The sequence below is a fragment of the Protopterus annectens genome, chromosome 13.part0, assembly GCF_019279795.1.
Source record: "Protopterus annectens isolate FY-2018-M chromosome 13.part0, PAN1.0, whole genome shotgun sequence".
Taxonomy (NCBI): domain Eukaryota; kingdom Metazoa; phylum Chordata; order Ceratodontiformes; family Protopteridae; genus Protopterus; species Protopterus annectens.
Window position 1 is genome coordinate 1044050238 of NC_056747.1, and position 72089 is coordinate 1044122326.

Sequence of the window (72089 nt, forward strand, 5' to 3'; positions counted from 1 at the left end):
TAATACTATGGTTATTGCAGGCTTATTCATTAAGCTATTGTTAATTGGTTCCTGTATAGCATGCAGTGTGATGTTGGTCCTTCAATCCCTTTGGAAATACATCGGTATGTAATGAAATGTTGCTACATGAAAGCTGTCTCGTGTATTTCTGTCACAGATATTTGCACTCATTGGAGTTGTGTTGGTGACTGAACCTCTTTGGCTTGGGTTGCCACCTTTTCAAATGGCTAGCCATAGTGGGACATTTGCAGGACACACATCGGATTTTAGAGGCCGACACATACCCACGGTCAGTACAAAGTATAGAACTTTACATATATGCCTATATAAAAGCTTATATTCTTGTAGCGGTTTACTTGTTTATCCTGTTTCTTGTTACATGTAGGTATTTTAGAAACAGATGACTATTTTATGCAACAATTACATTAAATATGGAACATGCCAAATGTCTCGAGATTGTAGGACATTAGTATTTGTACTAATTTTGGTCAGGACACTACCGCACATAGAGGGACTGCCCCTCGCAAGGTGGGACAGGTGGTAGCCCTATCTTTAGCTCATGTCCATAGCACATATTTGTAATAGTGTATAGACATATATACTCTCCATATCCTTTGTTCATAAAGTTCAGTCATGGCAGAATGTGTGATTGCTATGGTCCATGTTATGCACATATTTGAAGACTTCAGCCGCTGTATACGGCATACCATGGATTCAGGAATGCACACACTTCCAACAACCACATTACTGTTCCCAGACTCCCAAACCCCACAATACTGAACACTCAAACTCATGACAGTCAAACTCGCGGAACTAACACAAACACAGAATACACACATGCACACACAGACACACTGCTACCCATCACATCCAAACAAACCATCCTACACTACGCATGGCCAGGTGGCCATGCCCCCATACACACCCCATGTGGGTGGCTGCGCCCCCCACACCACACCTACTGTAATAATCTACCTCCGAGATGGCACAAACAGACACACGAAGCAAATCCACACACACATTACAGTCCCCCGGAAACACACACCACACTCAGAACACACACTTACACACACTACAGCAATCAGAAACACACTTAAGCACAGTACCTACCTGGACTGCAGCACCAGAAGCACTAACTAAATGTCCCTTAACATCGTGATAATAGTACTCATGGTTCTAGTGTTCCGGTACTGTGGTCTTTCGGTCTTTAAGCCTCGTGATTACACGTGTCGGTATGTAAAGCATTCAGTATTTGGTAGTATCCTATTTATATGTACCTCCATGGTTGTGCAGATGTTGTTAACCTATCTATATATTTGCATATATATGTATATCCGTATATATCGACATATATCTCTCTATCACCCTTTCTCTCTCTATATATATATATATATATATATATATATATATATATATATATATATATATATATATATATACAGAGAGAGAGAGAGAACACACCTTTCGTTGGATACAGGGCGGTGTATACTATTTCCAGAACTCCACCCTTTTGTGTTTTAACCTGTCACAATACACACCTGCCATTGGTACATCTCAGGTAGCTTAGTGGTAGGTGATTGTGTACATAGTTGCGTGTTCTACTGATGGCAGTGGTCGTTTTACCTCTCAGAGCAGGCACTATTAGTACAACAGTAAATAATGCACATTTCAGCAGTTCTGGGCAGTTTTGCCTGTGATCTGCACAATATTTAAATGGCTAGACATGTGTTGTGCATATCCATGTAGTCATGTTTAAACGACGCTTAACGGCACTTACTGGCGCAAAAATCTGCTAACATGTTAAACATGCTCTAATGACCTGCATCCAACATCCATTATTTGGGACATCGAAATTACGTAACAGCCCTTGCAGGTCATGGAACTGGGAACATGCATGAGACAGTCAGTGGCTTTACCACTGGGGCATCTGGGATATGTACAAGTGTTATGGTGTTTAGTATGTGGACTGTACTACGGCTGTTCCTCCATACTGCAAACAAATGTGTAACTCAGAGAATGCTGGGGTGACAGATACCTGTCATGGGTACCCCCCCATGCTTTGGAACTACATCCCTGATTACATTATATGGAGACCCTCATTAACACACAAGGGAATCCTTGCAGAGTGGGTGTGGAACAATGGTTACACCCCAGGGATCTCGCAATTGGCTCTGTTCCACAGAGGGACAGTTAGTTAATCAATGGGGTGGTGACAGCAGACACATTTTGGCTAGGCTTATGAATGGCCTCTGACAATTAGGCATGTACCTACCGATGTACCTAGGAACCTATACATACAGTATCAACATATGCTGTTAGCTTAATTTACTGTTCAGGTGTTGACTTACCTTGTATCAATAGCTGTTGTGTGTGCAATAGTTGAGGGCTGCCTATGTAGGATGCACACAGTAGACCATCTCTACATGACAATTTACAGGTGGTCGTGTGTGTGTGCCATCCATTTTACTGTGTGTGCAGGTGGAGAAGTGTGTCAGTCCATAGGGGCCTACACTGTCAGTGTATGTGCTATACATTCCCTCTTTGCCAAGGCATGGGCATATTGGGCATGCCTCCATCTGCCTACTTGGGATGGCATAGGGTGTTCATGATCTGAATCCCTCTGTGCCTATGGTGCCCTTGGCAATTGCGGTGGGCTGTGAGGGCCTTCACCATTATGTCCCTGCTGCAGCTGTTTCCGCAGGATCATATTATGTAGCATAGCACATACTATGAAGATGTGGGCACACGTGCCTGGAGAGTACTGCATGGCTCCACCAGATATGTCCAAGCAATGGAACCATGATTTCAGCATCCCAAACACATGCTCTATGATGATTCTGGTGTGTGTGTGCCTCATTATGGCGGTCTTGCATGGGTGTGTGTGCATTTCTGATGGGAGTCATCATCCACAGCTCCAGTGCATAGCCAGCATCCCCCACAAGGTGGCCATATGGGATGTCCCCCCTGACAAATACCTGGTACAGCTGTGAGGCATGCCAGCTGTGGGAGTTGTGGTAGCTTCCAGGGCTGACAGCACATACATCCGTGTTAATGCCCTGGGCATTGCACATGACCTGGCAGTTGATGGAGTGGTATCCCTTGTGGTTTATGTAGTGCCTACCATGCTCACCAGGTGGTGACTTGATATGTATGTGCATGCAGTCTATTGCACCCAGTACCTCCGGGTAGTCTGCCACACGGTGGAAGAGGCGCATATTGCTGGCCAACTCCTCCTGAGTTCAGGAGAAGTATATATGCTCATTGGCATGTGGTAACATGGCATCCAGGAATTGGTGGAGTACCCTGGATGCTGATGCCTGTGAGATCCCGATGATATCTCCAGTTGGCCTTTGAAAGGTACCTGTGGCTAGTATTCTCAAGCTTACACATACCTTCGTGTCCACTGGGATGGGTTCCCCTCTGTTGTTTCTGGCTCTGAGGCGTGGCCGGCACAGCTCAACGATTTGCTGTATGATGTCCCTGTCAACCCTGTAATGCTCTACTATCTCCAGATCATCTAGCCCCTGGTAGGTTATCCTTGGTCTGAACATTCTTCTCCTCCTCTGGTGCCTGATGTGGTTGTCAGCATTATCCTCCACACCACCTTTAGTCTCCAACACATGCTGATGAATCACAGCTATGGCAGCTCCCAACATGTACATTGTAAAAGTTCCCCATCTGTTTACACTGATGGTGCAGTGTTTGGGAATACACGAGTGTGTGTGAGGTCCCTTCACACTTTATACTATTGTGCTTTGGAAACTGATGATGTCATAGGGTGTATATGTACAATCCGAGCTGCAGGGTATCTTACTTATGTGTTTTACCACAGGTACTGCTATTGTGGTGCCTTTGGTGTGAATTACATTTAGCTGCCGTGGATCACCTCTTGCCCTTGCCTTCACTTTTCAAACCAATTCCCCTCCCATTGTCAGGAATGCATCCAGCAGCCTGCTTTCTTGTTTTGTACTTTCCCAACCCAGGATTGTGTTGCGAAATGTGTTCTATAGCCAATCTACTGCAGGTTTGCTTTGCTCTGCTGTGACAATTCTTTTTTTTGCAATCCGGCACCTCCCCTGTCCTGTTCTGCAGGTTGCCACTAGCAGCCTTGTTAGTTACCGTCAATGGCCCACTGTGAGTTAATAGGTGTTAATTACTCTGTTGTACTCCAATTACCTTACTGTGGCATTTCCTTATTGTCTTCCCATAACCTTCCTGTTTCAGCTGTGGTGCGCACTGCGTGCAGCCATTTACCGGGTTTCAAGCACGTTGTCATTTGTGTACACATGCGCTTTCAGTCCCTTTGTGTGCCCTCAGCTAAGCAAAGCTATGGCTACATCCACACCCCTATCCTGTGGCTTTGCTTAGCAATGGGCAACCCAGATTAGCAATGCTCCAATGTGCTTACAGCTAAGGTGGCACACCCCTCTGCTGATGTCATGTATACCTCCAGGCCACTCCTCAGTGTTGTACCGCTGCCCCGTGTGATACATCCTTATGCTGGCGGGACATTTGCGATTCAGTATTACTTGCGTCATTTGCATGGCATTGACTACTAATTCATAGTTACTGCGCCGAACACTTTCACAGACCCTTAGCAACCCTTGCACCTTGGTTGTGGTGTAGCATGCATACCATTGACTATTATGGTGAAATCATGATTTGTGTTAAATTGCAATTTTATGACATCTATATATATTTTCCTTGTGTTCCTGTTTGCGCACACATGCCCTGCGGTTGTACTTGTGTTAGTGTGGCTATGACATTAAATGTTATTTTATATGTGTTGTAAGTGTTATTTTATGCCATTGGCTGTATATTTAGCCATTGGCATGTGTTAACTTTGTAATACATAAGTTTGGTCCGCTTTCATGGCTCTGATGTTCTGTTTGGAAAAATGTAAACCGTTTTTTTTTGGTTTACATTTCTGTATGCTTACGCTACGCCTGCACCACTTCATGAATCGCTATGTACCTTCATTTGCATGCTGCACTACTGCACATGGGGTGATTAGCATACATGCACTGAGAGCTGCGCAGATCTGGCATACGTTGGTAGTGCATGTGGAATTGGATTGTACCTGAATCGCTCGGTGGCCATATTTGGCGTTAGACCGCCTACGCTACACCTGCGCCTGGCGCAAGCTTCATGAATCCCGGGGAACATGTTAAACAGTTTCAGCTTCTTTGCAGAAATTACATATTCCTTCTTCTTTTTCTTATAAGGCATGTTGCCTTTAGCAGGTAATTTTTTTATCATCAGCCTCCACAAAAAATCTTGACATTCCAACATTTTTTTACATCTTTACATTTTTCCTTTTATAGCCTTAACTTTTTCTACTTCCAAATCTTTAACTAGGGAGCTACCTCTACTTTCTTACCTTGCAAGAAATATCTGTATATGTGTGTGTGTGTGTGTGTGTGTGTGTGTGTGTGTGTGTGTGTATATATATATATATATATATATATATATATATATATATATACATATAGATTCACTTTATGATCTCAAAATACTAAAATATTAAATTTCAGTATCTCGAGACTATAAAGCCGAAAACTCACAAACCTGAAAAGCAAAACTGCGAAATTCAAAACCGTGAATGTCAACAAAACAATACACCACACATACAAACACAAATACACCTACCTGCCGACACTACAACAAACCAAAACAACACACACGAACACAAGAAAACAAACACATACACCTACCCTTCCTATAAGCAGGGGGGCAAGCCCCCCTGCATCCACCACACCCCGCTACTTATACATACTAACTCTGAGGCCGCACTAAACACCAAAAGACAGAAAACCCACCATCACACATTCTACACCCCCCCTTGCACAAACACACATCACATACATACAAACACCATCACTCTCAACACTGACACACTCACACTCTTACCTACCTACATTAACCCACACCTAACACTCCCCAACACACTCACATACACACAAACCCTCCCCAAAACCCTTAAAAAACATAACACTTACCTAATCCACCATCAGTACCACAGATTCAACATTTCCAGGTTTGATATTCTGCAGTTTTGCACAACTAGTAGTTAGTTAGTAGTAGTAGTCTCTCCTTTGATAATCACATCGCCACAGTAGTCAGGAAATCCTTCTACATGGCAAACCTCATCACAAAAGGTTTCTCATCCAGAAAAAAAGAGGTCATTGTTCCCCTCTACCCATCACTTATTAGACCCATTATAGAGTACAATGTCCCTTTTGGTATGTACATCACAAGCCATCTACAACAACTGGAAAGGCTGCAGAAATACCTCACAAAGAGGATTACCGGCCTCAAACAGATGCCCTAGGCAGGCATTCTCAAAAAACTCCAGCTTTACTCCGTCGCATATCATCTATTCAGAGGCAATCTCTGCCTAACATTCAAAGCTATGTCAAACCCAGAGCTGTTGGACATGATCCACTTAAAGAAATGCCAGTCCCTCTGAGCTACACGCTATAGGGACATAAACCTTGTCACCACAATAAACAAAACATGCTGGAAGGATTGATTCCTGTCCCAGAGACTTCCCATACTCTGGAACAAACTATCTATCTATATCTAGCAAAGCTCCACATTTGCACTCTGCAGAATGTAACAAATATAGCTAAGGCTACAGCAGCAGTGATCAATATAGTGAACATCCAAAGATACTATTAGCTAATGCTTTGGAAATATGCATGTGAGAAAGTTTGTAAATGTTCGGGAAAAGTACAAAGTTTCATTTGTTTCATTCAGCTACTCGGGTAGACATCAAAATACATGCTTTGTAAAATGCAAGGCATGTTATATTTTGATAAATTAAAACTATAGAATATTCTGGACTGGGGTTTTAAAGTAAATTTTGGGACTGGGGCTGTGATTGTGCTGTACGTTTAAGTTTATTTGTTCATTGCAAAAGGTATTTCAGTTTACTGAGGAATAAATCATGTTACTGGTCCTGCTGAATGAGTCTGTTAACTTGTTGTCTCAGAATATAGCTGTTCATGTAGGTCATCACTTTCTGGACATTTTTGTCAGTAATGAATGCTGTTTTTGATGATCATAGAAGACAGCCTTGACTCTAATTCTGGGAAACTTGAAATATTTTTTTCTTATGTAGTATCCAGGATACTTTACAGCATTCAAAAGGTTCACTGAAGGTCACTGAAGGATCTGTGCTGCAATATGTGATACTATCTGTATCAGGCACTTATCTACTCTAAGTGTTAGCATTTGGTAAGTTGTGCTATAGCAGTCTACAGGCTGTATAATGTGTTTTTAAGTATTCATATGTATTACTACTGTAATATCTTTATTTTCCAATTACAGTATCTGTTATTCAGCTGTGTCCAAAGCTATTCCCCTGTGGGAATAAAGCAGTATGATCCCCCCATGCACACGCATGCGATTACACACATGCACACACACACACACACACACACACACACACACACACACACACACACGCATGCATGCACGCACGCACACACACACACACACACACACACACACACACACACACACACACACACACACACACACACACACACACACACATTAACCAACCGCTCCTTCTAGACCAATCTAAATGCTCTTTTTTTCCCACCTTTCAAGGACATAAATCAATGGTTCCTCTACTGACCAGAAAAAGAACTGGCAGCCAGATAAAATAACAGTCACACAAATCTCCTCTACTGACACCCAATCACTCTATTTGTTCCAGGGATGTGGGAGCCCTCAGCTGGGTGACAGCCCTACAGTCTACCACTTCCAGCTCAAGAATATCACTGAGGTCTTCCATTCCCAGCAAATGTCAGGTAGTAGGGAATAGCCCAACATGCTGGTTCTATGAGGTGGCCTACATTCACTCCATTAGGAGCTCTTCCTCCCCTCAGCAGCTCCTCGGAGCCTGCTACTGCTGTCCTTCAAGGGGAAGAATGCATCTGCTTGCTGGAAAACCCTCTCAGATTTACTTGTAATAGGCAGCATGACATTGCACGCTGGTCAGGCTCAAACTCTGCTGGTAACTTCTAGTGATCCCACTAGGTGTCACATTTGTGGCAAGTCATAGCCACCTCTCTCTCCATCCCCATGATTGGCAAAATGGAAATTGTCACTCAATTCTACTGGCCTGTTCTGCTCCTACAGGCACCCCACCCACTACTCAAATGCAGGTTGTCTGCACTGTAGTAATGGCTATATTCCTCCTTGCAATGGAGCTTGCTTATTGTTAAACTCTTTCTATGATATTCCATCTTAAAATATCATGCTGCCTGCATTCAGGCTACCTTTAATTTCATTTCATTTAATTCTTGACTTCTTTTAAGAATAAATCAACATTTAAATGGAATTAAGGTGACTACCTAAAATCTTGATATTAAAGCCAAGAATAAAACACAGTTAAATGCATATAAAACAGTTACATAACTGTCTGCCTATTTTAAATGATCTAGTACTTGATGAAATACTTGAAGCATCAGTCACAGAATGTGAATATGACAGTGGCTTATATAATGTTACTTATCTGTGTTTTATAATGTTCTTTGGAAATTATTTACTCTTATTAAGACCAGTGTAGCTACAGGTGGAAAATGCACAAGTATTATTATGACGGGGTATGAGCAAACCATTAACAATGGATAGAACTAAGGATAAATGCAATCTTCTAATCCAGCTACACAACAAAAATATAGAAAGTACCAGTAATAACTAAACTCCTACACACAGGCCAAAGTGAAATAGAAAAACAATAAAAAATGTTGAATTATATATATACTGTCAAATGTGTCAGATCTCATTCAAATCAAGGACAATTAAACCTCATTTAATATATTTGTTAATAACACATGAATGTAAGGAGTAAAGTCATGGCTAGATGTAGACTAGATGACACCCAAAAAAGAGATCAAGGATAAGCTCCCTATTATTAGAAATGAACATCAAATTCATGACGTTAGTACATCAGGTTTAATCAATGGCTATTTATCAGTAATACTGAAATACAGAAGCAGATGTAACTAGATGGTATAAGTGGTCTCTGAGAATGTGGTCAGTGCAGACCTATCAGACCACTGTAAGTAAACAGGTGGTATGTTTCGGTATTATGCTCCCCATAGGAAATGTAATCCCACTCCAAACTGATACAGCAATCAGGAATCTTGTCACCTAGGATAACAACTCCCTTTCTTTGACCACCATATTGCATTAGAATTCAGGAAATCCTTTGATTTATCACATCTGATACAAAGAAGTTATGTCTTACCATAATGTTGTATCTGTGTTGTTGATCCTCACTAATCCTTGACTGTGGGCTCAGTTCTCAGCCTCAGAACCAACTCAGCCATTATTCCAGCTTGCACCTTCCAAAACCCTATTGAGCTAAGCAATACTCGTAATGCTCCTCACAAAATAACCTCAGATCAAGTTTACAAGCAATAGTGGCAGACAAGAAATAAGAGACCAGAAGCCATATCTGTGTCTCTATCAAAAAGCTAATCTTTGGGGATATCCAATCCACCAAGAGATCAAAGGCGGATGAAGGAGGGGGAGGGGGAATGTCAAGGATTAGTGAAGATCGACAACACAGATGAACTGTTATGTCAAGAAAGAGGGATTTGTTTGTAGAGAGACCCCGTCCTTATGAAAGATTAGATAGGGTAATTTGCAGGATAAGGCCTGAATTTTAGATATTCTTCTAGCAGAAGTGATAACTATCAAGAATACAATTTTCCATTACAAAAACTTCCAATCACAAGTGACAGCAGGTTCAAAAGGGTCAGAAATAAGAGACTGATGTACTAGATTCAAGTCCCATGGTATAGAAGGTTCTTTACATGGTAGTCTGAGCAACAAGGTTCCTTTCAAAAAGGCTTTGCAAAGTGTATGGGACATAAGGGACAAACCATTTAGACCAATATGAAAATTAGATATTGCAGTAAGATATATTTCTATCGTAGAGGCTGATGCTCCTGTTTCAAAGAGTAAAGTCAAAAACTCCAGAACTCTATCAATAGGTTCAGAATATGTGTCAAGAATAAGGTCTGATGACCACTTAGAAAACTTCAGCCACTTGCTGAGGTACAATTTTTTTGTTGAAGGTTTGTGGTGGGCTAGAATGATGTGTTGGACTGGTGGGGTGGAGGAATACCTGGCAGTCATGGGAACTGGAAAAGCTTTGCAGTGAGCTTGAGATGCTGGAGATTTGGATGAACCAGCCCCTGTTGGTGGGACAATAGGTCTGGATCTGGGTCCAGTAGCCAGGGTTTCCAAAGCAGATGAGACCACAGGAAGGGAAACCAGACCTGTAGAGGTCAGAATGGGGTTATGAGAATTATTCTGTTCTTTGACCTGTTGGCTTTCCTTAGAAAGAGGCATATTGTAGGGACTGGAGGAAAGGCTTGCAATAGATTTGGGGGGCAATCGTTTAGAAGGGCATCTCTGGGTGACTCCTCTGGGGGAAAATTAGAGCAAATTAACTGCCAAGCTTGTTGTTCAGATGGGATGGAAAGAGGTCGCAGAAAGGGTAGCCCCAGTGGCTGAATATCTTTTCTGCCACTGCTGGATTCAGAGACCACTCATGAGGCATGAGGATAGTTCTGCTGAAGTTGCCCATGATCATGTTGAAGCTCCCTGGAATGTGTGGCTGGACAATATTGCCCATTGCCATACTCTGAATGCTTCTCAACCATGAGGTTAAAATCTGGGTCCCCCTTGCTTGTTTATGTACCAGACTACTGACATATTGTCTGTCTGAATCACAATCCTTCCCAAGGGGAGGGTTTCTTGAAATGCCTACAGTGCTAAAAGCACTGTCCTTATCTCTGGAACATTGATATGCAAATTGGCCTCCAGCTGGGACCAAGTGCCTTGGACTTTGTTTCTCCAGATAATGCTCCCCACCCTATCCAGGACGCATCCATGGTCACTATGGCTTGGCGTTGAGGAAGTACAAAGGGACAGCCTGACAAGATTTCATTGGAGTGAAGCCACCAACTCAGGTCTTCTTTGCATCGATTAGTGATCATAACCACATGAGACATTGGCTGATTCATAAAGGACCATTGAAGCACTAGGAGCCATTGGAGAATTCGCATGTGGTATCTCGCCAGAGGGACCTGAGTGATAGAGGCTGCCATTGACCATAGAGTTTCTAAAAGGAACCTCACTGAGACTTTCTTGCTGTGAATGCTCTGGCTGACTTGTGATCTTATCCTTTGTAGTCTTTCTAAGGGAAGAGATGCAATTACGGAGATTATATTCGAGTATAGCTCTAATGAATTCTAACTGTTGAGATAGTTCTAAATGAGACTTTTCATAGTTTACAATGATTCCTAAGTCCGAACAAAGAAGAAGAATATAATGTTGTACTTTTATGAGTTGACCCCTGGTGGAAGCGGTAAGGAGCCAGTCATCTAGATATGGAAACATTTGAAATCCTAAAGGTCTGAGGTGAGCTGCTACTACTGCCATGGATTTGAACACCCTGGGGGCTGTGGTGAGACGAAAGGGTAGTGCCCTGAACTGATAATGACTGGCTTCCAGCTGGAAGCACAGACATCTTCTTGACTGCTTGTCCATTTTAATATGGTAATATGCATCCTGAAGATCTATTGAGCACATCCATTCATCTTTTTCCGGGAACGGAAGTATAGACCGAACTGAGACCATCCAGAATTCGATTTGCTGAACTGATTTGTTCAACTGACTGAGATCCAAAATTGGTCTCTAGTCCCCTGTTTTCTTTGGCACTAAGAAGAATCATGAGTAAATCTTGGATCCTATCTCATTTGCTGGGACTGTTTGGATGACTCTTTTGTTGAGCAGTTTTTGAATTTCTAAGACTGCTACATTCCTATGACTGGGTGGAACATCTAGGATCTTTCTTGGTCTTTCTTGGTCTCTTAAAAGGGGATATTGTAACCTCTGGTTAAAATTCTCTGCACCCAATTGTCCATTATTATTCTTAGTCAGGCAAATTGGTCTAAAGATAATCGCCCCCCCCCCGACTGGCTTCAGAGAAAGGCAATTGGGCCACCTTTCAGGACCGCTGATAGAAATTACCAGGAAAGGAATCCCTGCAACCCTGATTCAGTGGGCCACTTCTGCCTCTTGCATGGTATCTTCCATTATTACTCCCTCTTCTGCTCCAGGGAATGTCATTGCCACATGAGTCCTTGAAAGGCCCTTGGGATTTCCTGAACCATAGCCTCTCACTCCTTTGGTTCCTGGATTTGGGCCATTGAGGAGTAGAAAAGTAAATGCCAATAGCAGAAAGAGTCTTCCCATCTTTCTCACATCTGACCAGAGTGTCCTTAACTTTGTGTCTAAACAGGGATGTTATGTCAAATGTAGCATTCATGAAAGAATACTCCAATGGCTCCATGAAATCACATAAGTGCATCCAGCCACATCGCCTGATGGCTATGCCTGAACCCACTGCCCATGTCTTTGCTTTGGCAGCATGTGCAATTAGCCTCATGGATGAGTTAGAAATGGATTCTAGGGTGGTGAGCTGAGAAGCCACTTTGTCTTGAACTCCTTCAGCTACTGCTCCTGCAGCAGTGTCTGATAGTCCATTAATCAGGTCTCTTTGAAGTCTGGTAAAATGTGCCATGTAATTCAAGGACCTGAGAGCAAAGGTCGATGAGGTGTATACAGTCTTTCCAAACATATCCATAGTTCTAGACTTTTGATTAGGAGGATGGATAGTGAGACTTTCATCAGCAAGTTCCTTCTTAGTGGCTGCCACTACCACCATGGTGTCCACAGGAATTCCCTTGACCCAGTGCTGCTGATCTTGAGGGTCTGAAAGGATATGGTCTGGTCTCTTTGAAATTGGCTCAATAGAATCAGGTATCTTCCAGGCCTGTTGAGCAATCAACTTAATGAGATCATCAGTGGGTGGAGAGATCCAAGAGGTTGAGGGCTGGGCATAAAAAGCCTCTAGGTATACCAACTCCTCTAAGGAAGGCTGGAGGGACATCTAGCCACAGCTCTGTTTAAGGATCTCCAGGATGTCACCAAAGGAAACATCTTCAGGGATTGCCTTAGGGGAACCTTTCACCTCATCGAAATCGGTATTTTCTGTATAGGACTTTTCTGGGGAGTCCAAGTGCTTCCTCTTGCACTTTCTCTTCAAAGGTACCTTTTCATTGGGGTGCTCCAGAGAGGTATCCGAAGAAGTCATAACCTCTGTGGTTTGATCCTGAGCCTTTTGTGCCCTCTGTCTCAGTGAAGAGACTGGTGGAAGCTCGGTTAAGGGGAAGGGCAAGACATTTGGTCCAACAGGGGAGGCATAGATTGTTTGTCCACAATAGACAAGGCCCTCTCCATACCCTGGAAGGCAAGCTACCCCCCATAGAGGGGTGGGAGCCCAGAATTGAAATAGACTCCTTCAGAAGTGTGGTCCCACCCCACACTGAGGAGGCCGCCTCTGAAGCCAAAGCCAGAGTCGAGCTTACATATGCTGAAGCACCGAGAGGCATGGAGGACTCCAAAAGGATAGAAGTTGAACCCTGACCCTTGGATCCAGCAATGAAGTCCTGACCTCAGGAGGTCTCCAGATCTGAAAAACCCGAAGAACCCAGGGTAGCTATCGGTGCCAGAGATGGAGCTCTGACCAGTACTGATACAGTCAAAGTCAGGAAGGTCAGTACGTGGGGCTCTGAAAGCTCCACTGGAGTCAAAGGAGGAATAAGATCTGGAGTGGAGGAAGGCAGAGGTCCAGAGCCAACAGTGCTAAGAACCATGGAAGGAGGCAATCCCCTCACTACAAGGAGCTGATCGAACAGTCTCGTGATATCAGATTCAGTTAGACTCTTGGTGGATTAGACCAAAGAGACTGAGGAAAATCTGGGTGGACATTTCTCCAAAAAGGGACTGGGAGGACTGTCTACAAAATGATCCACTGATGGTGAATATCTGGTACATGGCAAAGTTTTAAATGAAAACTCCTTTGGCTCCTAAGAAGGAAAAGATGATACCATAACTGACATTGCTATTGAAGTATTCGGTGCAGAAACAGGCACTGAAGGCATTGGTGCCAATAAAGTCGCTTTAGAAACAGGTATTAGTGGTACCAAGGATTGAGTCACTTGACCCACCGTTCCGAAGAAGCTCTAAGAACTGTGAGAGCCTCGGCCATTTTACATGGAGGTTCCAAAGAATGCATCAGAACTGATTGACTTTTTTTCTTTGTCTTACTTGGGGAAGAGGAAGAAGGTGAACTTGCCTCTGTTTTGGGATCAGATAAGGCCTCTTCAAAGTCTGATTTAAGAAGATCCTTCAGAGTAAGTTTGTTACTGCAGTCAATTAAAGCCCTATGGCTAAAACTATGGCAGATTGCACAGTCCTTTTGCAAGTGAACCATTCCTAGACAATAGACACAAAAAATGTGTCCATCTAAATTAGGAAGCTTCCTGTAAAATTTTTAGCATCTTTTAAAGCCAGAAGTGCTTTTAACAGGCTTGTCTGCCATGACTAAATAAGACCACACTCATGCACGCACACAGCTAGGAAGGAAAAAAAATTATAGAAAGGTGTTTTTTTTAGATTAATAAAATAATTAAAGGAAGGTAGTACCAACAATGGAACTTCAGAAATACCGGTAGGGTAAGGGGGGAAAGTACCAACGTTGGTATGAGAGAAATTACCTAAATGGTAGATAAGCGAGAAAGATCACACACACACACACACACACACACACACACACACACACACACACACACACACACACACACACACAAGATATACTATATAATAGAGGAGCAGGTACAAGAAATATAAGAGAAAAGTAAATTTTAGAAAAGAAAAAGGTCAAACTTACAGTTTAACAAGGTTATTGCTGTTGCTCAAGAGGTCAGAGCAGCAAACATGTCTGGCACTGTGAGGAGCAAACGAGATATGAGGTTATTTTGTGAGGAGCATCATGGGTAGAACTTAGCTCATGAGTTTTTTGGAAGGAACAAGATGGAATAACAGTTGAGTTGGTTCTGGGGCTCGGAACTGAGACCACAGTTAAGGATTACATCAAGACTGACAACATCAGATCTAAAGGCATCTTATCCAGGCTGATATAAGTTATCATCCTTCTTTGGTTCTGCTCTAATTAGACTAATTACAGAATACAATACTGCCATTGGTATGCATCTGTTCAAATACAGTGCAGATCAAGAAAGAATCCAATGTTTCCTATCCTGAAGATTACTGATCAAAACATCATGGCTTACCAAAACAGGCTTGAAGCCCTACCTCTATACTCAGTCTCTTACTGACTCTTAAGTGGAGATCTATAACTCGCATTCTGTTCCATCAAGAATCAAATTCTTCTTGATCTCTTATATCTCTGTAAGGCAAACAGCTCCATTAACACTATATCTAAGCATACAAACAACACAAGCTGGAGAAACAAATTTATTATGTGACATTTACACCATATTTGGAATAAGTTGTCCTTAAAGGCTGAATAGAGTAAAAAAAGGTTAAACAGACTAACATCTTTGCATCCTTCATGACTAATGCTCAGTAGCTCAGCAGGTAGCACACTTGCCATTGGTGCAAACCAATCAGAAGGCTGGGGGTTCTATTTCCACACCAGGTACTTGCATTATTTTTTTCCAGTACTGACTCTGCAGCACACCATAATGGAGATTCTGCTCTCTTAAATGTGCCTTCCTTCAGATGAGATGTTAAAACAAGTTCCTATCTGCTTGAGCTGGTAGCAGCTTAGATGGATAAAACATATGTCACAACAGCTATCTAAATGAGTAGAGTTTGCTCTATTTACATTTTTTTTATTTACACTTTATTATATTATTTATCAAATCATATTCCTAACACATATCTTGTCATTTTCTACTTTTTTCCAAAAATAAATCCATACGGTTGGATTCATTAATGCCTACATTAAGTGCACACCAAGTATACACTGTTATGAATGAACAGGCAACACAAGCATAACTCACACCTTCTTCCTCCTAATTTTAGTTTTCCTATTGATTTTCTTGCGGCCTTAAATATTGAGGGGGGATTCATAAAGGTTAGCACAAAGTGTAGAATATATGTACACAGTGCAATCCTTTAGAGTAACTAGAAAGCACAAAAAATGCAGTAGGGATGTTCTGGAATACAGATCTTATGCACCTTGAGTACACTTAGTATAGGTGTCAATGAATCTGGCCCGTAATTTACACCAAAAATTCCATTTTTCATTATTTTAAAACTTTCGAAAAAATCTATTTTTTTAAAGTCAACAGCTACTCTCTAAATTGTCTTTATCTACCCCATCCCTTCTTCTACTACCATCATTTTATTTAATCTAACACATCTTCATTATCTCTATTTTATTATAGGTTCATAGGTTCATAGGTTCATACTAGGCTATCTGCCCTAGGGCATTTATAAGCCTAGCCAGAGTGTGTGTGGCTTTCACCACCCCTTAGGATGAGAATACTATACCCATTAGTTTGCTGTGCCTCTGTCCAGCAGTGATACAGAGATGATTCCGGGGGAAACCTACGATCTCCCATCCACTCGTCAAGATTTCTCTTGAACAGAGTCAGTGAGGGGCTCTGCCTCACATGGACTGGGATTCTGTTCCATAGTGTAGGGAGTCTCTGGGTGATGAATCTGTCCCACAAGCACATCCTATTTATATCCGTGTTGAGGTTTAAGTCTCTTGCTCTCGTGGTTCTGGTGGATTTGGATTTTTTGAGGTGGAGCATGTCCATTAATTCCGGGTTGGACATGGCCTTGTATGTCAGGCACAGATCACCTCTGAGCAGACGGTATGCGACTGAATAGAGCTGGAGTTTCTTCAGTCGGGCATCATATGACATATGTTTGAGCCCCTTTATCCTTTTGGTGAGGAACTTTTGGGGTCTTTCCAACTGCTGCAGGTGTCGGGTAAGGTACATTCGAATGGGGCGTTGTACTCAATCATTGGTCTGATAAGTGAAGAGTACAGGGGTACAATGACCTCTCCTGATCTGGATGTGAATCCCTTCATGATCAGGTGGGCAATGTAGAAGGTCTTCCTAACCACTTTGGCAATGTGAGTGTCAAAAGAGAGGTTACTGTCAACTTGGGTCCCCAGGTCCCTGATAACTTCTTCCGTGTTTAATGGATTACCACCTATGTGGTAATTAGGGATTACCTTGTTTTTCCCAAAGGGTATGACTATACTTTTTTGGCATTTAGCTTAAGGCCATGGCTCTGGCACCAGTTATCCATTTCTATGAGACCTTTCTGGAGGATGTCTGTGTCTGATGGAGTGTCAATTATGGTGCCCAGTTTGCAGTCATCTGCAAATTTTGTCAGCCACAATCCCCCTATGTTTGCCTGCACTTCAGAAAAATAAATGCCGAACAAGAGGGGGCCCAGGACTGAGCCCTGTGGGACACCACTTGTGACCGGCTTAGAGTCTGACATGGCACCAGCAACTCTAACCCTGTGTGTTCTGTCCTTGAGCCAGTTTGCAACCCATCTTGTGACATATGGGTTTACATCTAAGCTGGTGAGCTTTTCAATGATGCCTGAGTGGGGTATTGTGTCGAATGCTTTTGCTAGGTCAAGGTAGGCTGTGTGAACTGCCTTACCCTCATCAATGGCCTTAGTGACTGTTTCGAAAAAGTCGACCAAGTTCAAGAGGCAGGATCTGCCCTTGACACAGCCAAATCGGGTAGGATCCAGTGTCTGTAGGTCCCCAATGTCTTTATTTATGAGTTCCATTATGATCCTCTCCATAGCTTTGCAGACAAGGCTCGTCAAGCTTATGGGGCGGTAATTTCCAGGGTCCGTAGAAGCACCGCCTTTGTAGAGTGGGACCACAGTTGCCGTACGCCATTCTTTGGGTACATATCCTGTAGTAAGGCTAAGATTAAACAGCAGCCTTATGTGTGGGTTTAGTTCCTCATTGAGTTCGTGTAGCACACAGCCGGGGACACTGTCCGGTCCCATTGATGCTGTGTTTTTTGCTTTAGAGAGAGCAGCTCCCACCTGGGCAACGGAGATGTGTGGGAGGCAAGACACGGGTGGGAAAGATTTTTCTCCTTTTGGGGGGGGGAGGGGAGAAATTTGCACTGAACCTGTCTGCCAATATGTTGGCAATGTCTGTGGGTTCAGTGATTTTTTATCATTTTGGACTAATTCTGAGCATATCTGGGAGTTTCCACCCAGGTTTCTAACATAGCTAAAGAAGGCTTTATGATTGTCTTTTGTGTCATTAGCGATTTTTCTCTCAATGTTGGCCTTGGATGATTTTATGAGTGATCGTAGTTTTTTGCTAGTATTGATCAGAGATGCCTTCCCATTTAGGGATTTTGCTCTGTCATGTAGTAGCTTTCTCCTCTTGTTGTAGAGTTTGTTTATGGCTGGAGTCCACCAGACTGGGCGCCTGCCTTTGGTGGAAAGGGTCTTGATTTTATTAGGGATTGCTTGATCCATACATTCCTGGAAATTTGTAAGGGTTTCAGCAGCGTGGGTTGTGGTTTCCACTGGCTCGGGGGCCTTGAAGGATACCACTCCAGTCTTAAGAAGTGTGAAGTTTGCTTTTGAGAAGTTCTTCACTGTGGTCATTTTTGCTGGGGGTGGGGGCGGGATGTGGATCTCCAGTGAGATTAATTTATGGTCTGATCTCACCAATGAGGGATATACTTCCGGTGTGGAGCATTTTGTCCCCATGTTTGTGATGATCAGGTCTAGTATATTTTCTCCTCTTGTGGGAATGGTGACTAGTTGTTCCATAGCATTTGAGTTTATGAACTCAAGGAACCTTTGGGCTAGGGTGTTGGGGCTTGAGTAATGTTCCCAGTCTATGTTTGGGTAGTTGAAGTCACCCAATATGATGGTGTTTGAAGAGACATTCATACTCTTCAGTGTCTTCAGGAAGGCTGTGTGGGTTTCCTGAGTTTGAGAAGGTTGTCTGTAGCATGTTACAAACTGTAGGGCAGTTTTACCTATGGTTAATTGCACCTGGATGGTCTCCGATGCTTCGTGCATTGCCACTAACCTGGAGGTGCGGGTATCCTTTATGAATATGGATACTCCCCCTCCTTTTGTGGTTTGGTCCGGATTTTGGGGCCGGAACGCATGATATGAGGTATAACCTGATAGTGCTGGGGTGCTCTCAGGAGCCTTGAACCAGGTTTCAGTCACAGCACAGACATCGATGTTTTCCATACTGAGGAGGGCTTCGAGGGCGTGCATCTTGAGGTTTAGACTTCTGGCATTGAGCAGTATTACCCTTAGTTTTTCTCCATTTTTGTTTTCTAGGGTGGTAGGTTTATCATTTGAGCCTTGCCTAAAAAGGCACTATGGGGTGGCAAGAGCCTTTGCCAATATCCGGAAGCCCAGGGTGACAGGTGCAAGCCGTCCCTTGGCAGCGTGGCTTGTCAAGCATGTCATCCCAGGCAGACATTGGATCCACTTAGAATGACACCAGTAATTAAGCCAATTATTAAAGCTGATCATTTTGTCTCTGTATTGTGGCATCATTCTTGGTGAGGGTAGGATACTGCTCAGGGTCAGGGTCATACCGGCCTGGGCTACATAATCTGAGAGCTCCTCTATGTCTCTTTCATGTAGTCCAGGGAGGTACGTCTCAGGTCGTTCACACCAGCATGGACAATGACTGAGTCATACTTGTACTTGCTGTGGAGTGACCTGAGTGCTTGTGCTATGTGGTGGATTCTAGCGCCTGACAGGCAGCTTACTGTGATCTTTTCCTTGTTCAGTCTGGTGAGTGGGACGTCAGTGTGTCTGACTATGGAGTCACCTATAACAAGTGTGTCTGGCATTGTGTTTGGCCTTAAGGGCTGTGACTGTTTAGCACACTGACTTTGAGAACTATGTGTTGCATGTCTTATGTCTTGAGGTGGCAGTTGCTTGGGTGTCTGCTTTGGAGGCCTCTGTAGTTTTGGTAGATTTTTGATCAGTGCCTCCGGGTATGTCTTTGTGTGTTTATGTGTTTGTTTTGCAGTTGTGATAGTTCTATGTGAAACTGGGTTTGTGGTGTGCGTGGTTTCCTTCTCCTCCTGTCTGGTCTTGCCAGTCCTGAGTTGAGAGAGCTCATCCTCCAGTTTGGCTATATAGTTGCATCTCTCACATTTATTTGTGTTTTGTGGGAGAAGGAGTGGGTTGTCTGTGTACATGAGGCAATTGTAACATTGCCTCAAGATGCCCAGATTCACCAGCTGAACAGGAAAGGACGCTAGCAACTGACCCTTCGACATGCTAGAAAAAGTGAAAAAGTTTGCTGTGTAACTGAGTCAGAAGGGACCTATAGGGAAATGGGTACTCAAAGGGATTCTAGGCTAATGTAGTACTTTGTTTAGTATACAAGTACTTTACCTATATAAAAATGCTTTAGGAGCAAGTGCTGAGCTTTACCTATATAGAAATGCTTTAGGAGCAAGTGCTGAGCTTTTGAAATAGAGAATAGACTGTTTAGATTGCAAGTAGAGAAGTTCTAAGGGAAAAATTGAAAAGCAGACTTTACGGAGCCAGAAATAGTTTAACCTTGTTTAACCGGCACTGCCCGATGGTGCTCTATGGGCAACTCCGCGCTAAATCACGCAAAAGCACGCTAAAGCGGGCTTTATAGCAGGGGGTTGAAAAGATCTAGGAATTGACCCAAAATGGCCAATAGACTACAAGTTTCTGGCTGGAACCACTCCTCTAGGGACAAATAGGCCGCTCAGTGCTCCCCACTCCCACTGGTGAACAAAGACACTTCCTTTTATCCAAATAAGGATATGGAATAGCACAGGAACCAAGACAAAGCCCAGAGATCAGCAAACTCTGAAGACTGGACTATTCTAGTTCAGTAAGGCGGGAAAACAAGAATTTTTTTTTTTTTTTTTTTTTTTTTTTGCAGAAAACAGACAGTAAATGCTATAAATGCTTTTAAGCGGCTAGCGCACTTGAGTGTGTTAGCCTACAGGTAAAATTAAGCAACAACTAACTTTTTAAAAGTGAGTTAATCAACACAAAAACAGTTTAAATAGAATGCAGAGCTGTATAAACAGGCTAAAATGCAGTCGCTAAGCAGTAAATAATCAAAAAGCCAGAAAAAAATACTTAAATCAGTTATAGCAAATACAGTTATAACAAATGCTCTGAAATATACTGTATATTTCCAAAATGTTTGAGAAGGACAGTCAGAACACAAGAAGGTTCAGGCGAAAGAGAAAAAAAAAAAAAAAGTTTTGTTTTACTTTTTGAAAGGGAAAAAGGAGGAACAGAAGGCCTTATCAAATGTTCTTTCTGTTGTTCTATTATTGTACAATAATTCTTCACATCTTCTTTTTCATCCTCTCCAGACTGCTACAACCAATACTTTCATATTGTTTCTTTCTCATATTTCCCATATAATATCATATCCATTGTAAAATACTTCCAATTTAGATTCTCTTTTAAAACTTCAACAAAACTGTTCATTTTTACATTCTAAAATGTCTTGTTGCTTCTTTCTCATTGCACTCATGGTATTTTTGTTCTTCCAATACTTTATTTTTCATACTACTTTTAACTGGTAACTTATCCAACAAAATTCTCCACAGGAAATCCCCTGCTTAATAAAAAATCAAACTCCTTTACTTCCATTCTTTACAGCATGTTTACATTTTTAATTCCTTCCAAGCACAAATCATACAGCATTTCTTTATAATATTGTTATGCCATAATTTTCTGTTTTCATCAATCATAGTACTTTTCACTTTTCTTAATTTTATTTTATTTTCATATTCTTTAGACTCCATGTTTTCTTGTTTATTACTTCTTTTCCCTCCTTTAAATTTCAGTACTTCTTCATATCCTACATATATTATTTATCCCATTATTTGCAACTCTCTTTCCTTCACTTTCTTTATTACTCAGAAAAATGCATAGATGGTAAGTACACTATAAGATTTTTAAGTTAAAACCTCCATCTTCTTTTTTGTTGCATACCCTCTTTCATTGGATTTAATCTTGAGCTACAGATAACATTAAACAAAAAAAAAATATATATATATATATATATATATATATATATATAGAGAGAGAGAGAGAGAGAGAGAGAGAGAGTCTATATTAGAACATCGAAGTTTCAAAACTTCGAATGTTCTAATATCGAACCTTATTCAGCAAAAGCTGAAAACATCGAACATACAGAACAGCGAATTTTTTCCTAAGGAAAAAATTTGCTTTTCCAAAACACATACACACAACACAAGCACACCAAACAAACAGCAATCCACACACATACACCTAAATTCTTACACCTGAAAAAATTTGCTGTTCCAAAACACATACACACAACACAAGCACACCAAACAAACAGCAATCCACACACATACACCTAAAATCTTACACCTAACCCTACACTAAACTATACACACACCACTAACTATCCACTTACCTTAACCCAAACCCTAACCCTAAGGTCCATCACTATCGCACACTCACCCACACCCTAACCCTAACTTACCTACCCTGCCCTAACCCTCACATCCACACAATCGCACACTTACCTCACCTCTGCCCTAACCCTAACTCACCTAACCCGTCCTGACCCTCACGTCCACATAATCGCATACATACCTAACCCGTGCCCTAACCCTAACAACCCTAACTCACACTCAATCGCACACTTACCTGAACCCGACCCGTAACTTTCCCCCACAGCACTGAAAATACTGAAGCAACAGAAACGGACAAGCAAATTCTTTCCCTAGGAAAACATTTAGTTTTCTGTTGCTTCGATATTTTCAGCTTTCACTGAATAGGGTTCGATATTAGAAAAACTTCAACGTTCTAATATCATCCCATATATATATATATATATATATATATATATATATATATATATATATATATATATACATGTATATGCATATGTGTGTGTGTGTGTGTGTGTGTGTGTGTGTGTGTGTGTGTAAATGGGTACCCTTCAGAATCTCGAACTACTGAAATCCCGAATTTCAGTAGCCCGAGACCAGAAAAGTGAAAGTGCAGAATACTGAAACTCCAGAATCGCAAAATTCAAAATCCCGAAGTTCGGATATTTTGAATTAGCGGTTTTGGTGTTGCAGTATGTGAGTGGATGGTTAGAGATGTAAGTAAGTGTTTGTGTTTTATGGGATTTGGGTAGGGGCTTTAGTGTGTGTCTGTGTGTTTTTGTTAGTGTGATGTGTGTGTGTGTGAGGGGAACGTAGCTTGTGTAGTGGTGTTTTTGTGTGTTTGTTTGTTTCTGTAATGTGACCTCGGAGTTAGTATACTTAAGTAGGGGGGTGACGGGGGTGCAGCCCCCCACATGTGGGGGTGCAGGGGAGCTTTTCCCCCTGCTTGTATGTCAGGTAGGTGTTTGTGTTTGTGTATGTGTAGGGAGCTGTATGTTTGTGTCTGTGTGTGAGGTATGTTTAGCACAGAAGTTGCAATTTTAAATTTCCTGCTTCTGGGGTTTCAACTTTATGGTTTTCGGCTTCATGGGCTTGAGATGCTGAAATTTGAGATTTCAGTATTTCAAGATTATGAAGTGAATCCATATATATATATATATATATATATATATATATATATATATTTTGGTCTACTGAAAAAGACCAAAAATCCACTTGTCTGAAAATGAACAGTAGATTCTTGGTTACACGAAAGTGCACTTAAGCAAAAGTGCACTTCCGCGAAGAACTGTTCAACGAACCATTAAGGAACACAGGTGTCAAAGCACACTACAGTGGAGAAAGGGAATTTAAGTGTTTCCCCACTCTAGTGCGATCTCAGAGTTGGTATATTTAAGTGGGGGGGCAAGCCCCCCACATGGGGGGTGCAGGGGGGCTTGCACCCCTGCAAAAACAATGTTACTGTGTTCTTTATCAGTTCATTGAACCGATGTTCACAGAAGTGCACTTTTACGTAACCGCGGGTCTACTGTTTATATTTGAAGAGGTGAGTTTTTGAATATATACAGTAGACCCATATATATATATATATATATATATATATATATATATATATATATATATATAAGTCTTTCGGCTTTAGGGGTCACAACAGCGGAACTCCCATCTGCTAATGATTGGCAGTAGATTTTTACGGTGCTGAGTTGCCATCTCGGCGCCCAACCTTCAAAGAAGTTACTCCCATTTATGCACGCACCTACCTGTATATCTTTATACATCACTTGACCATGAGAAGGACATGCAGACTCCACACAGAAGGCGCTCTAGCCGAGAGAGCCTCTTGCTGTGAGGCAACAACGTTAATCGCTGCACAACCGCGGCTATATATATATATATTTATTATTATTATTATTATTATTATTAATATCTCTTTCTCAATTTTTAGGTGGAAACATGTACATCCCTCTAAGTACACTAACTTACTAATATATATACATATTTAACATATTCACTTTCTTGTTAATGATAGTTGAAAACACCTCCACTATCGTAGCATTTTTTTAATTTCTTCCACCTTTATTTTTCACTGAACTTTTACATACACCAAAGGGTAAGACAACAGTACTTTTCTGCAATTAGATGGCCACCTATCTTATTAAATATGTTCAAAACCATTTCCGCTCAGAAAGAAACAGGGTGTTATCCACTTCTGTAGATAATTGCACCTGTGCCTTATTGTGCAATATTACTCTCTTACGTTACAATGCAGAATCTTCGAAATTATATTGCATGACTTTTTTACACTATATATAAACTTGTGCACATTATTTTTTCCTGCACTATGTATATTTTATATCTATATGTATTACTTGGAGCTATTCTCCCCAGGTCTCTACTGAAAAGGGGTCTTGTTCCCATTTGGAACTTCCTGGTCAGTAAATCCAATAAATAAATAAATAAATAAATGTTTATGCTATCTAAATTTCACTCATAATATGGTTATCTCCTTCTAGTATAATGTATTATCTTTTTTTCTTTGTTTCTTGGTCAATCATAGTTGTCATAATATTAGGTTCTTACCTCCTCAGCAGAAGGCATAGTGTTTGATCCTGACCTCCACCCTCTGCCTAGAGGACAGTTTGCATGCATTTCCCAAATCTCTGTAGTGTTCCTCATAAAAAAAAACTGATGAGTGTTTCCACTAGAAATTCAAATGGAATTGTAGGCAGGAAGAGATGTATAGTCCATCAGCTGTGGTGTGCAGTATCCTTTACGTAAGAGAATACAGATCACAGACTGCATCAGGGCTAGTCACTCAGTGGTGCAAAATTGGCTCTAGATGATATGATTGTTTTGACTACAAGTGTATACTTCTTCAACTCTGATTGTACTGTTTTATGAAGCATTGTGGTAAACCTCTTATTCGTCCATTCTCCCTCTATTGTCAAAAGCTGAATATTTTGTCTTGTCATTGTATGTATTGTACTACCAAAGTGCATATTAAATGCTTTGTACTTATCAGCCTGGCCTAAAATGGCCAAGCTAGGTCACTGCTTTACAATGGAAGGCAAATTTAAATAAATAAATAAACAAACAAGAAAACCAGTTTGAAACAGCAAGGCTTACCTGTGACAATGTAAACGTTCCCTTTAAGTAGTTACTCTGCTGTACGGCATTCAGTACATAGGAAACATCTCTAGCAGGTTTATTACATGTACACATCCATAACAGCTGCTACTGCTTCCAAATACGTCAAAACATTACAAATATTTCTGGGACTGCAACACAAAATGTAGTCCATGCAATCATTAAGCAACATAAATTGGATGTCCATTTATTGATGTATGTGTTGGTAAGTTTGATAATCCAGAGTTCAGGCCCTAAAGCCATTAAAGAGCATTGACTTGGTGAAACATGTTGAAGATATCTTCTCCCATCAAAGTGTCAAGGTGTTTTTGTATATATCTGTATTTTTAGAAATATGTATGCTATAGGGCAGTCAGTTCCATATTCCTGACATGGTTTGCATTAAGTATTTATTTCTCAAACTTGTTTAATTTAACTGTAAGCCAAAATTAACATTATTATACTTAAAAGTGATGGGCTTAGATTTCAATTTAACTTTAATACTAAGTTAATAAGTAAACCTTGAAAGTTTTTCATGATTGCTTTACCATGGAAATATCTGTAATGGAATGAGAACAAACTTAATTTCTTGCATCTAGCAGAAAAATCCAAATCTATTACCAAAGGGATACATTTTATGAATCTCCTTTGGGCATATTCGAGTTTCTGTAGTTGGCTTCTGGTGTAGATACAAAACTAAGTTATTATATTCAAAAACAGGTCTCACATGAGTTTTGTAAATTGTAACTAAGTTACATTCATCTCTCAGGAGAAATTCTTTCCAAAATGAGTCCAATGTGTCTCATAGCCTTGTTTCTGATGGTATTAATGTTTTTTTTTTCCAATGAAAATGTAAAAGTTATCATAATACCTAGATCCTTGAATTCTTACACATCCTCCAAAATTGATCTATCTAATATGAATGGGTATCTGATTGTAAGCGTCCCAAAATACATTACTTAGCATTTATTTACACTGCTGTCTAAGGCTAGATTGTTTGCCCATACTGCAATATCCTTCAGAAAAACATTTATAACATTCATATTGTCCTTATTTACAACAACAAATCTCAACTGGTGGGTGTGGCTTGGCCTGGGAGTAAATGACAGCTTAGTTTGTTCTCTGTCCCCAGCCGACACAGTGAATCAGCAAAATAAGCTCAGTTGCAGTAGAAATTTTTAAGAGAAAATAGCAGTAATATTACAGCAACTGGAAAAGTAGTTACTGAGTTTAAGAGGCTGAGTCTGAAAAGAAGCTGATACTGCTGTTTGAGAGACGTCTTGCAGTTCTCCATGTCATTACAGACCTACCATTTGACTGCACTGCATACTCAGGATCTGCTTCAAAGTGTATAAAATCAGATAACTGTTGCTATGGAAGAAGAAAAGCAGCGGAAAAAGGAAACAGTAGAATCAGACAAATGGCAGATGACAAGAGTTAGAGAAGAAGGTGCTTATGTTACAAATGAAAGTGGGCAGGTTGTAAGATAGAACATGAAGATTTAATGTTTGAAATATTAGTATTTCAGAGAACATAAATGCTCAAGAATTAACAGAATTTGTAGCAAACATGGCCAAAGAGAGAATGCAAATACCACCAGATTTTATTTTCAGCAAAATCTGAGTTGGAAAGAGGAAAACAGAGATTAACAATCCCAATCCCAATAACAATGCTTATGGTGCTAAATTCATTTCCAGCAAAGAGACTAGCTTTTCTGCTACAGCAGGAAAAAGAGGGTCTCTTTTGGCAGCAAAGTTGCATCAGATTTGTGAATGATTACTCAGCACATGGTATCAGTCTCACAAGGAAGTAGTTTATCTGAAGAAAAAAACTAACAGAAATAAGCTTCATAGCAGCTAGAGTTTGTCCAGCTGTACTGAATGTTTCAGCCTAGGACAAGATAAGAAGATACAATGACAATGCAGATGTGTGGCAGTCTTAAAAAGAGACAAAGCTTCATGAAGCAGACTGGAACATATCACGCCATATAAAAAATTGAATGAGACGCTAATAAACCCAGAAGAACAGAAGAGATGCCAGACAACCATGTCATGAGGAATAAGGCCAGGTAGAAGAAAAGTATTATAGAAATCATAGACAACATACAGAAATGCCATTCAGGAAAGATGCAGCGGCAGATTGCTCAGAGTGTGTTACCCAGACAAGCAAAGGTTGCAAAATGGAGAAAATAACCATGAACATTTATAACCTCAACCACAGCTGAGTGGGTCAGGCACCATTCCCAGGAGCAATAAAATGGAGGCCACAGCAAGCAATGCCAGTGTAGATGAGGAAAACTATACAAATAACAGTGTAGAGAAGAAATCTGACTCAGATACACAAGATGAATATTGCCGGCACACCAAAGGTGGCCTGCTGAAGCTTAATCACAGGGATACATCCCCACATCCAGTTGAGAAAATATACCTCAGATTTAGAAAGAGGAGGATTCTTGCTAGATAGTTCAGCTGTTCATTCATTTAATTATAAAACGTGTTCTAGTGGACTGGAACTGATAAACTGCAGACATAAAGAAACAACAATCAAGGCATGTTTAGACAGTATAAAAAGAGATAATTTTTGTACGTTTTTTTTTTTTTTTTGGTTTGTTTGTTTTTCAGGGATCAATATCATCCCATGCAAATGGACTTGTAATAAGTGTGAAAGAATTCAGAAACCATAAATATTTATGTAAAGCAATGAAATGTTTCTATACAGAGGAGAAACTTATCTATAAACCCCTATAAAAATCCAGTTTAACTAACACACAGAGCTTAGCAGGTACGGCAGTTAGAGGTATATATAAGCTGTTTGCATGCAAAGTAACAAAAGGTACAATAAGCTCTCATGAACACCGAATGTGGCTAAGTGAACCAAGCCACTGCACCCACAGTTCCCACTACACCCACAATTCCTGAGGTTAAAATGCATAATAACATGGAGATTTTGTTATGGCTGATCTAGAAATTATGTGTACTACAACAAACAAATTCAGTGATTTGTTTTAAAGTTAGACACTTATGCAAATATAAATGTCAGTGAGCATATTTGATACAATGTTTATAAAGTGTGACATGATTTTCAGTGTGTGCTACAATATGTCAGTTTTAAGTTCATGTTTCCTAACCAGGCACTCTGCAGCAACAGATATGATATATTGTGCCTCACAGGGGGGCATTTATACATTTAGAATCCATGTAAATCACTTGTTTATCCAGCATACAGATCATAACAGACACAGTTGTGTTAGATGTACATATACGTTCTCTGTACACAAAGTGACAAATGATAGAATAAGTTAAGAACAAGTCCTGACAGCAGTTTAAAGAATTACTCCATTGCATCCATAGCTCATGAGAAGTTCAAATGCATAATAATGTATAGAAGATGCTACAACTGGTCTAGAGATTGTGTAAACTGCAATCAGTATGGACACTAATTTGTCTTGGCGTAAGATAGTAATCCAAATGAAATGCAGTTGATAAATGTGGATGACAGTGTTTATAAAATGTGATCTATTATCTTCAAGGCATCAGACATCATGTTAGTTAAGCTTACACTTGATAAACAGACAGTCTTCAGCTGCAGATAGAATAGGGTGTCATAGATCAATCATGTGTTCTTCTGCTTTGAATGTATACAAGATATGTTGCATTTTAATTCTGTGTCAAAGCAGGGAAACATGGGGGTGTGTAAAATGAGTTTGCTTGCATGTTTCTTTGTATGGACTGCAGAACAAGTCAGGTGAGTGAGCCATACTATTCATAGGCAGACAGAGTGGCCAAAGGAATTATACTCCATTCCAAGTGGTCAATTCACCAAAATCTAACTGGGGGTGTGAACCAAGATATAGATGAGCTTCTTCCGGCTTTATCCCGGTTAGGGGTCGCCACAGCGGATCACCTGTCCGCACATTGAATGGCAGTGGAGTTTTACGGTGTCGAGTTGCCAGCCCGGCGCCCAACCTTCCACAGAAGGCACACTCACATGCACACCTAGGGCCAATTTATAGTGTCCAATCCACCTGCAGCATGTCTTTGGGATGAAACCAGAGCACCCGTAGGAAACCCATGCGACCACAGGGAGGACATGCAGACTCCACACAGAAGGCACCCCAGCCGAGGATCGAACCGGAGAACCTCTTGCTATGAGGCAGCAATGCTAACCACTGCACCACCGTGGCCGCCTAAGATATAGATGAGCTAAAGGAGGTAAAAAGAAAGTACAGCTGTGTAAGTAAATGTATCATAACACTAGATGTCTGAATGATCACTGCTGTAGTAGCCTTAACTATATGAGTTATATCTTGCCAAGGATATAACAACTGGCCAGCTTCCAAACTTCAGGGTACCATCCATGAACCCGGACTGTTAGTTAGATCAAGATGAGCTGACTAAACAGACAGTTTTGGGCACCAAGCCCAAAAGAGCTTTCGTGTCAACAGAGGGAGGGAGGCTGAGCCCTGAAATGACAGTGCTAGGAACAACAAAAATAAATGTCCACACCTTGCCATAAACAACATACCAAAAACACAAGAGGGGTGGAGGGAGGAGCAACTACTGTAGCAATTATCATTTGAACATCTACTGTTATGCTAAGTTTACTTATACAACTCTGCTATGTTCATCATTATGATCACTGCTACAGTAGCCTTAGCTATATGGGAAGATTACCCTAACTTACTATATTTTTTGGGGGGGTGAAAGGCAAAGGGTCCAGGAGCCCCTGGAAAATGTTCCTAACAATGCCTGATCTAGACTTAGAGAAGAAATCAAGCTTGTAATGCCTTGTAATCATATGTCTAGAAGATCTGGTTGCTGCTTCTAGAACATTTCTAGAATCTAACTATTTCCAAAAAGACATATATTAAGCCAAGGCCTGAGTAGAGTGGGTCTTGACCCTGCCTGGAATAGTTTTGTTGAGGTGAGTATAACAAAAGCATAGACGACCACTTGAAAATCATCTGTTTTGACACATCCTTTCTTCTTCCATTCACAAGAAATGAACAACTGGTCCAAAGATCTGAAAGATTTAGTTCTGTAAAGAAGTTGTCCATGGATATCCAAGGTATGGAGTATCCTTTTTCCCTGATTTTTAGGTTCAGTTAAGAAAGTGGGGAGATGAAAAAAGGAAGAAAACAGGCAGTAGCCACTACGCTGAACAGCTACAAAACTTGTATTTAAAATAAAAGTTTTGTAGCTGTTTAGCATGGTGGCTACTGCCTGTTTTCTTCCTTTCTGGCTCAATTATTGTGGGCAGATAGCCTTTGGTGGAGTATCTGGGAGTATCTACAGTTGGTTTTGGTTTGGCTTTTGCAAAGTAGAGAGATGGATAGCTTGGCTTAAAGTAAACTCAGATACCACTTTAGCCATAAAAGAAGGATTAGTTCTCAAAGAAACCTTACCTCTGTGGAAAATGAGATAAGGTTGACTCACCATGAGAGCTTCCAAATCCAATATTTTAGTTATGTATTTATTTATTTATTTTATTTTACATTTGTTGACCGGGATAGTCTGACTGGATACATGTCCATTTTCAGTGTAGGCCCGGGGAGAATAGCTCCACGGTAGAACATACAGTAAAAATCACAAAATGATTACAAGTTACACACAGTTTACAGGCTCCAGTTGAGCAAGCAGATAATATAATCATACATTTTTAAAACAGTGTTGACAAATTGACTAGGCAATGTAACATGATTACAGACTATATAGGAGGATCTAGTCGGGTTTTGAGCAAGGACATAGCCAGTGAGTTTTAAGGTATAGCTTGAGGCTTTTTTGAACTGAGTAAGAGAGAGTTTAATAGTAAGATCAGCAGGAAGAGAGTTCCAAGTTTTGCCAACAGAGTTAGCAAACAGAGAGTCCCCAGCAGAGTTGTTGATTTTGGATGTTTGACCCAGTAGTTTATTAGAAGAGCGAAGTGACCTCAGGTTGCTATAAGGGTTGATATTTTTATCTGCAGGCATATTATCAGGGTGGTTGAGAACTTTATGGGCAATTATAAGCTGGTTGTACTGAAGTAGGCTAGACCATTCTGGCCACCCCAGAAGATTTAGGTTGTGACAGGGATGGGTCCTATAGGCCGCTATAACTCATTCCACACCTTTCAGCCCCAGAACTTGGACTGAAGCTCCAAAGGTGGTGGTGTTTCCATATTCATAAAGGATGTGCACACCTCCAGACTGGTAGCCCAACATAATGCATCTGAGATATTTCAGGTGCAGTTAACATTAGGTAAGACAGCGATTCAGGTCATAGCCTGCTATAGGTCCCCAACCATGTCCCAAAACTCACACTCCATGTTCCTAAGCACCCTGGAGAATAATAGGGTCCAACCTAACACTGTCCTACTGGGCAACTTCAACTACCCCTCCATTAACTGGGAAAACTACTAATGTACCAATACACTTGCCCAACACTTTCTGGAATTCATTAACTCCAATTCCCTGGACCAGCTTGTTCTCACCCTCATTACATGTATCAACATCCTTGACCTGGTCATTACTAACATGAGTCTCCGTTGTCTACACCAATAGTAAACTCCTCCCTGGTTAGATCCGTCCACAAACTAATCACCTTGGAAATCCACATCACTCCCACCCCACCCCCCATCCGCACAAAGATAGCCACCATGAAAAACTTTTCCAAGGCTAACTTTGGGCTCCTAAAAACAGAGGTGGCTAATTTCACAGCACCCATGCAAATGGACAATAGTTGCATGACTGCTGAATCATACACCAATGCACTGTATGAACACATACACAAATGGATGGATCTCGCCATACCCAGTAGAACCAAGACACGCTCCTCAAAAAAAAGGAAGCCAATCTGGTGGTCCCCTACCCTAAACAAACTCTACAACAGAAGGAGGAAAATGATGCTGAATAAGGTGATGTTCCCAAGACTGGAAAAACTCCCTTATCAGCCTCAACAAAAGGTTGAGATCCCTCATCAAATCCTCTAAAGCTAGCTATCAAAACAGAATTGCAGCAGATACTAAAGGCAACCACAAGGCCTTCTATAGTTATGTAAAGAACCACCACAGCAATACCCAGATTTGCTCTGAGCTACTGCACAATGGTACCTCCTATACTGAGCCAACAGATATTGCCAGTATACTGGCTGACAGATTCAGTGCCAACTTTACCCCCCCAAAAGACCAATCATAATACCAGTAGATTGCCAGGCACCCAGTATTACTGCTGCACAGGTTAAAACAGCACTGTCCAAGGCCAAGAATACAGCTTCTATGAGACCTGACAATATCCCTGGCTGTGTTCTACATGAACTACAGAGTGAACTGGCACCTCACCCGTGTGCCCTGTTCAATCACAGCCTCACCTCAGGCTTTCTCCCTACCAAATGGCGCACTGCTACAGTCATCCCTCTCCACAAGGGAGGAGTGACTGCAGACCCCGTGAACTATCACCATATTAGCCTGATGAGTCTGATATGCAAAGCTATGGAATGCATCATTGTGAACCTAATAAACAGGGATATAGGGAATCTCCAAACTCTGGATCCTACACAGTTTGGCTTTGTGAAGGGTAAATCATGCCTGCTCAACTTGTTCAACTTCTTTGAGTCAGCCACCAGAGCTGTGGATGAAGGCAAGGTGGTTCATACAGCCTACCTTAATCTGGCCAATGCATTTTATACCATTTCCCACTCAGGAATCATAGAAAAACTCACTAAGCTAGGCATCAACCCCATATCACTAGGTGGGTTGCAAACTGGCTCACAGATAGAACCCACAGTGTGAAAGTAGCTTACTCCAATTCAGTCTGTTAACCACTCAAGAGTGGAGTCCCATGGGGTTCATTCTTAAGTCCTCGCCTGTTTGGTATCTATTTCTCTGAAGTCCAGGCCAACACAAAGGGACTCTAGCTGACAAAGTTCACAGACGATTGCAAGTTGGGAGCTATTATTATTAACTCCCCAAGTGATGTTGACATCATACAGATAGGCCTCAATGAGACCAACAACTGGTGTCAGAACCATGGCCTTAAGCTCAATGCCAAAAAATGTGTCGTCATCCCCCTTGGGAAAAACCCAGTTCCCTTGAATTACCACATCAACGGTAGTCCACTGAACACAGAAGGCATTATAAGAGATCTAGGAACACAGGTTAACAGCAACCTCTCTTTTGACCACCACGTTGCCACTGTGGTCAGAAAGTCCTTCTATGTGGCACATCTCATTACTAAGGATTTTGCATCCAGGAAGAAAGAGGACATTGTCTCCCTCTAATCTTACCTCATTAGGCCAATCATCGAGTACAATGCCCCATTTGGCATGTACCTCACTAGACACCTGCAACAACTGGAGAGGCTGCAAAAGTACCTCACAAAGAGGATCCTAGGCCTTAAACATTTGCCCTATATGGACAGACTCAAAATACTCTAACTATTCTCTGTCTCATATAACCTACTTAGAGGCAATCTCTGCTTGACTTACAAAGCCATGTCTGACCCAGCTCTGTTAGAAATGTTACATCTAAAGAAATTCCAGTCCCTCCGCACCACATGCTCCAGAGACTTCAACCTCATTACCGCAATCAACAAAACATGCTGGATGGGCTTGTTTATAACCCAGAGACTGCCCATGCTATGGAACAGACTTCCCATACATGTCAAGCAGAGCACCTCACTGGCCCTCTTCAAGAGAAATCTTGATGAGTGGATGGTAAATAGAAAATTCACCCTGGGGATCACTCCGGTGGCTCTACTTGACAGAGGCACTAGGAACTAAGGTTGGTGGTCACGATGCCAGGGTAATACTATGGGCTAGGCTTGTAAAGGCTCTAGGGCCATTAACCTAGTACACACCTATGAAGAGGAAGATCTATGGGTAGCCATGCTGTAATATTCCATCAATGAACCTTGCAAGGCCATAAAATACTAACTCATATAAGTACTGTAAAACCAGAGAAACACTAACCCTAAATGGGCACTGGTTATGTTGTCGGCACCAATAAGAAAACTTTTTCCATTTACTAAAACTTTATTTTCTAGTAGCAGGCTTTCTTGTCTCCATTATTACCTGTTGCACATCTTCAGTAAACAGGTACCTAAAGAGAATTAAGACTCTATCATTCATGCAGTCAATTGAAGTTGATTGGGGTTGGGATGTACCAAACACCCCTATTGTTATATGAGTAGATCCAGTCTGTGAGGAAACTTGTGGAAATTGTCATTGTCAGCCATTTTTGTCTGTGTCAAACGGGTGTCACCACAATGATCTTCAGAAGTACCCTGGATATCAACATACAGGGTGGAAAGGCATACAGGACCATTCCTGTCCAAGGAAAGGAAAATGCATCTGTTTTCCAGGCCTTTTTGCATAGAGGCCTGAAACAGAATTTTGCTAGCTGACTGTTCAGAGATGAGGAAAACAAGTCTACTTGAGGAACTACCCATAGGTGGAGCAAATCCTGGAAGACCCCTGATCTAGTTTTCATTTATGAAAGTCTGTGCTTGTCCCACTCCACTTGTCTGACACACAGTTTTGCTCTGACAAAATGTAAGATGCCTGTAGTGTGAGATTGTGCTGTAAATCAATATCCCAAGCTAAAGTGGGTAGTCTGCAAAGGGGATATGACCTGGTTCCCCCTTGCTTGTTGATGTATCATAAGACTATGGTATTGCGGACCACAGATGGATTCAGAGGGTTAAGTGACTTGATTAGGGCAAGCATTTCTTTAATATTTTTGTGCTTGTATCTGTCTTTGCTGTCTCACACATCTTGCACTTTTATCCCTACTGAAACTGCTCCCTAAGCAAAAAGTGTCTGTGGTGACTGACTACTTTGGTGCTATGAAGAAGAAGGGGGACCCAGATTTAAGGATATTTGCTGTCTCCACTAAGTGATTTCTCTTCTGGAAAACCCCAGTAATGTGATTTCAAAAGATATAGGATTTTGCTGCTGGAACCAAAGAGACTTCATGTCATGTAGAGTCTTGCCAGGGGTATCATCAGTATCATAGATGCTATGAGACCTAAAATCCTGAGGTATTCCCTCTCAGTAACTGAAGACTGAGTGGAAAACTTTAGAAACAAATCTAGATATACATCCATTTTTTCCTGTGGAAGAAAACCTCTTTGAATTGATTTATCTAGCTGACAACCCAGTAATGCAAGCCTGGATGAAGGAGTCAAAAAAAAACTGTTGAATGCTTTTTTAGAATCTCAAGTTGTGTAAGAGATCTCTCACCCAAGCGTAAGATTCCTTACACTTTGAAAAAGACTGTAGCCTTCAATTAGCTATAAATGGAGCGAGACACTTTGTGATCACTGTTGGTATAGTAGATTGTCCAAAGGGTTAGGGAGATGCACAAAGCTTTAAGAAATTTTAAGAAATACCTGAAGTCTGGATGAATAGGGATGTGATGCATATTTTAAAACTAGTGTTACCATGAAACTGGAATAAAGAAGAAGAGGAAACAGGTTGCAACGTGACATCATTTTGAGTTTGGGCACTATTATAAACAGATTTAGGAAAGAAAAATCCAGAACTGGACTCCAACCATTTCCTTCTTTCTTTCTTTGGCACTAAAAGATCCATAAATAATAACCTTTCCCAATCTGGGAAGAAGGGACTGGTTCTATTAGTCCCTGGGACAGCATGTGTCCCAGGAAAGCATGTGTTGATGGATGGGGGGGAGGGGGTAAATGAGCCTTTTGAATGAGGAGTTACTGCCTGAAGAGGAGGTATTTTTCACCCTGTCATCTGTAATCTAGATGGATGGTCTTCAGAACCCATTTGATTGGAACTGTTATCAAAGAGAAAAGTGGAGATTCAGACTTTCTGGAAGGGAAAAGGGACTGCCAGAGTGGGGGAGGGGGACAGAGTCCCTTAAATACTCATTCTGACTTATTGGACCGTCCTTGTTTTCTTCGGGGGGTCATGAGTTCTTGTTGAACCCTCTTGCCATTTCTTCATAAATGTATATTTACCCACATTTTGTTGAGACTGTTTATTTTGTTTTTGCCAAAAATTGGATGAGGGGTTGGAGAATCCTTCAGAAAAATTGGAAAAGGAATGCTGAAAACTCTTAGATATTTCCTGTATCAACTTTCGCCTTTCATCATACTTTATGATAACCTAAGCAGAGGAACCAAAAATTAAACCTCTGTGCATAGGTTAATTTAAAATCTCCTTATTCACATCAGTCTGGGAGGTTCTGAGAATGTAGCCAGGCAAACCTCCTCAAAATAATACAAGTGGCCATAGCCCTGGAAGAAGTATCAACTGAGTAATGCACACACACTGTAAACAATGAGTTGTGACTTGTACAATGGAAGAAACAAATCTATTGAAAGCAGATTTTTCTGCATGAGAAGAAACTGCACTCTAAACATTCCTCATACTTTCACAATTAGTCAGAGTAAACTTTAATGTTAACATGAGACTGACAATTCAAAATTCTGAAAATCAGAGTTGCAGAAGCATAGACTTTTTCCCATATTTATCAATACTCTTCCAATCCATGTCTGAGAGAGTAGGATTGGAAGTGACCAAACATGTAGCAGGTAAAGGATTAACTAAAGTTATAGCTACTGTGTCAGGTTTGGGAAGAGTGTATAAAAACTTAAAAGACTGAGGAACTTTATATATTCTATCTACCTTTTTAGGGACAGCAGGTTGACTGTAAGGAAAACTGCAGGCAGTGACAAACACATTCTTCAAAGCTGACAGAAACTGGGTAAAGGTTCTGGAAATTCGCTCTGTAACTGCTTATTAGTATGAAAAGACTAGAACATTCTGGAAATAGTCACAGAGAAAGAGAAACCCCCCACAGGGAGAATCGGAAACTGAGCTTTTCTCAAAGTCTGAATCAGAAAATGGAGAAGAAAACCCTTCATCTTCCTGCCCAGATTCAGAATCTTGAATCTCTTCAGGAAAAGAGGCATCACTCTTTCTTTTATCAAAAAACACCTTATAAGAAGGATCAATAGCCTCCATTAAACTCTGAGCCAGCACAGTGAACTACTTCTAACTAAGGAAATTTAAAGACAAGTAGAAACATGGCTCATTTTCTATTTCTTTTTGACAGTAAAATTTAGGCCAACAATGTTATTAATGGTAGCAGCTTCCCCGGGGATGGGCACAACATTCTGACTAAACATGGAAGTCCTCTCTTATCCCTCTCCCAGAACCAACTATAGCATCTCTCTCTCTTACCCACTTAGGGGACCCCAACTGCCACAGATGATGGAGCTAACTTCCGGTCCATAGTGTTGTAGGTGCTACACAGGAGGGGTCCAGGATAAAAGATGCGTGATCTAAGAAAAAAGTCATGGAAACAGCAGTCACCAAGCTGCGGCTGGAGGCAAATTGCTAGGCTGCTGCCGTGGCAAAGGCTGTTTGCTTAACTTTTTTTCTTGTGGCTAAAAGAAAGACTGACTGTGGGGCCAGTGTTTTTTTTTTTTTTTTCCATGGACAAGTTGAAAATGGTTGCTCTTTTCCTAGGAAAAGATGCAAGCAAAAATTAAATTCTGTAAAAGTCATTCACACAAAAACATAGCAAAAAAAAAAAAAAAACTTTAAAACACTTTGCTAGCTCCAAAAGGTAAAATAAACACAATTTCTCCAGAGAAAAAAGGTTTTAAATTACTTTAAACAACTTTTAAACTCAAAGGAGAAAAGTGGACGCCTGTTTGAAAGTACAGTTAAGTCTTATGACAGTCAGTTAAAATACAAACTCATAGCTTAAAAATAACTTTCTTAAACAGAAATGCAGAAAAATAGCAATAACTTAATTAGGAAGGTTTTTTCCAAATGAACTTATCTTTCCAATACAGAAACACCACAAGCGGACCTTCAATACTCAAAAGCTCAAAGAGGAGCACTCTCTTCCAAGACAGGAAAGCTCTGAAAGGCTTGGCACCCAAACATATTATATTATTATAGTATTCTGATGAAGTCCTAATAATAGGACTAAAGTGCTTAATAAAATATTATTGCTTGACAGAATTTGGCTGGTGAGTGCCTGATTCTAATGTTATCTTTTTATTGGTTATTGGCCCCCAAACTTCCCTTTTTAGTCAGCTCAGCTTGATGTGTGGAACATGCCTGGAAGCTTTGGAAGCTAGTGGCTGTTATATATTTGGCAGGACAGAACCCATAAAACTAAGGCTCCTGCAGCAGTGAGTACAATGATGAGTATCATTAGATAACAAGGACTTCCAAGATGGCTTGCACACTGAGTAACAGCTTCATTTCAGGTCTCCCTGTTGCAGAAAAGAGGAAAATCCCAGGATGCAAAAAACTCCCTTACCAGCCTCAGTACGAAGCTGAGATCTCTCATAAAATCCTCCAAAGCTAGTTATGAAAATAAAATTGCCAAAGATTCTAAAGAAAACCACAAGGCATTCTATAACTATGTCAATAAACTAAATGGCAATGCTCAGATCTGCTCTGAGCTACAACAGAATAGCATTAAATATACTGATCCCAAGGACATTGCCAATATCCTGGCAGATCGATTCAGTGCCAACTTCACCCCCTCTCACACCCTAAATGGCCCATCTCAATACTGGAAGATTGCCAAATTCCAGTAATAACGGCCACATGGGTAAAAAAACGCACTCTCTAAAGCTAAGACTACAGCATCCATGGGACCAGATGACATCCAGGGCTGTGTACTACATGAACTACAAAATGAACTGGCACCTCACCTAAGTGTCATGTTTAATCATACCCTCACCTCAGGCTTCATGCCCACTGAGTGGTGCACAGCTACAGTTATTCCACTCCACAAGGGGGGATCCACCTTGGATCCCGGTAACTACCGCCCCATCAATCTGATGAGACTGATCTGCAAGGCCATGGAATGTATTATCATGGAACTTATAAACAAAGACATTGGCAACCTTAAAACACTGGACCCCACCCAGTTTGGGTTTGTGAAGGGCCGATCTTGTCTCCTGAACCTGATTTACTTCTTTGAATCAGTCTCCAGAGCCATAGATGAGAGTAAGGCAGCCCACACAGCCTATCTGGACTTTGCCAAGGCCTTTGACACCATCTCCCACTCTGGAATCATAGATAAACTTACTAAGCTGGGCATTAATTCCTACATCACTCCATGGGTTGCCAAATGGCTTACTGACAGAACTCACACTGTAAAAGTAGCTGACTTCAAATCCAGCTCCAGACAGGTGACATGTGGGGTACGTCAGGGTTCAATCCTGGGATCTCTCTTGTTTGGCATCTACTTCTCTGAAGTACAGGCCAACACTAAGGGACTCTGGCTAACAAAGTTCACAGATGACTGCAAACTGGGAGCCATTATTGAATCCCCAAATGATGTTGATACTCTACAAAAGGGCCTTACAGAAACAGATGCTTGGTGCCAGAGCCATGGGCTCAAGCTCAATGCCAAGAAATGTATAGTTATCCCCTTTGGGAATAAACATGTACCCATGAATTACCACATAGGTGGCAGTACACTAAACACCAAACGTGTGATAAGAGACTTAGGGACACAGGTGGACAGTGGTCCCACCTTCAATAACCACATCACCACAACAGTCAGGAAATCCTTCTATGTGGCACACATCATCACTATGGGCTTTTCATCCAGAAAAAAGGAGGTCATTGTCCCACTGTACTCATCCCTCATTAGACCCATTATAGAATACAATGCCCCATTTGGTATGTACCTCTCAAGACATCTGCAACAACCGGAAAGGCCACAGAAATACCTCACTAAAATAATCACAGGCCTTAAGCAGATGCCCTATGCTGACCGCCTTAAAAAACTCCAGCTATACTCTGTCACATATCATCTACTCTGAGGCGATCTCTGCTTAACATACAAGGCCATGTCAAACCCAGAGCTGTTGGACATGCTACACTTAAAGAAATCCCAATTCCTCAGAGCCACATGCTCCAGGGATCTAAACCTTGTCACCAAAATAAACAAAACATGCTGGAGGGATAGGTTCCTGACCCAGAGACTCCTCAGACTCTGGAATAGACTGCCCATACATGTCAAGCAGAGTGCCTCTTTGGCCCTCTTCAAAAGGAACTTGAGGATTGGATGGGAGAACGGAAATTCACCCTGGGATCACGTCAGTCGCCCTGCTAGACAGGGGTCCAGGGAAGTAAATAGTGTGGGAAGAAGTAGCCAGGGAATTGTTATGGCTAGGCTTGTATAGGCCCTAGGGCCGATAGCCTAGTACCAGCCTATGAACCTATGAACCTATGAACCCAGTGTGAAAACAGAAACCCAGAAAAGAGAACTAGTGAACTTGTCTCTTATGGGGAAATTTCAGTAACTGGCTAGTACGTGCACTGCCAGCAAAAAAGAAATCCAGAGAACCTGAAAGAAAATCAATCGCAAAAGGTGGGGAGAAGGCACTGACTGGGAAGAATCCTGTAGCTGTTTAGCAAAAAGAAGTACAAGCATCAGCTTTGGTGCAAAACATGACTTCCAGTAATCTAGAGGAAAAAAACTAAGTCAAATGTGCTCAGAGCTAATTACAATAAATGAAACACTGAAGGAGTTTATCAACTCAAGTAACAAAAGGCGTTAAATATATATTCAGATGAGGTGATAAAAATTCCAAAAATCAAAGATCAAAATGAAGAAAGGGCTGGCTGAGTATGGGATTGCTGAAGAAGAAACATTTCAAAAAATAAGAGAATTAGAGGACAAAGCATATAGGGAAATACTGAGATTTTCAGCTGTACCAGAGAAGCTGAAATGAAGAAACTGTATTCATTTTAGGAAAGCACAAATAAGCAACTGGACTGGCATTCAACAGCAGGAATTGATAAATGAAAGGGCACATCATGTGTATGCTCCAAATTTGGCTATGAGAAAGCAACCTAGACCTTTAATAGTAACCATGCAATCTTACTAGGAGAAAGAGTTAATACTGACAAAACTGTGGCAGAAGGACAAATTATTAAAAGTGGGAGACAGTAGAGTGTTTGTGGAAAATGATGACTGACTGCACACCAGGCAGACAATGAAGCAGGTGTGAGATTCAAGCTGCTGTATCCAGCTATTTTCAGAATATTTTTTTTCCTGGAGGCTCAAAATCATTTTTGATGCAGAACATGCTAAGGAGGAAAAACATTTGTCCAACAAAAAAGTGAGCTATCAAACAGAAGGAGATTCTACATTTTATTCTGGTAATAAAGCCCATAGAGAGACTATAATAGTGAAACATTATCTAGCATTTCAAAGGAAAATGCTTGAGAGACTGAAAAAAGCACAATAGTTGACTACAAGAGCCAGTGGTATGTTATTAATGAAGTAGAGACTGGATTTGAGAGATGCACAACAATAGAAAAAAAAATCAGCAATTCAGAAACTGACAAATAAATGCGGGATTACAAAGCATTAATTATATTTACTATACATGACAGAACAAAAAAACCTGGAAACATTGGACTTCTTTGACTTTGTTCAACATGTAGGGAACTCCAAAGCATATGCCCTACTTCATGTCATTAATATTTGGAAGAACATTTAGGAGGCAGAAAAGGAAGGAAAGAGTTAAATGTAAGTAAACCAAAATTTAGTTTTAACAGAAGTATTTTTATAATGCATAACATAACCTGCATGCTATAAGTAAAGTTTTCTCAGTTACTTTTGTGTGTATTAAAGATACTAAACTAAACAGGTGCCCCTGTTTTTTTTTTTCCTTCTTCTTTCTTTCATTCTTCTTGTTCAGTTTTAAGAAATGTAGGCACTGCAACATAAAAAGAGAAGAGTCTGGACAAAAGAGAATGGTACAAGAAATAATTCTGTGCTTTTTCTTATTTTTGCATAGGGGAATGACTCGATTAAGTCCTTTGGCTTGATTTAGTAACAAGTATTAAGGGGAAGCAAATAAATAAAAAATAAATAAATATAATGAAAAGTTTTCCTGCCAAATAAATGAGTTCTTATAGTGGAGGCAACTGTGTATCTAGTTCTTGTGTTTCTTTGGAGACTATCTGATAAGGGGCAATAAAAATAGAATATTTCTTTCAATGACTATGGGATATTTTCTGAAAGCATTCAAGTGTTTTTCCATCAGAAACTTCCCTGTCAGGAACTCGACCATTAGCCACAGTTTTAGCAAAGGACACATTTCTAGTTATATTTCTTTCAGTAGAAGAAGCTGAAGATGTCGACAAGCCTCTCCGCTTAGAGTAGCTGTTCTAGTTCCTGCCCCTTGACCTGCTACATTCCGAATCATGCTGCCACGTAAACAAAATACCCGTTTCATAATCCCTGAGATCACAAACAAGTTTATTGCACTTTCTTAGTACTATTTCAGTTTCTAGTTTGTGAATTTTCTCATTAATGTGCAAGATTTGAGTTCTATAGTTGGTTTCAGCCACCAATTCTTCCTGCAAAAGTAGGATCTCACTTTTAAGCTTTTCGTGAGATCTTTGGTTTCACTTTACCAAAACACGAAGCCAACCCAAAGTACAAGAAAGAGAGATTTGCTTCCATTCATCAAGCAAGTCAGATTCTTCATCAATAAAAGGTGCTGCTGGCAATTTATCTACATGGAGACCATGGGGGGTGATATTCAAACTAATGTACTTCTCCAGTAACCGGGTATCGAAGTACAAAGCACTTTCTTTGGCCATTAATTTGTCCAATTGAGCAAAACGCCCATCAGCATCATTATTAGTCCCCAAATTCCAAGGATCCATGTCAGTATACTGTTTTTCACGTTCACTGGCTAAATCCAAAAAAAGCATAGCATCAAAGGAATGGCTCTGTTCAGAGCCTTCACTACGAAGTGACATGAATAATTAAGGAAATATATAACCTCCAGTACTGGTGAAAGTATGGCTTGGTAGAACAATAATCCAAAAAACACAAAAAGTCAGATATAAAATGTAGAAATACACACCAAACAGCCAGTACTTCACCAGTAACTCCTTTATTACACCAACAATCTGGTACCTCGGCTATTCGCCTTCAAGGCTGGTGAGTGCCTGATTCTAATGTTATCTTTTTGTTGGTTATTGGCCCCCAAACTTCCCTTTTTAGTCAGCTCAGCTTGATGTGTGGAACATGCCTGGAAGCTTTGGAAGCTAGTGGCTGTTATATCTTTGGCAGGACAGAACCCATAAAACTAAGGCTCCGGCAGCAGTGAGTACTATGATGAGTATCATTAGATAACAAGGACTTCCAAGATGGCTTGCACACTGAGTAACAGCTTCATTTTAGGTCTCCCTGTTGCAGAAAAGAAGAAAATCCCAGGATGCAAAAAACTCCCTTATCAGCCTCAGCAAGAAGCTGAGAGCTCTCATAAAATCCTCCAAAGCTAGTTACGAAAATAAAATTGCCAAAGATTCTAAAGACAACCACAAGGCATTCTATAACTATGTCAATAAACTAAATGGCAATGCTCAGATCTGCTCTGAGCTACAACAGAATGGCATTAAATATACTGATCCCAAGGATATTGCCAATATCCTGGCAGATCGATTCAGTGCCAACTTCACCCCCTCTCACACCCTAAATGGCCCATCTCAATACTGGAAGATTGCCAAATTCCAGTAATAACGGCCACATGGGTAAAAAACGCACTTTCTAAAGCTAAGACTACAGCATCCATGGGACCAGATGACATCCAGGGCTGTGTACTACATGAACTACAAAATGAACTGGCACCTCACCTAAGTGTCATGTTTAATCATACCCTCACCTCAGGCTTCATGCCCACTGAGTGGTGCACAGCTACAGTTATTCCACTCCACAAGGGGGGATCCACCTTGGATCCCGGTAACTACCACCCCATCAATCTGATGAGACTGATCTGCAAGGCCATGGAATGTATTATCATGGAACTTATAAACGAAGACATTGGCAACCTTAAAACACTGGACCCCACCCAGTTTGGGTTTGTGAAGGGCCGATCTTGTCTCCTGTACCTGATTTACTTCTTTGAATCAGTCTCCAGAGCCGTGAATGAGAGTAAGGCAGCCCACACAGCCTATCTGGACCTCGCCAAGGCCTTTGACACCATCCCCCACTCTGGAATCATAGATAAACTTACTAAGCTGGGCATTAATCCCTACATCACTCCATGGGTTGCCAAATGGCTTACTGACAGAACCCACACTGTAAAAGTAGCTGACTTCAAATCCAGCTCCAGACAGGTGACAAGTGGGGTACGTCAGGGTTCAATCCTGGGACCTCTCTTGTTTGGCATCTACTTCTCTGAAGTACAGGCCAACACTAAGGGACTCTGGCTAACAAAGTTCACAGATGACTGCAAACTGGGAGCCATTATTGAATCCCCAAATGATGTTGATACTCTACAAAAGGGCCTTACAGAAACAGATGCTTGGTGCCAGAGCCATGGGCTCAAGCTCAATGCCAAGAAATGTATAGATGTTATGTGATCCTATCTCGCCTACATTCTGTACTGATGGGCACTCGGCACGCTTATGCTATAGAGCGAGGCCTCTTATTGGCTGAGCTATCTTTATCCCAGGATGCACCACCACTAATCCCCCAGATCTCGTTTGCCGCTAACAAGCTTAGACGTGGTCTCAACATTGGCTGGGCTAAGTACTATTTATTAGGCTTTTTCCTGTCACAAATTTCCTTACTTTGAACCCAAAAGCTGTTTTAACAGCTATTGTTGTTATATTAGTGTGATTGGTGAATTTCTGTTGGTAAATTCGTGATTTTTTTTAGTCAGGGAAGGTTTCCCGTTTTAGTTAGAGGGGCCTTCCCCTGTTACTTTGCTGCTTGTGTTTCTTTCTTGGGTCAAGTACCCATTTAAGTTAGAGGGTCTTGACTCTCTCTCTCTCATTTTTGTCTACTAACTGTTTAGTGAAAAAAAAAATATATATATATATATTTGCTAAAGTTGTTGAATTTAACTAGAGTTTAGTGTTTTTCTCTTAGATAGGTTCTGTGGCATAGCAGTCATGTCTAAAGAACACAAACCCTCCGGGTTTAAGAAATGCACGAGGTGTGGTTTTAAAATGTCCATAACGGACGACCACTCCTCGTGCGTCTATTGCTTAGGTGCTAAACATCTACAAGAGTCGTGTTGTGTGTGCCACGCATTCTCTTCTAGAGTCCTCCAGGAGAGGAAAAACAAATTAATCCTCAAGGGATTAATCAAGCCTTCCTTCGAGGAGGCTTTATCTTCCTCTCCGTCTCCTTCTAAAAAGAAGAAAGCGTCGGCTCCGACCAGTCAGTCGGAACCGACCGCTAAAAAAGCTAAGCAGACTTCTCCATCGGCTCCACGGACTTCGGAGCCAAGGTCGGAATGGTCTGCCTCGATGCTTCCAGCCTCGACCCCTCTGGTTTCGGAGCCGAGGTCTGGGGCATCGAGAGGCGGGTCACCCTCATCGGCTCCACTGATATTGGAGCCGATAAGGATTACCGGCTCAGACTCTTCCCCCTCGGAGCCGAAGTCCTTATCGGCACCGAGGGAAATTTCCTTGAAACCTCCCTCGGAGCCGATAGTTGTTGAGTCCATTCAGAGCCGGTCCCTGAGCCCGGAGCCGATGGAGAAATCAGTTCGGGCCCGATCGGTATCCTCTAGATCATCCAAGATGTCTGATTCGGACATCGACAGGGTGCTCCTTCGACTCTTCCAGTCTCTGGTGTTCCAAAAGCTAGTTTCGGCTCCAGCCCATTTGGCTTCGGAGCCGATGGTCCACTCCCCTACTGTGGTTCCTCCTCCAACAGCTTCGGCACCATTGGAGCCGGTGCTGGTGGAACCTGTGGAGGTGTTAGGGTCGGGCCCGACCCTTGCTCCAACTCCGGCTCTTGGGTCGGAGTTCAGTACACGGACTTCTTTCTTCGGCCCTGGGGGGGGAGGCTTTGGGATTGATGCTTTCAGTCCCAAGTCTCCCTCTTGGTGCGTCGGCGGCGGGAGTGCCGTCCACTGTTGTGGCCATGAAGGTGGGACCCTCCCAGGATTCTGGTGGTCCCGCCTTCAGGGCTATGAGGAGTGCTTTAGCCAAATCTTCCTTGGCTACCTCCACGGTTTCCCCAGCTCCTTCCCTACATACGGAGACTGGGTTGTTGGCAGTCCCCCTGTCCTTAGACAGCGGAGCCCCCGGGCCTCAGGTTACCCCCGCTGGGGTTTCTCCCCCTCCTGGAGTTCCTTCTGAAGCCTCTTCGGAAGAACCCCCCAGGAAGACATCGTGCAAGAGGAAGCACGTTGACTCCCCTGATGAGTCTCTGACATCCGACACTGATCTTGATGATGCAGAGGGGTCCCCCAAGTCATCCTCGGATGATGTCTCCTTTGCAGACATCCTGGAAGCCCTAAAACAATGAGGCGGCTGGCAGTCCAAACCTCCCTCTGCTGATGAGTCGGTGTTCCTGAACACCTTCAGGGCTCAGCCCTCCGCCTCCTGGGTGTCTCCGCCCTTCGACGAGCTTTTGGATTTGATCTGTCGAAGGGTGTGGGAACACCCAGACTCTGTGGAACTGGTGCCTGCTCGACCGAACAAATTTCTCTCGGCGCCCCCTGATAGAGAGTTCCTAACTAAAGGTGTGGCTGTAGATGCTTTGGTGGTGGCATCTGCTACCCAGCAAGATGTAGCAGAGGCTTCTACGTCCGTCCATCCTCCTAATAAGGAGTCTAGGAGCATGGATCGGTACGGAAAGCGCACCCTCAGTTCAGCGGCCTTTACACTGAGGTCCTTGAACTACCTTACGCACTTTACCAGATTTCAGAGGGATCTGATTAAGGAGCTATCCGATACCCTCTTGGGTAACCTGCCTGAGGAGCTGGCCCAGACGGTTGGCTCTCAGCTGGCTACAATGTCGTCCATTTCGAACTCGTCCATGAGGCTCATTTCTTATGCAGCCGAAGGGGCGAGTAGAGTGGCGGGTACAGGCATTGCTCTACGGAGACAAGCCTGGCTCCGCCTGTGTCATTTTGCAGAGGCCTTTAAGTCTTCATTTGCCGACGCCCCCTTTGATGGGTCCTCCCTGTTTGGACCCAAGGTAAAGGACACACTAACCCGCTGTGAACAGGAGGGTAAGACTCTGACTGCCGTAGGGGCATGATTTTCCACTCCCTTTCGGCCTTATCCCAAGGCTAAAAGAGGAGGGAAAATGTGGTTCCGGAGATCTCAGAAGCCTTACCCCTCTCAGCAGGAGGATTCCCCTTCCAGAGGCAGAGGAGGGGGAAATTCTTCAGGAAGACGCCGTCCCAGAGGCGGCAGAGGCCCTCACAACACTGGAGACCACGAGTCCTTTCGTGGCTCTTCAGCCTTTCATAGTCCCTGAGGGATTGCCCAGCTGTGCTGCTCCAGAGCCAGTCGGGGGTCGTTTCTCGAAGCACCTAAAGGCCTGGGAAGGTATCACCCAGGACCGATGGGTGCTTCGGATTATCGCCGGAGGTTACTCCATCCCATTCTCTCACCACCCCCCTCAGTCCAAAAAAATCCCGGACCCGCCACCCAGTCAGCGGGATACCGCAGCCTCAGAAGTTTCAAAGCTGCTGCAAAAAGGAGTCATCCAACCGGTCCCCGCAGACCAGATCGGATTAGGGACTTACTCAAGATTCTTTTTGGTGCCAAAAAAGACCGGGGACTTGAGGCCCATTTTGGACCTCAGCATCCTAAACCGTTCAGTCAGAAAGTCCAAGTTCCGAATGGTCACCCTACAAACCATTCTCCCGTTGCTGGAGAAAGGTGTTTGGATGTGCTCCATAGATCTCAAGGACGCTTATTATCATATCATGGTACATCAAGCGTCCAGGAGACATCTGCGCTTCAGCCTAGGAGGCAGTCATTTTCAGTTCCGTGTGCTGCCCTTTGGTCTCACCACAGCCCCCAGGGTGTTCATCAAGTGTTTGGCAGTCGTGACTGCTCACCTGAGAAGTCTAGGATTCCAGGTGTTTCCATCTAGACGACTGGCTCCTAACTGCCACCTCCAAGCATCTACTTCTGCGGAGCCTACAAGCCACTATATCTCTGGGCAATTCCCTTGGAATCACCTTCAATTGGCCAAAGTCTGTGTTGCTGCCATCTCAACGAATAAGATTCATAGGCGTAGAGATAGACTCAAACCAAATGCGGGTCTATCTACCTGCAGACAGAATAGAAACCATACAGACTCAAGTTCGAGCCTTACTTCCCAGGTCCAAAGCCCCAGCCAGAATGGTCCTGCAGCTATTAGGATCCATGTCCGCCATGGTTCTTCTAGTCCCCTTGGCAAGGTTGCACATGAGAATTCTCCAGTGGCTTCTTTCAGCTCAGTGGTCCTTTCAGGAAGTCCCCCTCAGTCACCTTGTATGGATCACGGAATCTTGCAGATGGGACCTTCGCTGGTGGCTAGTGCCCTCCAACTTGGATCAGGGACGACCCTTTGTTCTACCTCCTCCGGCAGCCACTTTGACCACGGACGCCTCCCAGACGGGGTGGGGGGGGGCATTCCCTGGGCAGGTTAGTCCAAGGCAAATGGCATCCGGAAGAGACTTTGCTTCATATCAACATCTTAGAAATGAGGGCAGTACTTCTGTCCCTTCAAGCCCTTCACGATTATCTCCCTCAGGGCATAATTGCTGTTCACTCAGACAACATGTCAGTTGTTTGGTATCTGAACAAACAGGGAGGGACCAGATCCTATCCTCTTTGCAGAGAAGCCATGAGAGTTTGGGAATGGGCAGTCTCGACCAAACGTTTCCTAGTGGCTACTCACATACCGGGCAAGTCCAATGTGATAGCCGACAGATTGAGCTCATCCTCACGAATGGTCTCTGAATATGACAGTTGCAAGTCAGATTTTCAGCGAATGGGGAGTTCCGTGTTGCGACCTCTTTGCGACTCCTCTGAATGCGAAGTGCAAAGAATTCTTCTCCCTAACCCCGGCTCCGCATTAGTCCATCCTTGGCCCACCGGCTTGCTTTATGCCTTCCCGCCAGTTCCTCTCCTTCCCAGAGTGTTTCAAAAGGCATCTCTCTTGGGGAGCAAAATGATCTTAATTGCTCCTTACTGGCCTCATCAAGTGTGGTTCCCCTATCTTCGGAAACATGCCCTGGGATGTCCATGGTTCCTGGATCAGATCCCAGACCTACTGGTTCATCAGTCGGGACTATTCCACTAGTCCCTACACATCTTAAAATTGACGGCTTGGCTCCTCCTCTTCCGACGATAGTCAGGAGTCATACATTGGATCCAGATGTTGTTCACATATTATCTTCGGCCCATAAGTCTGCTATGAAGAAACTGTATTCTAGCAAATGGAAAAGATTTGCTATTTGGGCTCAACTCCGGGGCCTGGACCCCATTTCTATTCCCGTGACAGAAGTGCTAAAATTTCTGACTTCTCTTTTCAATCAAGGCTCTTCAGTTTCTACCATCAAGGTACAATTGGCAGCAATTTCTAATTTTCACGAGTCCATGGACCCACCTTTAATGAGCAACAGATTGTGTAAGACATTCTTGAAAGGTGCTGCTCTATTAAGACCTCCGATTTCTCATCCTGCACCTCCATGGGATCTCGATATAGTGTTACGCGCCTTGACTTCTTTCCCCTTTGAACCGGTAGCTACATGTGATCTAAAGTTTCTATCATGGAAGACAGCCTTTCTCGTGGCGATTACTTCTGCCAGAAGAGTTTCAGAGCTTCAGGCTTTGTCAGTAAAACCCCCGTACTTGGTTTTTCACAAAGACAGAGTATCCCTCAGGCCAAATCCTTCCTTTGTCCCTAAAGTTTGTTCTAGTTTCTGCTTACAGCAATCGTTAGAGCTTCCAGTTTTTTTCTCAAAATACTCTAACAAAGTGGAGTTCATATTCCACACACTAGATGTCCACAGACAGTTACGTTTTTATCTAGATAGGACCAAACAATCAAGGAAAACAGATCAGTTGTTTGTATCCTTTGCAGACAATAAATTGGGCAAAGCTGTCACAAAGGTCACTATTGCCAAATGGATCAGGGACTGTATTACTCAAGCTTATTTTTATTCTGACAAAGAGCTTACCACCTCTGTCAAAGCTCATTCTACAAGGGCTATGGCTACTTCGATAGCATTTCATTCTAAGCTTGCTATTAGTGACATTTGTGCTGCGGCTACATGGTCTTCCCCGTACACCTTTATTTCCCACTACAAATTAGATGTGGCATCTAGAGGACGAGCTTCATTTGGTTCCACAGTGCTCAGGAGTGTTTTCCAATGAGCCACCCAGGATTTAGATGCTAGGGACGCTGTCCCATCAGTACAGAATGTAGGCGAGATAGGATCACATAACATCTTTTAGTTATGTACTCACCATAACTTTAGATGTTTGGGATCCATCTCACCTACATTCCTAATAACCCACCCTCCTTCCCCCTTCCTTGGAGATCAGAGGATATCAGAAGGTCCGAATCCTGTTGTTTCATCTTGAAACATCTAACAATGTTATATAATCAAGTTATGCATGTGTGCATGAATGCGGACAAACAAGATCTGGGGGATTAGTGGTGGTGCATCCTGGGATAAAGATAGCTCAGCCAATAAGAGGCCTCGCTCTATAGCATAAGCGTGCCGAGTCGGAGCCCAGGGATCGGCTCCGAACCCATCAGTACAGAATGTAGGCGAGATGGATCCCAAACATCTAAAGTTATGGTGAGTACATAACTAAAAGTTATCCCCTTTGGGAATAAACATGTACCCATGAATTACCACATAGGTGGCAGTACACTAAACACCAAACGTGTGATAAGATACTTAGGGACATAGGTGGATAGTGGTCTCACCTTCAATAACCACATCACCACAACAGTCAGGAAATCCTTCTATGTGGCACACATCATCACTAAGGGCTTTTCATCCAGAAAAAAGGAGGTCATTGTCCCACTGTACTCATCCCTCATTAGACCCATTATAGAATACAATGCCCCATTTGGTATGTACCTCTCAAGACATCTGCAACAACTGGAAAGGCCACAGAAATACCTCACTAAAAGAATCACAGGCCTTAAGCAGATGCCCTATGCTGACCGCCTTAAAAAAACTCCAGCTATACTCTGTCACATATCGTCTACTCCGAGGCGATCTCTGCTTAACATACAAGGCCATGTCAAACCCAGAGCTGTTGGACATGTTACACTTAAAGAAATCCCAATTCCTCAGAGCCACATGCTCCAGGGATCTTAACCTTGTCACCGAAATAAACAAAACATGATGGAGGGATAGGTTCCTGACCCAGAGACTCCTCAGACTCTGGAACAGACTGCCCATACATGTCAAGCAGAGTGCCTCTTTGGCCCTCTTCAAAAGGAACTTGATGATTGGATGGGAGAAAGGAAATTCACCCTGGGATCACGTCAGTCGCCCTGCTAGACAGGGGTCCAGGGAAGTAAATAGTGTGGGAAGAAGTAGCCAGGGAATTGTTATGGCTAGGCTTGTATAGGCCCTAGGGCCGATAGCCTAGTACCAGCCTATGAACCTATGAACCTATGAACCCAGTGTGAAAACAGAAACCCAGAAAAGAGAACTAGTGAACTTGTCTCTTTTGGGGAAATTTCAGTAACTGGCTAGTACGTGCACTGCCAGCAAAAAAGAAATCCAGAGAACCTGAAAGAAAATCAATCGCAAAAGGTAGGGAGAAGGCACTGACTGGGAAGAATCCTGTAACTGTTTAGCAAAAAGAAGTACAAGCATCAGCTTTGGTGCAAAACATGACTTCCAGTAATCTAGAGGAAAAAAACTAAGCCAAATGTGCTCAGAGCTAATTACAATAAATGAAACACTGAAGGAGTTTATCAACTCAAGTAACAAAAGACTTTAAATATATATTCAGATGAGGTGATAAAAATTCCAAAAATCAAAGATCAAAATGAAGAAAGGGCTGGCTGAGTATGGGATTGCTGAAGAAGAAACATTTCAGAAAATAAGAGAATTAGAGGACAAAGCATATAGGGAAATACTGAGATTTTCTGTTGTACCAGAGAAGCTAAAATGAAGAAACTGTATTAATTTTAGGAAAGCACAAATAAGCAACTGGACTGGCATTCAACAGCAGGAATTGATAAATGAAAGGGCACATCATATGTATGCTCCAAATTTGGCTATGAGAAAGCAACCTAGACCTTTAATAGTAACCATGCAATCTTACTAGGAGAAAGAGTTAATACTAACAAAACTGTGGCAGAAGGACAAATTATTAAAAGTGGGAGACAGTAGAGTGTTTGTGGAAAATGATGACTGACTGCACACCAGGCAGACAATGAAGCAGGTGTGAGATTCAAGCTGCTGTATCCAGCTATTTTCAGAATATTTTTTTCCCTGGAGGCTCAAAATCATTTCTGATGCAGAACATGCTAAGGAGGAAAAAAAATTGTCCAACAAAAAAGTGAGCTATCAAACAGAAGGAGATTCTACATTTTATTCTGGTAATAAAGCCCATAGAGAGACTATAATAGTGAAACATTTTCTAGTATTTCAAAGGAAAATGCTTGAGAGACTGAAAAAAGCACAATAGTTGAATACAAGAGCCAGTGGTATGTTATTAATGAAGTAGAGACTGGATTTGAGAGATGCACAACAATAGAAAAAAATCAGCAATTCAGAAACTGACAAATAAATGCGGGATTACAAAGCATTAATTATATTTACTATACATGACAGAATAAAAAAACCTGGAAACATTGGACTTCTTTGACTTTGTTAAACATGTAGGGAACTCCAACGCATATGCCCTACTTCATGTCATTAATATTTGGAAGAACATTTAGGAGGCAGAAAAGGAAGGAAAGAGTTAACTGTAAGTAAACCAAAATTTAGTTTTAACAGAAGTATTTTTATAATGCATAACATAACCTGCATGCTATAAGTAAAGTTTTCTCAGTTACTTTTGTGTGTATTAAAGATACTAAACTAAACAGGTGCCCCTGTTTTTTTTTCCTTCTTCTTTCTTTCATTCTTCTTGTTCAGTTTTAAGAAATGTAGGCACTGCAACATAAAAAGACAAGAGTCTGGACAAAAGAGAATGGTACAAGAAATAATTATGTGCTTTTTCTTATTTTTGCATAGGGGAATGACTCGATTAAGTCCCTTGGCTTGATTTAGTAACACGTTTTAAGGGGAAGCAAATAAATAAAAAATAAATAAATATAATGAAAAGTTTTCCTCCCAAATAAATGAGTTCTTATAGTGGAAGCAACTGTGTATCTAGTTCTTGTGTTTCTTTGGAGACTATCTGATAAGGGGCAATAAAAATAGAATATTTCTTTCATTGACTATGGGGTAATATTTTCTGAAAGCATTCAAGTATTTTTCCAGTCAAGGAGAGGAATAAAAATAAGACAAAAACACACAGCACTTAGTGGAATTAGAAGCACAGGTTGTACCACCTGTGTCTTTCATCAACAGGGGTGAAAGGTGCTGACTGAGGTTTCTTTTTGAGGATAAACACTTGGCTAGGCTTGTAAGGGCCCCAGGGCCATAAGCCTAGTAACCCCCTATGGTCCTATGGTCCTACCATGTGTCTTAGCATGGATAACTTTATTATACGTTAATTCAAGTCTCTGAGTGTGGCTGCCAATCTAGGGCAATTGTTCCTATTAGGAGGGTTAAACTTCATTATTTGAACATACACATAGTTTTGTGTGTTTGTATTAAGTTAATAAGTTTTAGAGATGTTCTGGGGTGTGTTTTCTTGAGGGTTTTCATTAAAACAAAATGTTTTTTAAGAGGTGACATAGGTTCAAAGTGATATGACAAGCAACAACTGTATAAAAGATCAGCCTGCCAAATATCAGTGTATGCATGTAACACAAAAGCTGAAACTAGACATTAAAAAAAAAGCTGAGTACTGATGAAATACCACAAAAAGCCAGTGAAGTCCACGGACAAATTGTTTAATAAAACAAAGTAAAATAACAAGCAATACTGCCTCCTCTAGCACCTCAGCAAAAATGTCTTTACAGAGACTACCATTTTCCTTTTGCTTCACTCTATTTATACATCCACTAATCAATCAGTTATACAATTTACCAATTATTAAAAAGTGACAACCTTTTATAACATACATCTCCAGTTACATTCCCTGTTCATTCCCCCAGGGTAAAGGGTGCCATACTTTAAAATAAAAATTGTTTATTTTTACCACAATTTAAGTTTAGCATTATTAACACAAATATGATCATTTATAACTTGTTCTAAAACTGTAGCTTTTAGATCCTTAGGATTACTATTATGTACCTCTTTAAAATGTACTGCTACTGGATTAGTATCTCTTCCCTTAGTAACATCCCTTATATGTTCCCTTATTCTTACTGCAAATCTTCTCTTATTTTCAACAATATAAAATCTATTACAAGGACCACATATTGCATATATTGTTCTTTCACTGTGGCATCCATAAGTTCCATTAACCTAAAACTTAAATCCATTGATGTATTCAAAATTATTTACTACATGTGCACAACATTTACATTTGCCACAGGGAATGGCAGCTTTTTGTTGTATTTCCTGATATATATCCATACTAGGTAGCTGAAATTTACCATGCACTAAAAAATCCTGTGTGCTTCTCCCTTTTGAATAGGAAACTTGTAACTGTCTAGTATTATATATATGCATACATTTAGCTAATGTCCCAGAAATATCTAACTGTACTTATAAGTTTATCTGAAAAAAGAGGATACCTAGTAACAAAAAACATACTTTCCAGCTCACCTATTAAATCTTTTGTTTGCTTTTTGTTACCATCTTTTGTCTCCTTCTTAGTATGATGTTTTGATAATTTTGTCATTGCTTCTTCTCTCCATTTTACTTCATAACCTCTTTGTAAAAAAAGCTTGCTTAGCTTGATCTATTTCTTGTTCTCTAGCATCACTGTTATTACAAAGCCTTTTTATTCGAATAAATTCTCCATAATAATTAGATTTGAGTGTATGTGGGGAGGTGACAACTTTCCCCATGGAGTATATTATTTTGATCTTGAAATTTTCTGTATACTTTTGTTTGTATACTTCCTTCAACCTTACCTCTTAAAATAATATCCAAATAATGGACTACTTCTCCTAACTGGCGACCATTAAATTTAATATTAAATCTATTTTGATATTAATCAAAAATAAATTGTTCTACCTGTTCTCTGCCCCTTACATACAAACAACAAATTATCTATATATCTGTAGTATTGAACTACATACTTCCTAAAGAAATTATTATATACATATAATTGTTCATATAGCCCCATAAAGATATTCGCATACATGGGTCAAATTCTGCCCCCTTTGCCGTTTCTTGTCGTTGTCTATATAACTTTCTATTAAATTCGAAAATGTTATATTCTAAGCAAAATTTTACAAATTCGATAACATAATGCATACTGGGGGAATCCTTAAGAAAGTATAATATTGCTTCAAAACCAAATTCTTGCTGTATGCTTGTATATAGACTAACAACACCTACTACTATGAAAAACATCATTTTCCCATTTTACTACTTTTACTTTTTCAATAAGTTGGAAAACATCCTTAATAAAGGAGGGTAAAGAGACAACTATTTTATAAAGGTATTGATATAAAAAAGTTGACAAATTATGGGTAAAATACCCACAGGTTGAAGCTATAGGTCTGCCCAGTGGGTTCCGTAAATGTTTATGAATTTTTGGGACACGGTAAAAATAAGTCATTGTACCACCTTTTATATTAAACTTATACTGTATGGCCTCATACGAGAAGTATCTAAGCCTGTACCCTTTATTAATCAAGTTTTTATATTCTACCAATGCATATTCATAAAATTCACTGTCCACCATCTCGTATACAGTTTTATTTTGTAAATGTGCATAGCACATATCTAAATATTGTGTGTATCTTAAGACAACCAGTTTACCACCTTTGTCTGCTGGTTTAAATATCAGCTGTTTATTTTGGCTGAGTTTCAATAAACTCTTCCATTCTTTCTTACTCAAGTTATACACCACACTATTTTGATTTTTATAAAACATAGACAATTCCTTTTCCGCCGTGAATTGAACTAGGTTAGAGAATTGTTGAATTACCTAATTTCTAAATGGTGGAATAAAAGTGCTTTTATAAACCACATTACTAGTTAAATTTAAAATAAGCATTGGCATCTCTGTCTGATTCACATGAATAAAAACTTTCATCTTGAGAACTAATATCACTATTGCTATTCACGTAACTATTAACATTATTAACATCATGCTTTTCACCTTTAAAATAATCTTTTAAGTGCAATTTTCTCACAAGCTGAAAAATTTCACATTTTATTTCATAGAGCCTTGGCAACATAGTGGGAATAAATTTTAAACCCTTGTTTAATACTGATAACTCTTTATGAGTAAAATTACAGCCTGATAAATTCACTACATAATTATTATTATAGTCATTAGTATCACTTGCCTCGTTTGTGAGTCTTTGAATTGTATGACAACTCGGTATAATAGTCCGACCCACTATCCTGATTGTATCTGGTACATTTTCAGTTGTTACTATTATATTCATTTTGGCCTCAAAAAGTTTTATTTAAATGTTCAGGATTGTTAGCTTCTGGTAAACGAGGGAAATCCTGATAATTTTCCCATCAACAACGTAGATGTCAGAGGGTGAGGTTTCAATAAGGCCAGGAAAAAGAGGGAGCTAACCAGTTATTTTCCACCTCCAGGGAGAGCTTGGCATCTTCAACAGATGGGGGCTTGGAATTTAGCTATGCTATCACTTAATAAGAGATAGTTAGCCTTTGAAAAGTTCTTAAAGGTTATAGGGTTTGCTGGGAGTTCTTGCTTTATATTTATTTCAAAGATGATTGCTTTGTGATCTGATCTGACCAGTGAGCACATTACACTATGGGGTGCAACATTCCCTTATATTTATGAGCACCATATCCAGGATATTTGTATCCCTAGTATGTGCGCAGACTAGCTGTTCCAGGGTGTTTGCATTGACATAATCCATGAATCTTTTAGCCTGCATGTTAGTGGTTGTGTATGTATCCCAGTTTATGGTAGGATAGTTAAACTCACCCATGAATACGGTGTTGGGCTAAATGGTACATGACTACGTATATGCAAGTACAGGGTGTGGCTATCCTGGGTAATAAATGGGGACCTATAGCTAGCAAGGATATAGTATAGGACTTTACCTAAATTTAGTTGAACATGGAGTAGCTTGTGTGTGTCATATTGATTGATCAATCAAGAAGTGTGCTTACTTTTTATGTGGAGTAATACATCTCCACCTCTTGTCCCTTCTTGTGCTGTGGCTGGTCTAAATGCCAGGAAGGAATTATAGCCTAGTACTGCTGAAGTGCCTTCCGTGGCATTAAACCATGTCACAGTAACTGCACAAATGTCAACACTCTCCAGTGTGAAGGGCACTTCCAGGGAGTGGTGATTCTCTTTGAGATTCCTAGCACTGAGCAGTAACCCCTTTAGTTTATCTTGGGTATAAAATTACTATAGCATAAGGTTTATCAGGTTGGCATTGCCTAAAAAGGCACTATAGAGGTAGATAATGTTTTGGCCAATATCCATCATCATAGCTGGGGACAAGTGCAGGTAGTGTGCTCTGCTGAATGATACTACACGACTAAGATCCCCAGACCAAGTAAAATTCAAACAATAAAAATGCAGTGGAAATGTAATAAATGAGGGTCAGATTCTGTAGCAATTTACAATTATGCCATTATTGTAGGTGATACTGCAAGGCTAAGTTTCCCAGACAAAATGAAATGCAACAGTAAAAATGCAGTAGAAATATAATGTATGAAGCTCAGATCCTACAACAATTCTCAGTTCTCTCAGTATTATGACTGATACTAATACTTAAGTCCCCAGACCAAGTAAAATGTAAGCAGAAAAATATACAGTAAAAGTGTAATAAATTAGGTTTAAATCCTGCAGCAATTCATAATTGTCTGTTTTGAGTGATATTGCAAGACTAAGGTCCTAAACCAAGCAAAATACAAACACAATAAAAATGCAGTAGAAATTAAATAAATGCTCAGATCTTGCAGCAACTCACAGTCCTCCCACTTTTGTAAGGGATATTACAAGGCTAAGGTCCCAGACCAAGTTAATAATGCAAACGATTGTTTTTGTTAAAACAAGAAAAAATGCAGAAAAGAACATTACACAATTTAGACTAACACTCAAAATATTGCAGTGTGCACTAATTGAAATTGGATGATATGAAACAGAGGGTAAATTAAGCTTTGAGAGTTTAACGGGAGTGCCTTATCAGTTTGAGCTGCCACTGCCCAGTAGAATTAGCATTGTAGAGTTTGATTATGGTGGTCCCCTGCCATAAACAAACTCTACAACAGAAGGAAGAAACTGTTGCAAAAGAGAGTAAAATCCCATGAGTGTAGGAGCTCCTTGGTCAGCCTCAGTAAGAAGCTGAGATCCCTTAAAAGATCCTCCAAAGCTAGCTACAAAAACAAAATTGCCACTGATTCTAAGGGAAACCACAAAGCATTCTATAGCTATGTCAAGATTCTCAATGGCAACACCCAAATCTACTCTGAGTTACAGCACAACGGCACGAAAATTACAGAACAAACTGATATTCCCAACATCCTGGCAGATAGGTTCAGTGCTAACTTTACCCCCCCCCCCACCCCCTAAAGGGCCCATATCTATACAGAAAGAATGCAGAGTCCCTGTAATCACATCTATGCAAGTAAAAGTTGCACTCTCTAAAACCAAAAACACAGCATCCATGGGACCGGACAACATCCCAGGCTGCGTTTATACACGAACTTCAGAATGAACTGGCTCCCCACCTAAGCACCATGTTCAATCACAGTCTCACATCAAGCTTTATTCCCACTGAATGGCTCACACAGCAACAGTTATTCCACTCCACAAAGGGGGAGCCACCACTGATCCTGGGAACTATTGCCCTATTAGCCTGATGAGCCTGGTCTGCAAGGCCATGGAACGTATCATCATGGAACTCATAAACAAAGACATTGGTAACCTCCAAACTCTGGACCCCACCCAGTTTGGGTTTGTGAAAGGCAGATCATGCCTTCTGAACCTGATTGACTACTTTGAGGCAGTGAGCAAAGCTGTAAATGAGGGTAAGGTGGATCACACAGCCTATCTTGACCTCGCCAAGGCTTTCAACACCATCCCCCATTCTAGAATTATAGCTAAACTCAATAAACTAGGTATAAATCCCTACATCACATGATGGATTGCCAACTGGCTCACTGACAGAACCCACACTGTAAAAGTTGCAGACTCCAAATTTGACTTCAAACCAGTGACAAGTGGAGTACCACAGAGTTCAGTCCTGGGACCTCTCCTGTTTGGTATCTACTTCTCTGAAATACAGGCTAACACAGAAGGCTTCTGGCTAATGAAGTTTGCAGATGACTGCAAACTAGGAGCCATAGTCTGGTCCCAAAATTATGTGGACATCCTACAGAAGAGCCTCACTGAGACAGATGCCTGGTGTCAGAGGCATGGCCTCAAGCTCAATTCCAAAAAGTGCACTGTCATCCCCTTTGGTAAAAACTCTGTACCCATGAACTACCACATAAATGGCAGTCTACGTAATGCCGAATGTGTGATAAGAGACCTTGGGACCCAGGTGGACAGTAGTCTCTCCTTTGATAATCACATCACCATAGTAGTCAGGAAATCCTTCTATGTGGCACACCTCATCACAAAAGGGTTCTCATCCAGGAAAAAAGAAGTCATTGTTCCTCCCTACTCGGCACTCATTAGACCCATTATAGAGTACAACGCCCCTTTTGAAATGTACCTCACAAGACATCTGCAGCAGCTGGAAAGGCCACAGAAGTACCTTACTATGAGGATTACTGGCCTCAAACAGATGCCCTACACTGACCGTCTCAAAAAACTCCAGCTTTACTCTGTAGCATATCGCCTACTCCAAGGAGATCTCTGCCTAACAGAGTTATTGGACATGCTACACCTAAAGAAAGCCCAATCCCTCCAAGGCACATGATCTAGGGACCTAAACCTTGTCACTACAATTAACAGGAGATGCTGGAGGGATAGATTCCTGTCTCAGAGACTTCCTATACCCTGGAACAAGCTACCCATCGATGTCAAGCAAAGTTCCTCATTAGCACTCTTCAAGAAAAATTTTGATGAGTGGATGGGGAATAGGAAATACACCTCGGGGATTACTTCTGTAGCTCTGCTCGACAGGGGCACAGGAAATTAACTTTCCTGGGTGGTGTAAGCCAGGGAACCTTGTTAGCTAGGCTTACTTAGACCCTTTGGCTGATAGCCTAGTACCTATCTATGAACCTATGAACCTATGGGAAAGGCTTCCAAAGTCTAATTTACAGTAGAGGCAGGCATCTAAAAAGCCACAATGTCCAAACATTAATGCAGTCAAACAGTGATGTAAACTCAGAGCTTTTGTAGCAGGAGGGGAATGTAGGTGAATATCTTAAATAAGAAAAATCTTCCTCAGCTCCTCATAGTAATTAGGTAGATCTAATTTCTGTTCACTCAGTGAATGCAAAAGGAATGTTTCCTAACTGATGTCAGCCAACAATTTTTAATACTCCAAGAAAAAGAAACCCTTTACAGTAAAACAAAACTTAAGCTGCAAGAAACTGTAATATAATAATACAAAATCAAAAATTAATGAAAGTATCCAAACCTTAAATGAAGACAATCCAAAACTCAATGCAGTCAAACTGCAGTTGCAAATTCAGAATTCGTGTTCTTTCTCCCTTGGAGAATTTATTAAAGCAGGAATGCAAAATCTGCAAGATTAGTTAAACAGTTTACCTGTCTCAACACACTTTTTGATAACCTCTGCAGTGGAGTGTCCAAAAACTGAATCTGTATACAAGGGAGACTTCAAAATTTTAATTTTAGCATCTTCTGGGATGTTTTGGGATTGCAGCCAGACAATCCTCCTTAAAAGAGTACCAGTGGCAGCAGCATGGAAGTAGTGTCTGAAGGGTCATAAACACATTTCAAATAATGAGTAGTGACTTGAAAAATATAAGTCATGAGAAGAAATTGATGCCAAATAGTCCTCATACTTTCACAATTAGTCAGAATAAACATCAACATATGAGCCAAACAGTTTAGAATCCTAAAAAACAAAGTTGCAGAAGCATGTACTTTTTCCCAAACATCAAAAAGCCTTTTCCATCCTTGTCAGAAGAAGGGTTATGATTAACAAACTGCTTGGCAGCAGCTGGATTAATAAAAGGTATAGCTACTTGGCCAAGTCTTGATGTAGTGTGCAAAAACTTAGTTTACAGTGAAAACTTTATAAAATCTGCTTTTTTAGTGACAGCAGGCTGACTGTCAGGGAAACCGCAGGCTGTGACAAAAACATCCTCCTATACTAACAGCACTAGGGGTCTGGGTTAAGGTTCAGGAAATTCTAGTTGTAGCAAATCATAATATTTTCTTAGGACCAAGAAAACTCAGTATTGCCCCAATTAAAACATTGGTTCATCTTGGAAACTGTCTCAGAAAAACAGTATCTCTCACAATGCGAATCAGATACCACACTTTCCTCAGAATCTGAATCAGAAACCTGAGGAGGAGAAAAACAAACTGCATCAGTCCTCTTATGATCCCCTACAAATTCCAGTTCTTGAACCTCTTCAGTGAGAGGAATCTTTTACCAGAATCTACTTTAAAATAACAGTCAGGAGCCTGCACAACACTCCAAGCAACGTCCAATAAATTACTCATGTCCAAAGTAACTGACACAGGAGAAGATATATGTTAGTTTAATGCCTCTTCCCTACAAGAAAATTAATATTTCCTGCCCTTTCTCCCATGGCCACGAAGACTGGCTCTGCCTTCCGACTGATGGGACATCAGTAGCTGTATAGGAGATGGCTAACCCAAATCCATGGTGGTTCTATGGACTACATAAACAGGGATCTGAAGAAAAAGATGAATGGCCTAAGAAACTAGCTTAGGCCACAGCAGAGTCACTCACCTGTGGCTGAGGCAAATTATCAGCCAGCTGTGGTGGCAAAGGTTGTTTAACAAACTTTGCTGATTAACAATATTTTTCTTTTTGTGACTAGGAGAAGAGACCAGTAATTTGTTCCATGGTCAAGTTGAAATTGGTGCTTATTTCCAGGGGAAGCTTAGCAGCAATAGTCCGTAAAGCAGGAAAGTAGTACAAAAGTAACTTTTATTTTACCAAAACAAAACATAGTAAAAAGCACTTTAAATACTTTCTCCAGCCCAAAAGGTAAAATAAACACAGTTTTTCCACAGAAAAAGTAGTTTTAAACAACTTTGAATACATTTTACCACAAAAATAAAAAAAGCATAAAACTCACAAGACAGTTAAGGAAAATACATTTTCCTAACTTAAAAGTGCTTGTTTGTCACAAAGGTTATTTAAACAAGTAAAAGTAACGTGGAATATTTTTTTCCCAAAAAATAACTTACTTGCCCTGGAATGGAAAGTACAGTTACTTAAGTCCTACTTACCTGTAAAATAAATATTTTGAATTCCTTACTTACCCCATGTCATTTTGGGTTACCTGCCAAGGTAACCCAGTACTGGCCAGCTTTCAAAATTTCAGCCTATCCCTCCCAGTCTCTTCCTGTGACATCTGATTGGCTGAGCAAATCTTGAGAGGAAAGCATTCAACAGTCATAAGAAGCAAAATTGTAGGCTATTTCATTTCCAGAAAGGAGAAGAAAGTATCTGAAGCCTGAGGTATGAAACAATGAATAAATTTGCAGCCAGTTGAAATACCTTATGAAAACCAAATCCAACAACAACCATATCAAAGAGGTTGAAAGTCACCACTACTATGTACAAACTAGGGGAAGGCGGGTGAACACTGCCACTGAGGCAGTGAGAAATTTGAGCATCTACCCATCTACCACTACAGGTAAGTAAGACTCATGCAATCGTACTATGTTTATCATTCCCACTTTCTCAGTGGCATTTTGGGTTCATTCCAAAGCTTATCTTATCTGTAAAGTGGAAGTATAAGGATCCAGGAGCCCCTAAAGAATGGTCCTAGCAAAGCCTGCTCTGAACCTTGAAAAATGAACCCAGTTTGTAGTGCTTTATAAAGTTATAAACAGAAGACCAGGTTGCTACTTCTAGAATGCTTCTAGAGTCCACCCCTTTCCAATATGCCACTGAAAGGGTTAAAGCTCTAGTCAAGCGAGCCATAATCTTGCATGGAAAAGATATACCATGGTGGGATTAAACAGAAAACAATAGCAGTGGACAACCATCATGCAATAGTTTGCTATGAGGCAGGTTAACCTTTCTAATGTAGGAGACAATAATCTGTTCAGCAATTCTAAGGGCTTTTTTTTCTGTCAAATTAGTACCTGAGATGCCTATGCACATCCAAGGTATGTAGAATCTTTTACCCTTGTTTTTTGAATCTGGATAGAACACGACGGAGATTGATGGCTTAACTGAAGGTAAATTCAGAAACAACTTTATGTATGAATGATGGTTTAGGGCATAGCACAACCCTTTCCTTGTGAAAGATCTGACAGGCTGGTCTACCATAAGAGCTTGCAGCTCAGAGACTTGCTTTGCAAATTTCAGAGCAATGAATGAAACAATCATCCAAGAAATGAACCATAATCAGCCTGAGAGGCATTTTCAAATGAAGGTAAGGTCAATTTCTCCCTGGAGATCCCAGGGAGTAGGAATTTGTTTTTGAGGACTCCTTTTATAAACTGTTTGACTACAAAAAGAGAAAAAAGATGGGGATCCATGGCAGACAAGATGGGATGGCCACAAGATGCATGTTGACAGAAGCATGTGGCAAACCAGCTCTAAGTAGCTCACAAAAATATTTAAAAACTAGAGGGATTGAAACCCTTTTGAGACCTCTGTTATTGGCTAGGCACCAACTAGAAAACCTCTTCCACTTGTAAATAAGATTTTCTGCTTACAGATTTTCTTGACTCCTTAAATGCCTGCTGCACATCCTCATGAACACGCATCTAAAAGGTATCAAAATAGAATCATCCAGGCTGCCAATTGCAATTGCTCTAAGATGGGGTGTACCATTCACCCCTGATGTTGTGTGAGCACATCCAATCTGTAAAAGGGCTTGTGGTAATTGCCCTTGGCCAATTCCATTAGAAGGAAGAACCATGTTTGCCTGGGCCAAAAGGGGGGTTACCACAGTCGTTATTGATAATATTTTCTGAATCTTTAGAAGTACCTTGGGAATCATTAGAAAGGGTGGAAATGTATACAAGAACATTTCCAACAATAGAAATGATAGAGTGTCTGTCTTCTAAGTATGGCTGTAAGTATCAACAACAAAAATAAAAAATAAAAAACACACTACCAAACCACAGTAGTACCAGAACACAGTTTCATTCAACAATGTAAACTAAATTAAATCAATAAAATGACAGACTTAGTGCTTTTACTCTTCCACACTCTAGGGCATCATCACTCTTGTTTGTTAATTGCACTGGGATTCGCTTGGTGCGACATTTTCATGACTGCAAGGATGTCTTGAACAGAATTTTTTCAGTTGTCTGTTTTGAAAGGAGATAAACAGATCTACTTGAGGAGATCCTCACATATGGATCAAGTCCAGACTTCTATATTAAGCGTCCACACATGGGGTCTGTCCAGGATCTGCTTAGTCTGTCTGCCATGGTATTTTGTTATGACAGAATGTATGTAACTTGAAGACTCAGAGAATGCTATAGCACTAGCTCCCAGGCAATATTTGACAACCAAAAAAGAGGGGATGACCTTGTACCCCTTGCTTGTTCAGGTACCACATCATGGTAGTATTGTCTGTGATGCAGTGTCTTCTAGGAAATCACCATTGTCCTTATTAGATTCCTCATCATTGTCTGAAACAGCAGAAAGATGTTTAGCAAAACTAGCACTAGAGCCATGTATGGAAATATAATCACCAAAAGTAGATGTCTGCACAACACTTTTAGCCAAGGAAACCACATTAGCTTCATAAACAGCTATAATTTGATTATAAGCTCTATGATGAAGCTTCTATTTCGTTTTCTTATTTACTTCACTACTAGATAAAATATCTGGGAACAGAGTATTATGTCTGGAAAGGGAGTCTTTCACCCCATACTATTCCTGCACCTAAATCATTTGGTTGTCCCATACATGCACCAGGTATTGGAGCACCCTTAAGGATGTGTCTAAACCTCATTGAATAGTGGCCAGCAAACCTACACTAGAGAAAGATGGGACAAAAGGTAAGTGGTCTGCAGGCCAAACAGTGGCCCAGATAGAATCACTCACCATAGTCTGAGGCATCATTTTATTTTGTTTCATCTTTTTAGGTGCAATCGGATTTGATGGAGAGTGCCGGAGATAGTATCCAGCAGTCAGGGGAGAGAACACCAGCAAAATAGTAAACTGACAGTACTAGATAAAGTACCACAATAAGAGTTCCCTATTAAATCAGCAAATGCTGTTTAATCGAACCTTTTTGTTTGAAATGGCAAAATCCTGAATGCACGGAGCAGTGATTTTTTTTCCCAGGGAAAAAAATCACTGGGCCATTTTCGGGACTTTGCCATTTCCTACACTATGATGTTTTTCTTCGTTTTTTTTTTTTGTTTGTTTTTTTATGGAGCAGTGATTTTTTTTCCCTGGGGAAAAAAAAAATCGATATTCCGTCTGTTCGGCATTTTGCTATTTCGACATTTTAGGGTCAATTACACAGCATTCACTATTTTAAGCATTTGCTGTTATACTATAGACCCAAATTAAGCACTTAAAAATTATTGTAATAAGTATGTCCCCAAACAAATAAACTCTGCCAAACAGTGCCATTATCACAAAAACAGTTTGAAATTGTTTTACAACTGACAGAAGTTAAGGAATTTCCAGTGCATGAAGTCTAAACACTAAAGCAATCAATGTGCAAAAAAATGTTAAAACTTAGTGCCACTTGCTTTAACCACATTAAATGGACATAAAATAATGCTTTATAGCAATTTAAACTATATTTTCTAACCAGAAAGAATAAAATCACAGTACACTCAACTGAATCTGTGGAAAAATTGTGATCTAATGTTAAAAACACACAGACAGCAGAGTCATACATATAGTAAATAATGTATAAATACTGAAAAAAATCCAAGATCTGCAATAATTTTTCTGTCAAAACATGAAAATAATACAGATTAACAAAAGTAAAGTATTAATTTGTGGTTTTGACTGCAAGATACAGTCACTGGCATATAACAGTACACAGACACACTGTATGTTAGAAAGGAACAGCGAAAGTCTCTACAGAAACGGTAACAACAACCATTTGTCAAAGACAGAAGCCAAATAAACACTGCTACAAGCAAAAATTCCCATGGGAATTACAGTAAACACTGACACAAATAAAACATTAGAATATTTTTAATAAACATAAAAATGGAAATAAAATCATAAATTTAATAACAAAATGAGAGAAAGTGGTTCGCCAAATGGGGCTTATCTGATCAGTAAGCAAGAAAAATCAGCATTGTATCCTGTCAAGAGTCAGAGGACTCTCTTCTCTGCATGGCAGAAAAAGACTGAAAACTAACATTCTGTCGCAGTTTATATGCTCAGCCAATCAACTGTCATAGGAAAAAGGGGGGCATTTGAGCTTTTGAAAACTGGCCAGTACTTAGTAACTTTGACAGATAACCCAAAATGTCACTAAGACAGTGCAAATGATGAATATCAACATTAGCCAACCACTGATCCTCGAAAACCCACAGAGGAGTGTTTTTCTCAGCATCAGGAAAGCCCTGAGGGGCTTGTCACAAAAACTTGACTTTTTGGTCAGCTCAGCTCAAGCTGGCTAATCGTTTGGGGACATAGAAAGTGCTCTTAAGTTTTGGAAGCTGGTCAGCTGTTATATCCTTTGCGGGATATAATCCACATAGCTAAGGCAAGAGATGAGATGAAAATGAAGAACATCTGATGTTTCTAAAAGCTAAGATAGAAGAAGACTGCCTTTTGTCAAACTTGTCAAATGATCTGTTGTCCTTATTATTAAGGACTAGATTAAATACTGAAAACATGCTGTCACCTTTCTCTATCCAAAGAAATAATTGCAATATTAACAGAGGGGTTTCTAATAAAGGCACTTACCTGTATTAGGGACCCTTTAAACCCATCAAGCTTTTGTGGAGCTGGAAACTGGGAGTCTGCTGACATTGAAGCAAATGAAGATGCGTTTTCTAAAGCTCTTAAACCTGAGGGAATAGTCACAGGCTTAAGGGAGTTCATACTGAATAATTTATAGTACTGTATCTGTGAGTCTGCTGCTTCGTTCCCCTTCCACTTAAAAAATATTTCATTTTTGCTAAATTGCCACTAAAGCAGATTTCTTTATTAGGGAAGTCCAATAATAAATTATCTTCTACCTCATATTTATAATTGGACTTGCATAATCCACATCTTTATTTTCTAAGTCAGATAAATCCCGTTCCTTAGAAGAGAAAGGAATTCTCTTCCTCTTAATAGGCAAGGAAGAGAATATTGAAAAGACTGAAGGGCTGTGAAGATTCTTTGAACAAAATTATAATAATCCTCCTAACCCCTCTTCTGAGAAGAAGTGGTAGAATGAGGGGATAAATGTTTTGTTTTTTGAGCATACTTTTTGGGGGTGCCCAGATGTATTGTCTTTGGGAGGAAACAATAGATGTCCTTCTATTCATACTCTGCTGTATTCATGACATCAGGGAGTTTGCCTCTGGTGAACACTCGCACATCCAGCCATTATACAAAAGTTAAATGCTACTGCTAGGGTGCTTCCGATGTCCTGCACATCTCTCTCAGATATCGGTCATAAATGGATAAAGGGTATAAAGTGGACATCAGTACCCACCTTCTTTAGAACTTTTCAGCCACCTGTGTGACTGCCAGCTCCAGTCATTGCTCTTTCAGAAGAAGTGTTTTCCAATGTCCGACTTCAGATAAGTACCCCATAGGGGTTTTCTAATTTTTTGCTTGCTACTGCTTTGGGTTACATGTCAGGTAGGAAGGGCAAGTGTAGGTGTGGAAGGCAAATTCCACATAATGATTCACATGAGCTCTGCCTATTCTGCTAGGCCAAGAACATGACCATACCACCTGTAGTATTTGTCAGGCCTATGTTCCCAAAACGCTTAGAAGCTGCCTAGCAGCATTGAAAATATATCTTGAGAATCAGAGACTTAAACATTTAGATTCCAGGGTGGATCCGACATCAGAACACTCAGACAAGCCCCCAGTCAAGAAGGCAAAAAAGAGTAGGCCTGAACCAACTGTTGTGTCCTCCACTCCAGCCGTACCTCTCGAGGTTAGTGAAAGCCCGAAAAGTGAGACGGAGTCCGCGGAGCTTCCTTTGGTGGAAGGCCCAGAGGAAATCAGTTTTTTGCCCGAGGTCACTTCCTGGAGGAAATCTCAAGCATCGGATTAGGTTGCAGAGGGGGAACCTAGGCTCGTAATTTCCAAGGGTCAAAATGCGGTCTCTCAAATCATTGTATGAGAGGACATAGCTTCTCTTGTTGTGGAGTGCTGGCCAGCGTCAAGCCCTCCTACTCTCCTCCGCATTTCTGAATCGAAACAGATAAAAAGAGGAAACAGAAAACAAAACATATTTCTCAGCCCATGTCTTGTCCGGCTGTCGAACAGCTTCCAGATTGGCAGGCCTTTACCCAAGGCCTTCTGAACACCTTCCTGGCCTTATGTCAGGGCCCGACTCCTACCCAGGCCCTTATGGCCTCTACCCCCAAGGGACCTGTCCCTGACGTCTCCTCAGAAGATGAATCCTTTACCTATTCTTCCCAAATTGCTTCTTCTCTGGGATATGCCTCCCCAGATGAGGAGTCCAACAGCACAGACTCCCCAGATGAGGATCTCACCTTTGGTGAGACCATCACAAAAATTCAAAATTTCTTCAAGTGGGACAGCTATCAAGTCACTAAGACTCAAAAGATCTACTCCAGTTGGTGTCTCCTAGCCCTTCTGTGGTGCTTCCTGTACTCCCTTGCCTTTCTGGATGCATTCTTAACTGCATCTAAAAATCCTGATTCACAGTCCCCAGCACCTAAGTGTCCAGATAGATTGTATAAGGTGCCCGAGGGAGCAACCGTCCTCTACAAAGCCCCATCTGCAGACTTGGAAGTTATTACGGTGACCACTGACAAAACCTCCAAGTTACTTCCCTCCACCTCTCTACTGCCCACTGATAAAGAGAGCAGAATGATGGAACATCTGGAGAAGAAGGTTTATACTTCTGCCACCCTAGCAGTAAGAGCTATCAACTACCATATGCACATGGCAAAGTATTCATTGGGTCTAATGGCAGATGTAGTCAAACAACTGGGAGAGCTCTCTGACTCCCCTGCTAAGGCCAAGATGTCCTCTCTCTTGAACTGTTGCACTCAAGTTACCAAACACTCCATCAAGTGCAGCTACGACACTGTAGCAGCTTCAGCAAGGGCTGCTGCCTCTGGATCTGTCATCAGGAGGTACTTCTGGCTAAGATTGCAACCCCTCCCTGATAACATTAAATCTTTGCTCCTTGATGCACCTCTAGACAACAAAGACCTGTTTGGTTCAGCAGCTGCTGAGCTCTTTAAGGCCCTTCAAACCAAAACAAGGAACTGCAGGAACTGAGACATATCTTTGTCTCCCCAGTTCCACATTTTCAGAGAAATGACCCTGCAAAATCTTCCTTTGTGAGATCCTCAGCTAAGAAAATGCAAGATAAGCCTAGAAAGGACCACAGGAAATAACCCTCATCTAGGTCTGTCTCCTCTACTCCCTCATCTAAGCAGTCTTTTCAGGGAAAGCCTGGTGGTCTGTGACTACCAGGCTCTTCACCCGGACATCCCTCTTTCCATGTGCCTCTCCCTCTCTCTTCCCACTTGGAATCAGGTTACCCAGGACTCCTGGGTCCTATCTATTATAAAGCAGGGATACTTCATGACCTGGGAGGCCAGACTCAATCCCAAAGGCATCTCTCACCCACCCTTAGACCAAATCTCACTTTTCCCCCAGTCCTGCAAGAACTTCTTGCTCAAGGAACTGTTCAGGAGGTCCCGTCTATTCAAGAGGAAAGGGATTTTATTCAAGGATCTTCCTGGTTCCCAGAAAGGAAGGTCCCTGGAGGCCTATCCTGGACCTATCCCACCTCAATACCTTTCTCCGAGTTCCCTCCTTCCATATGTTTTCTGTTCCTATCCTTCTACCCCTGATTCTTCTTCAGGCTTTCCTAGTGTCCTTGGATATAAAGGATGCCTATTTACACATTCCAATCCATCCACTTTTCAGAATGTACCTCCACTTCTCAGTGGATTCTGCACACTTTCAGTTCTGTGCTTTACCCTTTGGTCTCTCTATGGGCCCAAGAGTATTTACAAAATGTCTGGACCCAATCATGGCATCTGCCAGAACAAGGGGAATACAGCTTTTCCCCTACCTAGATGACATCCTTATCCATGCTACATCAAGTTCCATGGCCATATAACACCTGCACTTCACCATCTCCCTCCTAACTGGTATGGGATTTACCATAAATCTCAAAAAATCCTCCCTGATACCCTCTCAAGGTCAGGTGTTCCTAGAATGTAAGATTCTGACAAGAGAAATCATGGCTTGCCTACCACCAGAAAAGATTATGATGCTCGCATCTTTCTTCAAGGAAATCCTCCCTCTCAAAGCCACCTCAGCCAGGGACTTCCTCAGAATACTAGGATTCATGGCTTCGACTATTCCCATGGTCCCCCTAGCAAAGCTACACATGAGGAAGTTCCAGTGGTATCTAAGAACAATTTGGAAACAACACTTACATCCTCTAGAGTTCAAGATTCCCATGCTTCCATGCCTGACCAGGAACTGAAGTGGTGGATCTCACACATTCAGTCAAATCCTGGCCTGCCCCTACAGCTCATACTCCCCAACAAGTATCTCTTTAAAGATGCATCAGACACAGTCTAGGGTGCAACCTTAAGAAAATGGAGAGTGAAGAATGCATGGACCCCAACTCAACAAAAAGATCACATCAATATCAAGGAAATAATAGCCTTCATATTGGTCTTGGAAATTTTCAAGGGTCAGTTTCTACCAAGCACCCTGAGGTGGTACACAGACAATACCATTGTGTTGTGGTACATCAACAAATGGGGGGTACAAGGTCCTACCTTCTGTGCAGACTAGCACTGCAGGTTTGGGAAATCACCCTGGAGAAAAAGATCTTACTCCAAGCAGTACTGTATATATCCCTTATGCAGACAATGTGATGGCAGATTGATTAAGTAAGACCATGACCCTGCCTCATGAATGGATGCTGAACAGGGACGTTTTTCTGGACCAGGTCCATCAATGGGGTATTCCAGATGTGGATCTCTTTGCCTCCCCCATGAACAGACAGCTCCTGACCTTCTGCTCCAGGGCACCACACCCAGAGGCTTGGAAGGTTGACACTCTCAATATCTTGGAAGGAGATGTACGCTTATGCATTCCCCCCACTTCCCTCTCATACAAAAAGTCCTGCTGAAAATTCTGAAGGAACAGCCTCAAATCTTGCTGGTGACTCCCTACTGGCTAAGCCAGCATTGGTTCCCCCTACTATTTCACCTAGCCAAGGGCAATCACCACAAGTTACCCCAGCAAATGGACCTGCTCACTCAGGACAAGGGAAAACTCTTACACCCCCAACTGTCCATGCTGAATCTC